This window comes from Clupea harengus, chromosome 8 (assembly GCF_900700415.2).
Source record: "Clupea harengus chromosome 8, Ch_v2.0.2, whole genome shotgun sequence".
Lineage (NCBI taxonomy): Eukaryota > Metazoa > Chordata > Actinopteri > Clupeiformes > Clupeidae > Clupea > Clupea harengus.
In genome coordinates, this window is record NC_045159.1 from 5,304,453 (window position 1) to 5,376,541 (window position 72,089).

General features: G+C 43.1%; 5 protein-coding genes across 5 annotated transcripts; 3 read left to right on the forward strand and 2 right to left on the reverse strand.

Annotated features, from left to right (window-relative positions):
• Positions 1-8,076: 8,076 nt before the first annotated feature.
• LOC105909780 (odorant receptor 131-2-like) lies at positions 8,077-9,042 on the reverse strand. Its single transcript, XM_012838443.2, has one exon. It carries the CDS (start codon positions 9,040-9,042, stop codon positions 8,077-8,079), a length of 966 nt encoding a protein of 321 aa, XP_012693897.2.
• Positions 9,043-20,418: 11,376 nt separating this feature from the next.
• Positions 20,419-21,463, forward strand: LOC105909779 (odorant receptor 131-2-like). The gene has a single exon (XM_031571600.2). The coding sequence runs from the start codon at positions 20,463-20,465 to the stop codon at positions 21,426-21,428; it is 966 nt and encodes a 321-aa protein (XP_031427460.1). The 5' UTR covers positions 20,419-20,462; the 3' UTR covers positions 21,429-21,463.
• A 7,232-nt stretch (positions 21,464-28,695) lies between these two features.
• On the forward strand, positions 28,696-29,655 carry LOC105909778 (odorant receptor 131-2-like). Its single transcript, XM_012838441.2, has one exon. It carries the CDS (start codon positions 28,696-28,698, stop codon positions 29,653-29,655), a length of 960 nt encoding a protein of 319 aa, XP_012693895.2.
• Positions 29,656-40,080: 10,425 nt separating this feature from the next.
• Positions 40,081-41,056, forward strand: LOC116221398 (odorant receptor 131-2-like). Its single transcript, XM_031571293.1, has one exon. It carries the CDS (start codon positions 40,081-40,083, stop codon positions 41,044-41,046), a length of 966 nt encoding a protein of 321 aa, XP_031427153.1. The 3' UTR covers positions 41,047-41,056.
• An 8,971-nt stretch (positions 41,057-50,027) lies between these two features.
• LOC105909777 (odorant receptor 131-2-like) lies at positions 50,028-50,997 on the reverse strand. Its single transcript, XM_012838440.3, has one exon. It carries the CDS (start codon positions 50,995-50,997, stop codon positions 50,029-50,031), a length of 969 nt encoding a protein of 322 aa, XP_012693894.2. The 3' UTR covers position 50,028.
• Positions 50,998-72,089: the final 21,092 nt, after the last annotated feature.

Sequence of the window (72,089 nt, forward strand, 5' to 3'; positions counted from 1 at the left end):
AAGTACAATACTTCAGTCAAAATCTACTTAAGTAAAAGTAAAATTACCGATTTAAAAAACTACTTAAAAATTACAAAGTACACAAAAAAACTACTCAATTACAGTAACGTGAGTAAAAGTAATTCGTTACTTTACACCTCTGATTAATACATATTGGATTTAATGTCAGATAGCTGTAAGATCAAATTTACTTCGTGGAATTGTAAGGGTCTGAACAAACCTACAAAGGTGAAACAAGTAATGAGTAGGATAAAATCCTTGAAATCAAAAGTAAGATTTTTACAAGAAACACATCTGTTGAGTGAGGATGTTTCCAAAATAGCAAGAAGATGGCAGGGTCAAGCGTTGTCTGCTCCCTACACCACTCATGCTAGAGGGGTTATGAAACTAATTCATAAATCTGTCCCATTACGGGTACAAAATGTAGTTAAGGACTCTGCAGGTAGATATATTATGGTCCAGGGCAGGTTATTATCTGAAACCATAACTCTGATAAATGTCTATGGTCCCAATGAAGATGACCCTAAATTCTATGATAGTTTATTTTTGACTGCATCAAATCTCCCCGGACAATACATAATAGCTAGTGACTTTAATTGCACGTTAGACTCTTCAAGAGACAGGTCGACTGGTTTAGATGATACTCACAATAAGTCGAGAAAGACGATACACCATTTTATGAAGGAATTAAATCTGTTGGATATCTGGAGACATAGTAAACCAAATACAGTAGAGTATTCCTGCTATTCTAGCACTTATAAAGCTCACTCACGCATAGACTACTTTTTAGTTTCAGCACTACTTGCCTCCAAAATTGACGAATGTCATTATAGTAGTATAGTCCTTTCTGACCACGCAGCTGTATCCTTGACTTATGAAGATACTAAATTAGTGAGTGATCCCCCAAGATGGCGTTTTCAACCGGGATGGCTTACGGATCCCACATTCATATATATATATATGTATATATTCGTATGTCTCAAAATACATTTCATACTGTAAGATAACTAAGCTTGTGTCCGCGAGCCATGCTAGTGCTTCACTGTTTAGGGTAGACAGTGCCTGAAGGCCAGGGCACTGGTACTTGGTGCAGTCGTTGATAATGTGATCAGCAGTTTGCTCTGGGGCCCCACAGGGGCAGTCTGGAGCATCACATAGGTTCATCCTGTGCATATTGGCTCGGAAGCGTCCATGTCCTGTTCGGCATCTGTTTAGTCGTACCCAGGAGTTTCTGTTGAGGGTGTGTCCTGTAGGCCTTGTGGACGGTGTTTCGATGTAGCCATGTAGTTTGGTGTTGGCTGAGCCCCACTGTTTGGTCCATTGTGTGATGGTCCACGACCCAGGTGGCTGACCATTTGCCTCATGCAGCAGACCCCGAAGTCTTGCAGAGATTGGTGCCCTCAACGGTAGGTGTGGTGGTGGGTCGTTTGAGTTGATGTCATGATGGAGTAGGTGGCTGGCTCTGCGTTGAGCTCTCTGTGCAAGGTTTTGGCAGGCTGCTTCGCGGCGGATTGCTGGTGGTGGGATTCCACTGAGGATTGGTAGATATGAGGTTGGTGTAGATCTTATACATCCTGAAACCATCCGCATGCTGTTGAGGGCTATGTCAAGCTTGGTGGTATGAGTGGATTTGCACCAAATAGGTGCACAGTGCTGTTGAGTAGGCCAGTGCTAGAGTAGCAGTTCGGAGTACAGGGAAACTTGCTCCCCCACGAGATTCCGCAGAGACGGTGAATGAGGCAGTTTCTTGCTTCCACCTTGGCTCTGACTTGCTGGAGGTGTTGTTTATAGGTGAGGCTTCTATCCAGAGTAACACCCAAGTATTTTGGTGACTTTTCAAATGGGATAATATTTCCTGCACATTTGACTTCTAGTTGGATGTTGGCTAGTCGGTTGGCAAGATGGAAGTTGCTGCTGACAGTTTTGGTTTCATTCATTTTCAGTCTCCAGTTAATAAAGTATTTGTTCAGATTGGTAAGATAATTTGTTAAGGTGTCACTTAGTGAGCTAAAAGAAGTTCCGGTAGTTAGGAGTGCGATGTCATCTGCATAGGTGTATTTTTTGCTGCTTGTTGTCGGTAAATCAGAGGTATAGATGTTGAAACAAATTGGAGCTAGAACAGATCCACATTCACATTCATAGATTTCTTAGATAAACAAATAGACCTGTATTTTGAATATAACAAGTCCCACACCTCTGCTAGTGGTGTAACTATCAACCAAGACCTCCTATTTGACTCACACATAAAACAGATCTCAAAGACATCATTTTTTCATTTACGCAATATTGCCAAAATTAGAAAAGTCCTATCCCTCCAAGATGCAGAAAAACTAATCTGTTTTAACTAATCTATTACTTCCCGACTAGATTACTGCAATGCTCTCCTGTCCGGATGCAGCATTAACTCAATAAAGAGCCTCCAACTTATACAGAACGCTGCTGCCCGTACACTCACCAGAACAAAAAAATATGAGCACATCTCACCTGTACTTGCCTCTCTGCATTGGCTCCCTGTCAAAAGTAGAATTGATTTCAAAGTACTCCTGCTAACATACAAAGCCCTAAATGACCTGGCTCCAAACTACCTTAAGGAACTAGTTGTCCCCTACTGCCCTCCAAGACCGCTGCGTTCCCAGAGTGCAGGCCTCCTTGTAATTCCAAGAATATCAAAAACCACAGTAGGAGGCAGAGCCTTTAGCTACGGAGCCCCCCTCCTCTGGAACAATCTCCCTGCCTCCATCCGAGATGCAGACACCCTACCTATATTCAAATCAAGACTAAAGACATTCCTCTTTAGTGCATCCTATAGCCACAAGTAATTGTGTCAACAAACTCATCACCTGCTGAAGAGAAGTATATCACTGGGCTACAGACAGCGTATGTTGTACCCTGCAACCCTAACAAAGCTTACGACTAAAATCTCCATATGTACCAAACCAAACTAATTGCTAAATGGCAGCATAACTAAACATAACTAATGCTAAACCAAACTAAATGCCAAACCAAACTAAATGCTAAATGCCAGCATAGCTAAACACATCTAAAACACATGCAATACCCCCCTAATCAACATAACTGGGCTACAGACAGCGTATGTTGTACCGTGAAGGAGTGCGGAAGATCCCGGGTACAGCACACGGCGCGTATTGCGACTGTCGCCAGCCAACTAAATATTAAATATAATCCCCATACACCCAGCCAGGCAGCCTCTCTCTCTCTCTCTCTCCCTCTCCCTCTCCTTTCTTATCACATTGCTAATGCCTATAATAACCCACTCACTCTGTTCTTTTTCTTTCTCTCCTAATCTAGACTATCTTCGCCATGGGACGCTGCTGTAGTCTCTCCACCCGGTCTACCTGCAGAAACCCTCGACCAATTTCACCCACCGCACTGCCGTACACTTACTCTACCTCATACCCTATGCTAGCATTTATATACAATATATATTATTGCCACCATCGACATGTTTCTCTGTTCCTACTCCCCTTACCCCTGTAATAGTAACCCTATCAGCACAGTGTATATCCACTAAACTGGTCTTGTCTGTATCATGTATTTACCACTGGATGTCTGTATATATATTATGTACATCTACCAAATGCAGGCTATGTACAACACCTGTTGTTTCCCTTCCCCTTCTGCCAAACAACCCTCCCCCCTTCCCCCCTTCCTATCTCCACCAGGCCGACCTCAAGCAGATGGGTTCCCCCTTATGTGCCGTGGTTCTGCTTAAGGTTCCTTCCTGACTAACAGGGAGTTTTTTCTTGCCCGTGTTGCCATTGTGCTTGCACTAAGGGGGTTTCAGGCTCTGGGCTCTGTAAAGCGCCTAGAGACAATTGTATTGTTATGGCGCTATATAAATAAAATTGAATTGAATTGAATTGAATTGAATTGCTAGTACAAGATGGGAGGCTTTCAATGCCTTTATTAGGGCAGCTAACAAAGCAGCTGCTGATTTAATGAGACTCAAACAGTCTTACTATGATCAGGGGGAAAAGCCCGGAAAACTTCTAGCATGGCGCATTAAACAACAACAAACAGAAAGATCTATTAATTGTATTGAAGTCCCAAGTGGTAGAACTATAGTGGACCCGACAGAGATTAATGAGACCTTCAGAGTCTTCTATGATAAATTATACAGCTCTGAGTGTTCTCCTAATCTGGACACGCAGACACAATTCTAAGACAACCTTGATATTCCCAAAATTTCGGAAGAGGAAAGTAAAGCATTAGATCAAAATGTAACTGTATTGGAAATTGCAGAAGCGATTGGCTGTATGAAGGCTGGTAAATCGGCGGGCCCAGATGGCATCCCTATGGATATCTATAAAAAATGTCAAACCAAATTAATATCACCCCTTTTGGAGATGTTTCAGGAATCCTTTGAGAATGGTCTTCTCCCCACATCTATGAGGGGCGCCTTAATCACTTTACTTCCAAAGCCAGGGAAACCAAATACAAAATGTGAAAATATGCGTCCAATTAGCCTTCTAAATTCAGACACAAAAATACTTTGTAAAATTTCAGCAAGAAGATTGGAGGACCTTCTACCTCGGGGAAGACCAAAATGGGTTTATTCAAGGGAGACAGGGTTTTCATAACGTCAGACGAGTGTTCAATATTTTACAGAGTCAGAGAGAGGCGACAGACACGGCCTTACTTTCACTTGATGCAGAGAAGGCCTTCGACCGTGTTGAAAGGCCCTATCTGTTTGAGGTGTTAAAACAATTTGGCTTTGGAGGTACATTCATTAAATGGGTTAGATTGCTTTGTACAGGGCTTACTGCAGACGTTTCTAAACCTTTTAACATCTGTCGAAGTTGCCCGCAAGGGAGCCCTTTATCGCCATTACTTTTTATCCTTGCAATAGAACCATTTGCTATAGCGGTGAGGTCACATAGCGATATTTATGGAATTCGAGAGGGTCATTTAGAACATAGGATAGCGCTCTTCGCCGATGATGTAATATTAATGATTAAAAATCTACATAGATCTATCCCAGCGCTCCTAATTCTTATTGAAACAAAATATCCGGTTATAAAGTTAATTACTCAATCATCTATAATGCTACTTAAAAAAATTGTCCTATATATGCTTCTACTTTCAAGTCAACAGATAATTTTACATATTTGGGAATAAAAATTGTCCCTGAGGTGAATAAGATTGCTCAGTTAAACTATGACCCAATTCTGGAAGCTGGTATTTCTTTGATAGGTAAGGATGTCCAACGCTCTATCTCAATGATGGGCAGGATTAATATTCTAAAAATTAATATACTCCTCAAATTTCTTTATTTGTTCCAGAATATCCCCCTACCCCCTCCCTCATCCTTGTTCACAAGAATCAAGAAACTGTTTACCAACTTTATTTGGCAAAAGAAACATCCCAGATTACATCTATCTTTACTTTATCTACCATATGATCGAGGAGGCCTTAAACGCGCAAATATCCAATGGTATTACTGGGCAGCTCAATTGCGGTCGATCATGTTTTACGTCTCTTCCGGAAATCCCCCTGCTTGGATTGATTTGGGATCCTGCTCTGTTAAACCGAGTTTACCATTGCACCTGTACTTGTACTGAGCAGGCCGTAAATATCTGAAGAAAAATACAGACAACCCTATTATATTGAATATGATTGATGTTTGGTTCGACACTTGCAAATATTTGAATATAAATTTGTCCCATTCACGCTTCAGTCCTATTTGGGGTAATGCCAACTTTGAACCAGGGCTAAAGGATAGAGGATTTAAATTATAGGCTGAAAAGGGGTTAAGGAAAGTGCAAGACATGTACAGGGAGAAGGATGAAGTATTTATGTATTTTGCGGAAATATCTACCAAATATGACATTCCAAATAATAATTTTTTCAGATATCTTCAGCTTAGGAGTTTTATTTCTTCATCTCAAAACCATTCATTAGATATACTGACCATTTCTGCATTAGAAGTAGCAGTCACTAGATACTGTTATGATAAAGGTTTAATTTCAACTCTGTATGACTTGTTTGTGTCTGGATCTATTGAATCATCAGAATCAAAACTGAGATTATGGAATGAAGATATAGGGGAGGAAATATCTTTAGAAGAATGGAGTGAGGAATGTAAAGAGGCACAGAGGCAGACAGTCAGCAGCACCCTAAAACTTCTACAGTATAAATGGCTGATGCGTACATATATAACTCCTGTGAAATTGCATAAGTTTAATGATAATATTCCTGATACCTGTATTAAGTGTGATGAGGCAAGGGGGACACTGTTTCACTATATATGGGAATGTGGGAAAGTGAAAACCTTCTGGCAAGATATTGTTTATATGATTGATCAAATTTTATAAAAAAAATTACCATTGAATCCCAAGCTTTTTATTCTTGGTTTATATCCTACCATACCACTTCTACAAAGCAAAGAGTTCAGATTCATAGATATGTGTATATTACAAGCTAAACGTATAATTGCTCTTAATTGGAAAAGTGTTGATGGCCCAAGAATTGGTATGTGTGTTAAAGAAATGGCCTCAAACATGTCAATGGAAAAGATAATGTATATTGTTAGACGTAAACCAAATGTTTTTGATAATATCTGGGGACCTAGGTACTTCTTACGGCATAATACTAATGTTGGTAACTTGCTTCAGCAAGAACAGGCTCTGGGGGAGTAGGACAACTAACTGATTATGTACATTGACTAGTAGGAAAAACAACAACAAAAAACACCCATTATTCAGTTTGTAAAGTATATCATCAAATCAAATCAAATCAAACTTTATTTGTACGGCGCATTTCATACAAGGAAGTAACACAATGCGCCTCACAGTAGGAAAGAAAGGGGGGGGGGGGGTTTACAAACACTTGTAAAAAAAAAAAACACACAGATTTTCAAGAGATAAATGAATAAAATAAAATAAACGTACTAACCGCACTGGCACCGTAAAGGACTACTCAGCACGGTCATCGTCAAACTAAGCTGCTGGGGGGGGGGGGGGGTTACAAACACTTTATACTTTTATGTTTCTTTTTATTTTCTTAATCTGTTTTTAATTTAACTATTATTTAGTAATAATATTAAGTATTATGGGTGGGGGAACAGGGTGAAAATGTTTGCTGTGTATTGTTCTGTTGTTATTCAATTTGATGTGACTTGCAAACTGAAAATCAATAAATACATTGTTTAAAAAAAGCAATGTTAGTGTAACATTATGCAGAGAAAAACAGATTGGGTGTGTACATATGTGATGTTGTGTTTTGGGTACGATAATCTACACAATACTCGGGGAACAGTCTGTTTGTAATGTCAGTAAGTGAGCGAGGGAGTAAGTACACAAGTTCATGTGTTAGGTGAAAATTCACTCAAGTTATCTCAGGACTCCAGAGTTGTAGATCAGTATATTTATTCAGTAACAATTGCAATCGGACTCACTCACAGCACAAAGATGAAAGTGAAGCAATTTCACAAACATCGCACAAGGTTTATAATGTTTATATACTTAATATTTATCAATCTCTAAACTCTCATAAATGTTTCTAATGTCAGCAAGAATAGCCACGCTCAACTAAAAGTCCTTTTGTGTCATCCCAAATGCGCTTTCTGTAATGCATGGATGTCAGTTTTACACAGGTTTGAACAAGCACAGTTCGTTCCTTATCACCTCTGAGCTCACCCAAACATGGACAAAAGGTTCCTTCTCTTTATATATCACTTAGTGGTGTCAACACCTAATAATCTAAGTTACACACACACAGAAAAGCCATTTTCCTGCTTACATAAGCACATGATTCATACTAGGTAATTATTAATACAAGGCACTTGATTAATACATTCTTAAGTCATGAACAGTGTTTCTAAATTCATTCTATTAATTGACCTATTTACCAGTCTGAGCTGAGAGAAGCATCTGATTGGCTGACCAGAGAAGACAGGCAGCAGAGTGTGATGGAACTGGCAGCTTTATAAACAAATCATATTTTCAAATCGATTGGAAATGGACTAGTGTTAAAACATTTTCAAAGATCAGTCCTCCCTAACAAATCAAATAGCCAGGAGGTCAGTAGAATGTCACAGATACCCAAATGATGTTCTCAGTGTGCGGTTACAGAGGGTTTGACCTTTTGGGCTCCACACCTGACATAGTAGAGGAATAAGGGCCGAACAGCATCGTCTCTCAGGCCGTAGATCAGGGGGCTCAGGCACCGAGGCAGAATGAGAACAAAGAGATAGTTCAGGTAGCGCAGGACAATGAACATACGACTGCTGCTGGTCATAGCCAAGGCTCTCTCGATAATGCCATAAAGAAATGAGTTAAGGCACAGGCCCAGCTGGATGAGGTGCAGTAGGAGCGTCCTGTGGGCTTTCTTTGCCGATTCTTTATTACTGGAGGCAGATCGAGCTACAACCATCACACTGATGTAGGTGAAGACAATGATCAGCGTCACGGCGACAAAGTAGAAAGCATTAAAGCCCTGAAACACGTCGGCCTGCCACGGAGCCATGAAGATGCGTTCGCGCGTGCAGAACATGCGCTCGCTGAAGAAACTGCCATCTCTGGCGACTGCATACAGGATGTCAATCACCACGTTCACGCCCCCTAGAAACCATATGATGAGAATGCCGACGGCAGTGGCGGCGGGCGTGGCAATGGTGGCGTGTTGCAACGGGAAGCATATGGCCACGTAGCGCTCCAGCGACATGAGGGCCAGGTTCAGCGGAGCGTTGAAGAAGGTGGCACTGGAGACGAACAGGGCGAGGGAGCAGGCGGCTCTGGGGATCTGCAGGTAAGACATGACGAGGATGTAGAGGAGAGAGGTGAAGAGCAGCTGGATGGAGTCGTTGCAGAGCATGTGGGAGAAGAGCACGTAGCGAGGCGTCTCCCTGAAGGCCTGCTTGCGGCTCAGCGTGAAGAGCAGGAGGCAGTTGATCCAGATGAAGAGCACTGACATGATGATGGCCACTGCCAGCCTAGTCAAGGTTCCCTCATTCAACTGCACCTGGATCATCTGCTGGTGGACGAAGAGCAGCTGCTGGCTGGACGAGTTGGTGCCATCCATCTTGACAAAATATCAAGACAAATATAATGGCAAATAATGTGGCAAAAATCAAGACAAATAATTTTACTAATAAATCCTTAACATCAGGTTACCCATCAGATGATAGAAATACAGACATTGTCACACGCATATAACACATCAGACACTAAAAATCAGATATACACATATTTCTATATGTTAAGCATCAGTGTGTATATCAGCATAACACACACTGTTCAGAATCTGCCAGAGGTCACAAACACACACAGCGTGTCACACAGCACCCCGTGAGCTCTGCTACCACAACACACACTGCTGACTAAATGACAGCGATTCAGATGAAGCCAAAAACAGACTGAGTACGATGCAATCACATGTAAAAGAGTTCAAAACCAATCTGTACTATCTCTCAGTGTCATTCCTGTCTTCAGTTCAGTAATGCATGTCAGAGCTGTGTGGTAGAGAGATACAGCGTGTTCAGAGATCAGTCATTACTCAACGCTGTGTGGCAGAGAGATCCAGCGTGTTCAGAGATCAGTCATTACTCAACGCTGTGTGGCAGAGAGATTCAGCGCGTTCAGAGATCAGTCATTACTCCGCAGCAGGTGGAGGACCCCCTGCCCTGTCTGGTCATCTGTGAGACTGTGACCCATTGCCTTGGTTTTATGGGATGCCCATCACCATGGCAACCCTGTGAGGAAGGGTAGGGTGTGTCTCTCAGGCACACGTCAGCATTGGTCTCACCCCTCTTTTCGTGCTACTCTTTGTCTCATGTTTCTCTCTCTACTCCACTTATTGTGCAACTGTTTCAACACACACAGCATTAAGCCCTTTTAATTGTTTGGTGTTTGACCGTTCAGTTTGAAGAGATTGAAAATGTATTTAAATCTGGTGGCCATGTGGTACACCAGTGTTCAAACCCCCTGTTGAGCAGAGACCCTGTTCTGTCCCTCCACCTCTGCCCTGTTACTGAGGGTGCCCATGGATACCTTTATGACACATAATGGATACTTTTATGACACATAATGGATATCTTTATGACACATAGTGTTCCACTTCCTTGAAGTTTACGTTCACAGCACACACTGAAGTAATAATAATAATAATCATTATTATTATTTATATTATTATTATAACATTTTATTTGTATAGCAGTTTACATACAAATGTTGCTGCTCAAAGTGCTTTTACATCTCAGCACGCAACAAAACCATTTAATTAGTAGTAAATAGACACAATAATAAACAATAAAGATAAACCACACAATCCAGGGGGATAAAACAGGGAAGGTCAAATGAGTAAAATAATAAAACCAATCCAAGAAAATTGAAAGAATGGATTAAATAAATATTTACAAATAAAAAAAGAGGAAGTTGCTAATAACAACCTAGATTGAAAAGGAACATTTTCAGTTGCCATTTGAACATGTCGACTGAGTCTGCCGCTGTATGCTCTTGGGTGGGGGACTCCACAGTTTAGGGGCCTAGTGGATAATGTGCCCACTGAGTCTGCCTCTGTATGCTCTTGGGTGGGGGACTCCACAGTTTAGGGGCCTAGTGGATAATGTGCCCACTGAGTCTGCCTCTGTAATGATCTTGGGTGGGGGACTCCACAGTTTAGGGGCCTAGTGGATAATGTGCCCACTGAGTCTGCCTCTGTATGCTCTTGGGTGGGGGACTCCACAGTTTAGGGGCCTAGTGGAAAATGGCAGCTTCCCCAATTTCCTTTCTGGGGACTTTTGGCCTATTTAACACATCGGCTGTAAGGGCACGTGAACGGACATAAAATGTCAGGGACTCAGTGATGTAATTAGGTGCTAAACAATTAAGAGCTCTGATACAGGTGAAGGACTTAGAAATAGAATTATAAATGATCCAGGGAACCAGTGCAGTGAGGCTGGAACAGGAGTTCAGTGCAGTGAGGCTGGAACAGGAGTTCAGTGCAGTGAGGCTGGAACAGGAGTTCAGTGCAGTCTCTTCCCTGATGACCATAAGAGTTCAGCAGCAGAATTCTGAATTAGCTGTTGTTTCTCAACTGACTTTCTTCGGAAGGCCGGTAGAAAAGAGTATTACTGTAGCCCAGTCTGTTTGAAATAAACGCATGGATGACAATCCCAATACATGTTTGTCACATCAGATCTGAGCCACTTTTGTGGAGCTTTGTTGGACACATTTTATCTTCTGGAGTAAGTGCAGTGAGAACGGCCAGACTGGGGGTCATGTGATTGTCCCAACTTCCTGTGCGTCTACACATATACCCATCACTGCTGTCATCAATAACTTCATGTGCGTCTACACATATACCCATCACTGCTGTCATCAATAACCTCCTGTGCGTCTACACATATACCCATCACTGCTGTCATCAATAACTTACTGTGCGTCTACACATATACCCATCACTGCTGTCATCAATAACTTACTGTGCGTCTACATGTATACCCATCACTGCTGTCATCAATAACTTACTGTGCGTCTACATGTATACCCATCACTGCTGTCATCAATAACCTCCTGTGCATCTACACATATACCCATCACTGCTGTCATCAATAACCTCCTGTGCGTCTACACATATACCCATCACTGCTGTCATCAATAACCTCCTGTGCGTCTACACATATACCCATCACTGCTGTCATCAATAACTTACTGTGCGTCTACACATATACCCATCACTGCTGTCATCAATAACTTCCTGTGTGTCTACCCATATACCCATCACTGCTGTCATCATTTCACATGAGGCTCACAGATCTCAACTGGAGCAGAGAATTAGGGCCTGTTATGTGGAACTAGTCAAAATGCCAGCTGTGTTGCTTCTGTCACAAGGCTGTTTGACCACCAGGGGGCAGTGGTGAGTGGGGATGCTGTCATCTCTGCTCCTGCTTTTTTGGACACACTCAGCTAGGCCATCAGTCTTTAGTCTGTTCACCTGCAATTTGAGTTCTAATAACATATGCCTGTGTCATTACAGTGCATGAAATGCCCTGTATTGTTATTACTTTTGACATTACTTCATTGTTTGTAAACTATGTCTTTCTGTTGCAAATGTAAATGTTCTGGTTTTGAACTACTTGAGGATCTCTAGATTTTTTATCTTGAGGTTGTCAGGTAAACTGATTTTTTCCTCAAGCAGACACCATTAACTCCTCTTGGATCACCAGATAATTCAGCGGTTCCTCGTATCAGTCCAGGACATCTCTGACAGCACTGCATGCCATTTTAAAAGCTTCTGTCTCTTATTTCATCACTTCTTCCCCATCTATATATCTAGTCACTTGCGTATGGTGATAACACTGCAAACAGAGATGGCCAGTATTTCAATTCAATATATTTACAATTTTTCTCGATTGCTTACACACATTTTTTGAAAGCATGCCTCGTTTTCTCAAAACTCTAAACACAAATCCCTAAACCACTCACACAAAATGCAAAACCCTTTATATCTCCTGCAAAATGCTACCTTGCTTTCAAAACAGTGTTATGTCACCTCAAAAGGGTATTTTGTTTTCAAATGACAAACACAGACCATTATATGAGTAGACATTCTAAGCATCGATTAAACACTGATGTGCTCAATGGAAAACACTACTATGAAATGGGAAAACACCAGTATGAAGGCCTTATCAGGAGCATTATGCCTTTTCATGTCCAGTGTTACTGTACCCTTACTCCTGTAGTAAAATATAACTGTATAATGTTTTTACTCAAATATAAAACAACACACAAAAATACAGTAACAACTAAAATATTTCTTTATTTTTTCCAAAAGTGCTGTAGCCTATACATCACAGCAAACACAACTGAATGTGTAAATGATTTGCACAGAACAAACAATAGGATATAGGTCAACAAAAAAAGAAAGAAAAATGTAAAATAAAAAAGGACAAAGAAACTATGCTGCATCCTGTTCTAGCTCAAGAACTCTCTGAAACAAACATGACAATATTGTATCAGAAATAGACCTACACAGTGTTGTGAAACACTTGAAAATAACATTGGATTGGATTACAATACAGTACAGTAATGTGTCAGTGCTGATAGGACGCAATCAGTTGTGGAAATTTATATGACTTACTTGCACATAGTCATAGCATAATTGTTTGACTCTGTCGGAGTTTCTGACAAAAGGCACCCTGTACACCTGCTTCATTCTCAAGGTGTTCCGCCTTAGAACACAGTCCACTGTGGCTAGGCTCACTGTATTGATGTTTAGGAATATGTATTGGTCATCAATGGTTGCACTTTGTATTTGTTTACGTAATTTTACAAATACAGTACAATGGAAAATACTCTAAATACAAGAATACTATGCTCCTGATAAGGCATTCAAACTAGTGTTTTCCTGTCATAGTAGTGTTTCTTACCTATTCCCTCTTCTGAATGTCCGGATGAATGGATGCAACTGAGAAGCGGCTTATATTTGGTTGAACGCTCTGGCCAGCCTCCTGCATGGTCAAACCATGGTTGACCACAGTGGCCCGAATCTCATCAGAGATAATGGCTCTCCTTCTTGCTCTTTCTCTTCATCCTCTTCTTCCTCTTACTCTCACTCCTCTGCCTTTCTGATCACCTCTCACTTCAATGTTGCCATCAATTGTTCTCCAAACCAGGAGCTAACCCGTGGCCATGATATTGCTAAAGGTTTGATTTCAAATTGCACAACAGCCTTGCAAATGGAAGTTTTGCCATTTGAATAGCAGTGTGTTCTGTCTGAAAACAAGTTGGTTTTGGCATTGATGAAGTGTGCAAAGTAGTGAGGATGGTGTTTAGTGTTTTGAAAAAAGTGTGGTTAACAATTGAAATCTGTGTTTAAAGCAGATAATTGTGTGTTGTGTTTTGAAGAAAGTGTGGCTAACAATTGAAATCTGTGTCTAAAGCAGATAATTGTGCTTATAGTTTAGCAGAATTGGTTTAGGGAGTTGGTTGATGAGTTACAGGTTGTGGTCATTGTGTTATAAGTTCCAGTTTTTGTGTGTAATCAATCGAGAAAAACTGTAAAAAATTAATTTGATTACTTGAGTATTTTGTCATTTGTATTTTGTTGTTTTGATACTTTGTGTAGTATTACGCATCAACATGCATCAGTGATATTCAGTAGTATTACGCATCAACATGCATCAGTGATATTCAGTAGTATAATGCATCAACATGCATCAGTGGCATCCAGTGCTCTAGACTTGGAAAATATCCATTAAAATTAAAAACCTTTTATTTTGATTTAATGGGCATGTATTTGTAACTTATAACTTATAACAATGTGTTTGTGCCCATCACCCTGCTGCAGTGTTTGTATCTTCTACAACCATGAGGCCTGTTAAAAACATCACTGGAGCGCAGTGGATGGGTGACTTTCTAATGGTGTCCTCCCTCATCTCCTTTTTTAAAATTCTAATAAAATTCAGCTGTCTTTGTAAACTGATGAAGTAGATTATGTCACAAACTCACAATTTTGACAGGCCACTGGTGCATTCTGGGATATTGGCTCCACTGGTGCATTGTGGGAAAATCTGACAGGCACCCGCATCATCTCTGCAGACATTCATGCCATCCTCCGAGCTCCCTAACCCTGCAGACATGCCATCCTCCCAGCTCCCTAACCCTGCAGTCAGTGTCTCATTAACGCTGGAAAATAAGCCACTGGTGACTGACTTGCATTCTTATGCACAGAGGACCGGTCCTAAGAAAAGAAAGTGATAAACACCTTCAAACCCTCTGGAGTCCAGCCACATGTTTTTCAGCCTCCTGCTCTCTTGAGAGGATCATGAATCATTGATGCCTCTCCTTGTCTGTCTCAGGTGTTGTTCTAACTGTGTTTTCCATGTCCATCTCAAAGTAATGTTTTTATCATTATTGAATGTAACCGAGGTAGCAAAGCATAGAGGGAGAAGATCTGGAGATTTGGGTTTGGAGAAGTGGCTCCTGGATATGATGGTATATTAATACTGTTATATTCTTTTTGATCATGTGATTTAAAAAAATCATTGCTGCTGTGACACTTCAAAATAATAAATTAATACTAATTAATAAAATTATCTTATGCGGTTCTAGTGATACCTGAGTTTACCTGTGGTAATACTGAGAACTATCCCCCTGCCGGGTGGGCCCACAGTAGCAGAGCTTGGGTCCACATCATGTCCAGCAGGCCAGCCTTAAGTGTCCACAGCTGGGGACTTCTCACTCACACACACACTCACACACACACACACAGTGCTCAGAAGAAATTGAGATTGGCTAGCTATATTAGGGCCTACTCAGATAAAGAGCAGGGTGAGAGGGACTGAGAACAGAGACATTCTCGCACTCAGACAAACAACATGTTTATTTAACAAACATTCTACTTTGGGTGTGTCTGTGTCACACAAATGGTCTGGAGCACCATCTCTAGTAGTTTCTGTACCACAGAAATGATATTGCTAACACCCATATTCAGAGTGAACTGATAATAATCAAGTGATGGAAAGCTTCATGGTGGTAAACTCATCAGATTGCACAACAAGAAAGGCATGATGAACATTGGACTCTGCTTGCTGTTGCTGCTGTAAGGATCCATGTTTCAGACCAAACACAGAACTGGGAGAAGGCAAAGATTTCCGTTCGTCTCACTGTGCTTTGTTGAAATAATATATTTTATCAGAGGACGCTTGATAGGTGAAAATTCACCCTAGTTACCTCAGGACTTAGCTGTATGTAAGTATATTTATTAGACAAACAACAATTGCAATCGGGCTCACTCCCAGCACAAGGCTGAAAGTGAAGCAATGATAAACACATCGCACAAGGTTTATATAGACAGAAGTTAAGCGTTCAGCAGGGATAACCACGTATAGGATTTCTGACGTGCGAGGCAAGGATGGAAGTTTTGCAAGGTGGGAAGAAGCACAGTTCGACCCTTCTTAGACCCTCTGGTCTAAACATGCTCTTGTACATATGCAGACTAAGTGGCACCTAATAATCTAAGTTACACACACGCAGAAACACAGAAAAGCCATGTGCCTGCTTACATAAGTACATGATTCATATAAGGTAATTAATAATACAAGGTACTTGATTATTATATTCTTAAGTCATTAACAGTGTTTGGAAATGATCTCCATCAACGCTGTAAACATAATGAATCTGAATCAACTCAATTAGGAACTCAGCCTTAGTCTCTGTTCTTTTATTTAGCTCATTAAGTAGGCTGACCTAGGGTCAATTATTTTGGATCTGTCGTGGAAAATTCTAAAAGTTTCCCAAGAAACTTCTCAAGGCAAACAGGTATGAAAATACTGAACGGTTTATTTCAGAGTAGTTAACTGCTGCTCAGCTGGTCCATGGAGCATCTCAAAACTCTAAGCTTAAGGCAAGAGCTATCAGGTAGACTAACTCAGGACAAAGTTCCTGAGCCCTTTTTATAGATCTAGCACCTCTCTTCTTCCCTGTGCCTCTGTTTAGAATCAGAATTAACCACATCATGAGATCTGCAGCACCACACTGAGGCCAGATGTGGTGCTGTGGGCCAAGACGGAGAGATCTGCGCTGCGCTGCTTGTGGAGCTGACGGTGCCATGGGAGGAGGGGATGGAGGGAGCCATCGAAAGGAAGAGGGCAAAGTACTCTGACCTGGTTGCGGAGTGCAGGGAGAGCGGTTGGAGTACAGGACTCTTTCCAGTAGAGGTTGGCACGAGGGGGTTTGTGGGAAGCCTACTCGCCTACTTAAAGAGCTAGGGCTGAGGGGCAAGGAGCTACACAAAGCCACCAGAGAGCTGTCTGAGGAAGCAGAGAAGGCAAGTTTTTGGCTTTGGTTAAGGAGGCGGGACAAGGCATGGGGAGCGAGCAACTCCTGAGAAAGGCTAGCTGCGGGGGGTGACTGGGAGACGTCCCTGTTCACTGCCCCGCCACCAGGAGATGTTCCGGGATAATGGGCGAAACATCTGTGAAAGGTGGGGAGGCTGATGACCCCGCAGCTAGCCCAAAGGGCACCGGTGGAGGTGCGGCAGGCCTAGAGCCTAGCAGGTTTTACCACCTACCTGTTCACACTAATTGCAGTTCTGGAGACAGTGACTACTGTGAATAGGGCAGTTGGAGTCCAGGGAAGACTGGAGGGCAACCAGGAAAGACTGGTGACGGCAGGATAGACTGCACCGGGGGTGGCGGGCTAGTAACCCTACCCACCAGTTTTCCAAGTGGAAACACCCAAAAACTACTACGAAGACAACAAAGAAAAAACAGCCCGAGGGCCCTCCGAGAGGCGGGATGGAAGAAGGGCCCACCAGGACGGATACACCAGTAACGAATGCAAGGACAACTACCAATGATGTGAGGACTCTTAGGAAGTGCGGGTGCGGATGGGAGAAGGTAACAACACTCAGGGGGCTGCACATCCACATGGGGAAGATGAAGTGTGCAGGCAGGAGCCAGAAGCAAACTTGCACTGCTCAGGCAGGTCAGACAAGTGGGATCCAAGGCCGGGTAAAAAACCACAGTGCCTTCGGGCCCAATGTTGCAGAGGCAGGAGAGAAGGAGACGAGGGATGTGGATGACCCCCAGGAGGTGACCCCTGAACCACCCCCGAGCAACCCAAGGACCGAGTCAAGCCAAAAGGCCAAAAGTCTGAACGAGCCGAGACGGAAGATCAAATGGCCAAAGGCCAGCGAGACGGTGGAGTGGAAGAGGCTGGATGAGTCACTCAGTGATCTGCTGCAGAAGGCACTGCGTGGCACAGTGGAGGCCAAGCTTAACCTGTTTGGAGAGATTCTCTACGAGGAGTGTAGCGGCAGGTATGGCAAGGTGACGGGCAGGAAAGCAGCCGAAAAATCTAAGGGAAGAAGGGAAAAGGAGATTGACGACCTAGTAGCAGGCAGAAGACAGCTTCGCAGAGGAATCAGAAAGAGAGGGTCTGAAAGCCCTTTGGGATAACATCAGGAGGCTGGCCAACCTAAGGAGGGCAGAGCGCATCAGGTGGCGAAGGAAGAGGAAGGAAAAGGAGAGGGCAAACTTCTTTAAGAACCCCTTTCGCTTTGCACGAGGACTCCTTGAGGAGAAGACCAGTGGATCGCTTGAGATCTCCAAGGAAGATCTGGAGGATCACATCATACGGTGTTCCTTGGGTGCTTGACTGGTGTCACCTTTTGGCCACCACAGGAATCGCAAGTAATTAACATCAGATCTGGCTACTCTAACCTGATGGAACATTGACTTGATGTCAGACATGATTGCAACAGGCTCTTTGCGAAATCTCATGATGACTCCAATGAGGGAATTTGTCAGGTCAGGTCCCTGCAGTAGTTCAGTGTTAAGGCATTCACCCTGGTAAGAGGCAGCACAATCAAAGACTACTCTGAGCTTTTTCTTTTCAGGGTGGTACACCCCGTGGTGTGGCAAGTATCATACTTTTCCTGTTGACTGTGCAAGTTCTTCCTGTGGGACCTCCTCTGCATAATTACTCTCAAAGATGTCATTGAAAAATGCAACATATTCCCTGTTTATATTGCTCATCCTTTTCCATTTTCCTTCTTAGGCTCTGGAGGCGCTGTTCTGCAATTTGGCAATTGTTTGGCATACAGACATCAGCCTTTCTGAAGGGCAATTTCAGATTGTAATGTCCATCATTCAGAACTGCCTCATTGGCCATTTTCAGAAATCCTTTGTCCTCAATGGAAACTTCAGTTGTCTCCTCAGAGGCAACTTCAGAAAAATCCTGATTGTACTGTGAGATCAGAAGCTCCTCTAGCCTTGCCACTGAAATCCTATTCACCGTAACACTTTTTGCACTGCCAGTTCCACTTCTAAGTGGTCCATTTACAACTCACCCCAATAGTGTTCTAGCTGCATAAGGGCCCCCACTTTGGCTATTAACAACCTCCCATGGCTCTATCAGGGTTGGAGCATTTGTTCCAATTAACAGCTCTACCTTTGCACTAATAGAGGGGATTTTGACTTCACTTAAATACGCCCATTGCGCTAAGTCACTCTGTCTTGAGACGTGTCATGAGCTCCTCTTAGCAGAAGGTAGCAGAAGACCCTGGATCCAGGAGAGCATACACTTGCAAGACTTGGCTGCCCTTTGCTGCCTTAACCTTAACTGGGACGATGGAAAGTGCGCACTCTTGGTCTCCGGCCCCTATATGACCACATAACTCTGCTGATGCACTGCCTATAACACCAGTGGGGGTCACACTGCACTTACTTCACAAGATACAATGTGTCCAACAAAGCTCCACAAAAGTGGCTCAGATCTGATGTGACAAAAATGAATTGGGATTTGGGACTGCACTTTGAGCAGCAACATGTGTATGCAAAGTGCTATACAAATAAAATGTTATAATAATAATATAAATAATAATAATACTAATTATTATTATTACTTCAGTGTGTGCTGTGAACGTAAACTTCAAGGAAGTGGAAAACTATGTGTCATAAAGGTATCCATTATGTGTCATAAAGGTATCCACTATGTGTCATAAAGGTATCCATGGGCACCCTCAGTAACAGGGCAGAGGTGGAGGGACAGAACAGGGACTCTGCTCAACAGGGGGTTTGAACACTGGTGTACCACATGGCCACCAGATTTAAATACATTTTCAATCTCTTCAAACTGAACGGTCAAACACCAAACAATTAAAAGGGCTTAATGCTGTGTGTGTTGAAACAGTTGCACAATAAGTGGAGTAGAGAGAGAAACATGAGACAAAGAGTAGCACGAAAAGAGGGGTGAGACCAATGCTGACGTGTGCCTGAGAGACACACCCTACCCTTCCTCACAGGGTTGCCATGGTGATGGGCATCCCATAAAACCAAGGCAATGGGTCAGAGTCTCACAGATGACCAGACAGGGCAGGGGGTCCTCCACCTGCTGCGGAGTAATGACTGATCTCTGAACGCGCTGGATCTCTGCCACACAGCGTTGAGTAATGACTGATCTCTGAACACGCTGTATCTCTCTACCACACAGCGTTGAGTAATGACTGATCTCTGAACGCGCTGGATCTCTCTGCCACACAGCTTTGAGTAATGACTGATCTCCGAACACGCTGAATCTCTCTACCACACAGCTCTGACATGCATTACTGAACTGAAGACAGGAATGACACTGAGAGATAGTACAGATTGGTTTTGAACTCTTTTACATGTGATTGCATCGTACTCAGTCTGTTTTTGGCTTCATCTGAGTCGCTGTCATTTAGTCAGCAGTGTGTGTTGCTGTGTGACGCGCTGTGTGTGTTTGTGACCTCGGCAGATTCTGAACAGTGTGTGTTATGCAGATATACACACTGATGCTCAACATATAGAAATATGTGTATATCTGATTTTTAGTGTCTGATGTGTTATATGCTTGTGACAATGTCTGTATTTCTATCATCTGATGGGTAACCTGATGTTAAGGATTTATTAATAATATTTGTCTTGATATTTGTCACATTATTTGCCATTATATTTGTCTTGATATTTTGTCAAGATGGATGGCACCAACTCGTCCAGCCAGCAGCTCCTCTTCGTCCACCAGCAGATGTTCCAGGTGCAGTTAAACGAGGGGCCCTTGACTAAGCTGGCAGTGGCCATCGTCATGTCAGTGCTCTTCATCTGGATCAACTGCCTCCTGCTCTTCACGCTGAGCCGCAAGCAGGCCTTCAGGGAGACGCCTCGCTACGTGCTCTTCTCCCACATGCTCTGCAACGACTCCATCCAGCTGCTCTTCACCTCTCTCCTCTACATCCTCTCCATGTCTTACCTGCAGATCCCCAGAGCCGCCTGCTCCCTCGCCCTGTTCGTCTCCAGTGCCACCTTCCTCAACGCTCCGCTGAACCTGGCCCTCATGTCGCTGGAGCGCTACGTGGCCATATGCTTCCCGTTGCAACACGCCACCATTGCCACGCCCGCTGCCACTGCCGTCGGCATTCTCATCATATGGTTTCTAGGGGGCGTGAACGTGGTGATTGACATCCTGTATGCAGTCGCCAGAGATGGCAGTTTCTTCAGTGAGCGCATGTTCTGCACGCGCGAACGCATCTTCATGGCTCCGTGGCAGGCCGACGTGTTTCAGGGCTTTAATGCCTTCTACTTTGTCGCTGTGACGCTGATCATTGTCTTCACCTACATCAGTGTGATGGTTGTAGCTCGATCTGCCTCCAGTAATAAAGAATCGGCAAAGAAAGCCCACAGGACTCTCCTGCTGCACCTCATCCAGCTGGGCCTGTGCCTTAACTCATTTCTTTATGGCATTATCGAGAGAGCCTTGGCTATGACCAGCAGCAGTCGTCTGTTCATGGACCTGCGCTACCTGAACTATCTCTTTGTTCTCATTCTGCCTCGGTGCCTGAGCCCCCTGATATACGGCCTGAGAGACGATGCTGTTCGGCCCTTATTCCTCTACTATGTCAGGTGTGGAGCCCAAAAGGTCAAACCCTTTGTAACCGCACACTGAGAACATAATTTGGGTATCTGTGACATTCTACTGACCTCCTGGCTATTTGATTTGTTAGGGAGGACTGATCTTTGAAAATGTTTTAACACTAGTACATTTCCAATCGATTTGAAAATAGGATTTGTTAATAAAGCTGCCAGTTCTGCCCATCAGATGCTTCTCTCAGCTCAGACTGGAAAATAGGTCAATTAATAGAATGAATTTAGAAACACTGTTCATGACTTAAGAATGTATTAATCAAGTGCCTTGTATTAATATTTACCTAGTATGAATCATGTGCTTATGTAAGCAGGAAAATGGCTTTTCTGTGTTTCTGTGTGTGTGTAACTTAGATTATTAGGCGCTGACACCACTTAATGATATATAAAGAGAAGGAACCTTTTGTCCATGTTTGGGTGAGCTCAGAGGTGATAAGGAACGAACTGTGCTTGTTCAAACCTGTGTAAAACTGACATCCATGCATTACAGAAAGCGCATTTGTGATGACACAAAAGGACTTTTAGTTGAGCGTGGCTATTCTTGCTGACATTAGAAACATTTATGGCGTCAGAGTTAGATAAATCTTAAGTATATAAACCTTGTGCGATGTTTGTGAAATTGCTTCACTTTCATCTTTGTGCTGTGAGTGAGTCCGATTGCAATTGTTACTGAATAAATATACTGATCTACAACTCTGGAGTCCTGAGATAACTTGAGTGAATTTTCACCTAACACATGAACTTGTGTACTTACTCCCTCGCTCACTTACTGACATTACAAACAGACTGTTCCCCGAGTATTGTGTAGATTATTGTACTCAAAACACAACATCACATATGTACACACCCAATCTGTTTTTCTCTGCATAATGTTACACTAGCATTGTTGCCTCCTCTTCTACTTGTTTGGTAATAAAGTTTAATTCTAACACATTCACGGTGGTTCTGATGTGTCCTAGCTTTCAAGCACAACAGGTCATCGCAGTCTTCCACTACTATTATAGGTTTAGGCCAATCAGTGTAGGGTTTGGTTATAACAGGTCATCGCAGTCTTCCACTACCATTACAGGTTTATGCCAATCAGTGCAGGGTTTGGTTACACCAGTTCATCGCAGTCTTCCACTACCATTATAGGCCAATCAGTGCAGGGTTTGGTTACTCTGGTCAGCAGTCATGTGGCATTTGCAGCACATGCGATTGGTTCTAATGGCGTTCTTTGTGTAGCTGGAAGGTTAACAAGTTATTTTGGTTCAATCCAGTGTTGCCAAGCTGCGTCTCTGCTGAAGGTCATGAGTCCTTTAGCAGGACAGGAACCCAAAACACATATCTAAAAGAGTCCTTTAGCAGGACAGTGACCCAAAGCACACATCTACATGTGTCCTCTAGCAGGACAGGGACCCAAAGCACACATCTACATGTGTCCTCTAGCAGGACAGGGACCCAAAGCACACATCTAAATGAGTCCTCTAGCAGGACAGTGACCCAGAGCACACATCTAAATGAGTCCTTTAGCAGAACAGGGACCCAAAGCACACATCTAAATGAGTCCTTTAGCAGAACAGAGATCCAAAGCACACATCTAAATGAGACCTTTAGCAGAACAGGGATCCAAAGCACACATCCAAAAGCATCCAAATGAGCTGAACTGAACTGTTCTAAAGTGTCCAGCCATGAGTCCAGATCTAAATCCCTTCGAACACATGTGGAGAGATCGGAACACATGTGGAGAGATCAGAACACATGTGGAGAGATATGTGGAGAGATCGGAACACATGTGGAGAGATCGGAACACATGTGGAGAGATCAGGTGGAGAGATCGGAACACATGTGGAGAGATATGTGGAGAGATCGGAACACATGTGGAGAGATCGGAACACATGTGGAAAGATCAGGTGGAGAGATCAGAACACATGTGGAGAGATCAGGTGGAGAGATCGGAACACATGTGGAGAGATCAGGTGGAGAGATCGGAACACATGTGGAGAGATCGGAACACATGTGGAGAGATCGGAGAACAGCAGTTGGAAAAAGTCTCCATTCAAATTTAAGACAACTTGATCAGTTTACACGAAAAGGAAAGGCAACGCTGACAGTCGAGTAGAAATCTCTCTGAAGTCTATAACAAGCACATGCCGTCGAATGATTCCCCATCAGCAGACACGTTGACCCATCACAGGGCCCATGACCTTACTCCTCCAGGAGGGGGCAGCAGAGACACACAGCCATAAGCACTTGGAAGGATTTAGATTTAGAGAACACATACACACATACACGGGTGCGCGTGCACACACAAACACGCGCACGCAAACAAACATGCACGTGCACGCACGCACACGTGCATATGCACATGCACGCACACGCACGCACACACACGTGTCATAGCTGCCTCTAAAGATCAGAGGCCAGGGGCAGGTGGGCTTTTCCCTTTCTTTGGCAGGCTACTTCAGCAGTCCTTCCCACCTGTATTGCTTACATGTCTGTCAGGTTTGAAATAAGAGCACAGTCACAGATGCAGTTTAAACTTCAATAATTTTTAACCCTTTGAAGTCTGCGCTCCCTGTGCAGAGAGTGAAAAACAGGCTCGGACTCAGTAGTGTTAATAACTGAGAAGTAATCAACAGAGAATATACTCTTTTCAGTAAGGCAATAAACAAATAGCTTCAAACTTAAGTAACTTAGAATTCCAATGGATTCAGTCCATTCAGAAATAATCAGAAACCCAGTCCAACCAGCAGATGTTTCAAGTGGAAATGAATGAAGGGCCTCTGTCTAAACTACTTGTGACCATTCTCATGTCTCTGCTGTTCATCTGCATCAAGTTTCACACCCTCATGAGTGTTTAGAGAGCTGCCTCGCTACATCCCCTTTGCCCACATGCTCTGCAATGACCCGGTTCAGATGGCAATAACGGCTATGATCTTCATCATGGTGTTGTATCTGCTGCAGCTCACCAAGGCCATCTGTGCGCTGATCGTGTACGTGGTCACGGTCACCTATCGCAACGCTGCTTTGAACATTGCCGTGATGTCGCTTGAGCGTTACGTAGCCATTTGCTTCCCACTGAGGCACAGCGAGATGGCGACACACTACGCGACCGCCGTTGCCATTGGCGTAATGTGGATTCTGTCCTCAATTTTTCCCCTGATAGACACATTTTACGGGATGATTACGGATCACATGTTCTACAGCGGTCGAACGTTTTGCTTTCGACAGATATTTGTAGATTCAAATTGGCAAATAGAAATGTTCCAGGCTGTAAATGGAGTGTCCTTTGTGGCGGTAGCATTAATCATCATCTTTACTTACATCAATGTTATAGTTGCAGCGCGGGCTGTGTGTGGAGACAAAGACTGAAAGTCCCAGAAGGCTCGAAGGACATTCAAAAACTGGAACTTATGGCACAATGACCACAACCTGTAACTCATGTGCCAACTCCCTAAACCAATTCTGCTAAACTATAAGCACAATTATCTGCTTTAGACACAGATTTCAATTGTTAACCGCACTTTCTTCAAAACACAACACACAATTATCTGCTTTAGACACAGATTTCAATTGTTAACCACACTTTCTTCAAAACACTAAACACCATCCTCTCTACTTTGCACACTTCATCAATGCCAAAACCTCATTGTGTTCAGACAGAACACACTGCTATTCAATTGGCAAAACTTCCATTTCCAAGGCTGTTGTGCAATTTGAAATCAAACTTTTAGCAATATGATGGCCACAGGTTAGCTCCTGGTTTGGAGAACAATTGATGGCAACATTGAAGTGAGAGGTGATCAGAAAGGCAGAGGAGTGAGAGTAAGAGGAGGAAGAGGATGAAGAGAAAGAGCAAGGAGAGCCATTATCTCTGATGAGATTCGGGCCACTGTGGTCAACCATGGTTTGACCATGCAGGAGGCCGGCCAGAGCATTCAACCAAATATAAGCCGCTTCTCAGTTGCATCCATTCTCTGGACATTCAGAAGAGGGAATAGGTAAGAAACACTACTATGACAGGAAAACACTAGTTTGAATGCCTTATCAGGAGCATAGTATTCTTGTATTTTCCATTGTACTGTATCTGTAAAATTACGTAAACAAATACAAAGTGCAACCATTGATGACCAAGACTTATTCCTAAACATCAATACAGTGAGCCTAGCCACAGTGGACTGTGTTCTAAGGCGGAACACCTTGAGAATAAAGCAGGTGTACAGGGTGCCTTTTGTCAGAAACTCCGACAGTCAAACAGTTATGCTATGACTATGTGCAAGTAAGTCATATACATTTCCACAACTGATTGCGTCCTATCAGCACTGACACATTACTGTAATCCAATCCAATGTTACAGTTTTTCTCGATTGCTTACACACATGAAGCATGCCTCGTTTTCTCCAAACTCTAAACAAAAATCCCTAAACCACTCACACAAAATGCAACAACATTCACAACACTGTGTAGGTCTATTTCTGATACAACATTGTCAATATTGTCTTGAGCTAGAACAGGATGCAGTCATTTTTTGTCCTTTTTTATTTTACATTTTTCTTTCTTTTTTTTGTTGACTGTACTGGCCTATATCCTATTGTTTGTTCTGTGCAAATCATTTACACATTCAGTTGGGTTTGCTGTGATGTTAAGGCTACAGCACTTTTGGAAAAAATAAAGAAATATTTGAGTTGTTACTGTATATTTGTGTGTTGTTTTATATTTGAGTAAAAACATTATACAGTTATATTTTACTACAAGAGTAAGCGTACAGTAACACTGAACATGAAAAGGCATAATGCTCCTGATAAGGCCTTCATACTGGTGTTTTCCCATTTCATAGTAGTGTTTTCCATTGAGCACATCAGTGTTCAATCGATACTTAGAATGTCTACTCATATAATGAGCTGTGTTTGTCATTTGAAAACAAAATACCCTTTTGAGGTGACATAACACTGTTTTGAAAGCAAAGTTGCATTTTGCAGGAGATATAAAGGGTTTTGCATTTTGTGTGAGTGGTTTTGGGATTTGTGTTTAGAGTTTTGAGAAAACGAGGCATGCTTTCAAAAAATGTGTGTTAGCAATCGAGAAAAACTGTAATGTGTTTTTTTTATTTATTTTGTCTGTTTTGTTTTGTTATGGTTGTAGCCTCAATCAGGGCATTGCTGCAAAAGAGCCCTGTGCTCATAGCCTGACGATGTCATACTCATAATTCTAGTCAGAATATGAGTCTGATACCGCTCCATTGGGCTGTGATTATGGGGCGTGTTTCAACCGAACCAGGAGAAAAAATGCCTCTTCGCTCAATTGGTTACCTACAACCAATCAGAACAACGTAGTATGTGACCAGGGGCAGCTGATACATTACACTTTTACCGGATCCCGTAGGAAGGAAGGCAAAAACATCTTTTCGATTGACAAATGCCTTAATCGCGTTTCTCTGTTCCTCTTTCAAAATGAATGCACTGTCAATGTCTAAATGGACTCGAATCTATACATTTCAGCTCTCCAGCGGCAGCCATGTTTGTTGAAAACGAATTCAACTCGTGTGTTGGTGACGTGGTTGGTTACGTTACTGTTGATCATCTGTCCATCATCGTATAAAGCCCGCCTTAACAATTTGATTGGTACGGCCGATATCGAGCCGCAGATAATTTCTCCTCAATGGAGTAATACCAGACCGAACTTCCCAACCAAAAAAATTGTGGGCGGGGCTAAGTTCGGTCTGGTATCCAGGCTACTGTGCTCAGTCAATTCTCCCTGAATAAACAATGATGATCATGATGATGATGAACTATGGTTTAGTGTAATAGAGCATAGTAGAGAGAAATTAAGTATATCTCTATTTAAGCATGCTGGTAAGCATACCTTTGAAAGTCAAAGAGCAGTAAGAGCTAAACATACCGCATGTTTGACTTTCAAAGGTATGCTTACTAGTGATATCATTTAAATGAGCATGCTTAAGTTGAAGAAGGGACCGGAGAGTTGAAGTCAGGTTTCTGTAGTTTATTTCGGCGTGGAGACCCCTCTCAGCTGGTGCTCAGAGAAAGGCCTACCTGATAGCATAATATGTACGCATTTATACAATTCAGTCAGGTAGAATACAATAGGGGAGGGGATGACCACACCCTTTAGGTGAGAAGGGGGAGACAGTGGGGTGAGGGGTTCACCTATGGGGGGAGGGGGTGATACCAGGGTGTGCCACACACACACACGCGCACACACACACACGCATACACACACACACACGCGCATACACACACACACACACACACACACACACACACACGGTATGCCGGTCAGAGCACACATAACAGGAGATTTCCTCACCCTCAATAAATAAAGGGGCGACAGTGGTACAGGAGGTAGAGAAGTCGTTTAGTAATCAGAAGGTTGTTAGTTCAATTCCCTGTCGAAGCGTCCTTGAGCAAGACACTGAACCCCTAATTGCTCCTGATGTGCAGTGTGCCATCAGTGTAAATGTGTATACATCCTTGTAAGTCGCTTTGGATAAAACCGTCGACTAAATGTTAATGTAACTGTTAACACAAATTCAGGAAAAGCACGAAAACTAGACTTGTGTAGCCCTTGTGGCAGACAGTAATTAATGCCTTAAAAAGATTCTGGTTAGTAACTTATTTTGTCTACATACATGTATATTCTCTACACACACACGCTGGTCTCATCTCTACATGCAACATCAATGTATTACAACATAATATGGGATATTAATAGTAAGCAGTACACACACACACACTCACTCACTCACAAGTGTAACAAGTGTATATTCTCTACACGGTATGCTGGTCTCACTCACTCACACACCTCACGCACGCACGCACGCACGCACGCACGCAAACGAAGAAATAAACAATAACGACTACGGGAGTTGCATTAGTAGTTTGCTATGTTACTGGCGGATTCCGAAGACCTCTGGGATGCAGACAGGAATAGAAAGATGAGGCATGATGACACAAAGCTGCCAATAAAAGTGAGTCGACATAGTAGCACTCATCAGGAGCTTCACATGATGTGTGTTCCTCTTATCCTTCTCAGGGTTACAGGAACAGTCATCCATTTCAGCATTATAAATGTGTGCATGTTTAATTTCTGGTTTGATTTATTGTGTCAAGTTTTCAGCACAGTGTGTTTAATCTGGTCTTTTTTCACATTTCAGCTACATTTGTTATTTTTTACACTGTGATTATATATGTCTATGTGTGTGTTTGTGAGTGTGTACATATTCTATTACTATTCTATACGGTTATTTACTAGATTCTAAATTATTTATTTATGTATAGCATATAATGGTCATGACAAATCAGTCCAGTGTAGGAGCTCTACTGGTGCATCAGCAGATGTTTAAAGTGGAAATGAATGAAGGGCCTCTGTCTAAACTACTTGTGACCATTCTCATGTCTCTGCTGTTCATCTGCATCAACTGCATCATGTTTCACACCCTCATGAGTAAGCCTGTGTTTAGAGAGCTGCCTCGCTACATCCTCTTTGCCCACATGCTCTGCAATGACACGGTTCATCTGCTGGTGGTCTCAATGCTCTATATTTTATCTCTAAATTTGCAGATGATTCCTAAAGCTGTTTGTTCACTGATTGTTATCGTGTCGGCAGGCACGGCTCGTATTTCTGCTTTAAGCCTGGGTGTGATGTCACTCGAGCGCTACGTGGCTATTTGTTTCCCTTTACGCCACAGCGAGATGGCGACACAGAAAGGGACGGGCGTTGCGATTGCCATAATCTGGTTCCTAGGTTGCCTAAGTCCTGTGATAGATAATATGTATGCACTGATAGTGAACCCAGTGTCTTTTAAAGATCCCATGTTCTGTACTCGAGAGAGGTTTATTCTGTCACCATGGCAAAGAGATGTGTTTCAAGGACTTAATGGTTTCTTCTTTGTGCTTGTAACAGTCATTATCCTTTTCACCTATGTCAGCGTTATAGTCGCAGCTAAATCTGCCTCGGCGGATAAAGATTCTGCTAAGAAAGCTTGGAGAACAGTCCTGCTCCACCTTGGCCAGTTAGTACTTTGTCTGAACAGTCTGTTGTATGGAACCATCGAGAGAGCCTTGGCTATGACCAGCAGCAGTCGTCTGTTCATGGACCTGCGCTACCTGAACTTTCTCTTTGTTCTCATTCTGCCTCGGTGCCTGAGCCCCCTGATCTACGGCCTGAGAGACGATGCTGTTCGGCCCTTATTCCTCTACTATGTCAGGTGTGGAGCCCAAAAGGTCAAACCCTCTGTAAGCGCACACTAGGAGAGTCTGTGCAGCTTTGGGCGCAGCAGGAGTTATGACTGAGCCAAGTGGACACGAAGGAATTATGGAAACTTTGGAATATGAGGAATATTTGTATCGAATGAAACATGGTCATTGGTCATTTCATCTGCGTACATTTGTGCTTGCTTGAGTAGTATGCTTGTGTCTGTGCACTTAACTATGCTTCAACAAAATATTGACATAAAGCCTATACTCGTGATGCAACAGAATTAAAAACTCTATTCACATGACACTACTGCTGTGGTTTCACAAGCATTAGGTGAGTGAACATACCTGATAATTGTATAACTACTCAACTCAATAAAAGTCTTCCCACATTATTCTAATTAAAAAAAACCCATCTGATCTCATTTCATTTCACAGTCCTTGAGCTCTTTGCATCACACAGCCGATTTCCCAATCCAAAAGAAGGGGTGCCCAGGGCATCTGGCACTGTGTCTTCTCCCCTTCCCTCAGGCCTGAAGATGGGAAGATCATCTCCAAGGCACCCCAACCAAATGTGTTGCACAAATAATACTTCATAATAATATTTATTTGAATACTTTAGGGAACAAATGTTAGTCATTAACGCATAACTAATTAGTGTCTGTATTAGTGGCCAATAAGGTCTGCATTAAGCACCATTCATCATTTATTAGGGTAGTATCACCAATTCCTTATTCTCATTGAACAGTCATTTATTCTTGGTACATCCTTAATAACCAACTAATTGATCGTAACCTAAGGTTACTGATATACAGCAAGGATCAGAATAGAAGTTTTATAGCCTTTTAATATCCTGTCTGAATATGTCACTTACGTATAGTGGCAGAATAGTTGGGAATGGGTATTCCTACCTGCAAACTTTACTTTACCAACAAACAAACTATACCAACAAGTCCATCTTATAGTCTCACAATACAGAAACACTTATTAGGGAATGATTGAGGCTTATGACTTTGGATAAGGCCTCCGTCTCGTGGAAACACAAGATGCTTTCTTTGGAGGAGTGTGGTAGGGTACTTTGGATGCAAGTTGTATGTTTTGAGAAATTGTCTTTTTTTTCGAAATACAATTTTCAAACTCACACAAGGATTTCATCTTTTTTACATTGAGATTAGAAAAATGATTAGCCTTCACTTTAGAACAAGGAAGTTTTAAGGATGAATGTATTTGTAGTTGTAGGGGGACATTTTCTTCATTTCAGTCTGATCTTGAAAGTTATCCTTCACTTTAGAACAGAGAACTTATGTTGGATCGGTAATGATATAGTCTGTAGGTGTCACTCATTGCCCTTGAGCAAGTTTCCACTGTAGGTTTCCACTGTTTCCACAACAGGGGCCCTGCCTCCCAGTCACCACGAGCAGCCTGGGGGGGTACAATAATCCCTACTGCCCCTCAGTCACCACGAGCAGCCTGGGGGGGTGAGTACAATAACCCCTAACGCCCCTCAGTCACCACGAGCAGCCTGGGGGGGGTACAATAACCCCTTACTGCCCCCCAGTCACCACGAGCAGCCTGGGGGGGGGGGGGGGGGTGTACAATAACCCTTACTGCCTCCCAGTCACCACGAGCAGCCTGGGGGGTACAATAACCCTTACTGCCTCCCAGTCACCACGAGCTGCCTGGGGGAGTACAATAACCTTTACTTGGATAGAGCAATACAACACTGTTTATCAGTTGGGATACCTATTCTACAATTATTCTGTTCCTATGAGTAACATATTCAAACAGTGTACTAGGAGGCTACAAACTTTCTATTTTCATTCTTATATTACTGTATATCAGTAAGCTTTGGTTTAGACCAATTTGTGGGTTATTAAGGATGTAACAAGAATAAATGACATATTCAATTAATGCAGACTTTATTAGGCACATATAACGTCACATATACTAAGTTATGTATTCATGGTTAACATATGTTCCAGGAACCAAATTATTTGTAAACCTTTAAGAAAAGTAAAACATCCTTAAACATTACAAAGATAGATGAACCAGATATTTCTAACACTTTCATGGTTAATAATTAGTTTGTAACCAAGCGTTTTGGTGTGGACATAAAACATTTGGAGAACGGTACAAAAATAGTGTGGATAGGGGGGCACTGTGGCGCAAGCTTTTTGGAACATGCTGAATTGGCGACGAGGCCCGTCGTGAGAGAGATCACTCTGAATGGCTACTCAGTGAAGCCCGTCGGTGAGAGAGATCACTCTGAATGGCTACTCAGTGAAGCCCGTCGGTGAGAGAAATCACGCTGATTGGCTGCTCAGTGAAGCCTGTCGGCAGTGGCGGTTGTACATGGAATTACGCCCCGGGGCGAAACCCCCTCTGAGTGCCGGAAAATATATGGTCTAACCAGCTAGCTATCGACCTGTTCATTATTAAGAATATACTAGTACTCTGTATGCTGTTATATTCTGTTAGTTGTGGCTAGTGGGACTTCGCTAACACTTTAGCCTAGTGTCAGATGAATTAACATGTTCATACCCTATGGTCAAATCAGCTAGCTAACGCTAGCTAGTAAACAATTCTGTTGGTGCTCAACATTAGCTGGTTGCCTTAATAGGAATTTAGGTTAAGTTACACTTGACTGAAAACACATTTTTACCTTGTCCACTTGAGCATCCTTCAATAGTTATCTTGATAATGTAATAGACTACTCTGTTAAAGATGTTTAATTTCCCTCGGGATAAATAAAGTATCTATCTATCTATCTATCCTCTGCTAACTACGTACTACCTTCACCAGTTGGATAAGTTGAAGCAGTCAGTGGTCTCCTTCCACCAATTCACCTTGCCCTTGGTGACCACATAATCGTTCTGTATTACCTATTTGTATTAGCCATTTCACACAATTCAGAAAAACGAAAACGTGCAGGAATTACGTATAGGCCTGTAATTATAATGTTATGAATGTGCGTTATTTGGAAGAAAGTAGAGGTGTGACTGCTATACAGTGGATCCCCCGTTCCCCCCCTTGTCCGTTCCATTTGGGAGACCCAGAGGTGAACTGTCCCCCGCGCCCCCTCTCCTTCCCCCTTCTCCCTTCTCACTCAGGATCTGTCTACGGCACCTTCTTAGCGAGCAGAGGCGCCTGCAGCTGCAGGGGGCGCCAATTCCACACACAGTGATATGATAGATAATAGAAAACCGCTTCGCGGCCCAGATTTTTTTTTTAAGTGCTCTTGCCGCCCCCCACGTCTTATGAAAAAGTGCCGCCCCGGGGGCTGCCCGGGTCGCCCGTGCCTAAAACCGCCCCTGCCTGTCGGTGAGAGAGATCACTCTGATTGGCTACCCATTGGCTGCTCAGTGACATTTTTTTATCTTTATCTTCCGCTCTTGACAGCGGTCACTGTAGTAGGCCGATCAATTGGCACCCATTTAGTGCGGCTTCTACTTATTAGGACCGATCCATTTGCACCCATTTAGTGCGGTTTCTACTTATTAGGCCGATCCATTGGCACCCATTTAGTGCGGTTTCTACTTATTAGGCCGATCCATTGGCACCCATTTAGTGCGGTTTCTACATATTTACCACCTGCGCCACTTACTTTAGTTTTCCACAAACAAGACCAGGGGCTGACAACGCCAGTGCCATTTGCAAACTCTTATAGACATATTCTTGGTTAGAAGCAGATATATTATGAAATAATATGCAGAATGTTGGCCGTTGTGTGTAGTCCGTGTGCTAGTTGGCCGTTGTGTGTAGTCCGTGTGCTAGTTGGCCGTTGTGTAGTCCGTGTGCTAGTTGGCCGTTGTGTAGTCCGTGTGCTAGTTGGCCGTTGTGTGTAGTCCGTGTGCTAGTTGGCCGTTGTGTGTAGTCCGTGTGCTAGTTGGCCGTTGTGTGTAGTCCGTGTGCTAGTTGGCCGTTGTGTGTAGTCCGTGTGCTAGTTGGCCGTTGTGTGTAGTCCGTGTGCTAGTTGGCCGTTGTGTGTAGTCCGTGTGCTAGTTGGCCGTTGTGTGCAGTCCGTGTGCTAGTTGGCCGGTGTGTGTAGTCCATGTGCTAGTTTGCCGTTGGATGTAGTCTTTGCGGTGTGTGCAAGTGCAACTTTTTGGCCCAGATGACGTGAGGTGATGCAATAGTCGTCACTCATCACCACTAGTTCATTGATTTTCATGAACAGACGGCTGCTGCTGGTCATAGCCAAGGCTCTCTCGATGGTTCCATACAACAGACTGTTCCGACATTTACACCAACAGGGACTGTAATGACATTGAGCCTCATTCTCTAACGCAGTTAAGAAGAATTTAAGAAGGAATTTCTTCTGAACTCCACATGATGTTTTAGGGACAAATTTGGCATTCATGACATTTTTCTCATCTGGGATTCGTTCTGAACTTAGACCAGAATTTCAGAACGCTAAATAGCAGTCGTAAATCGCCCAAAGTTTTCTTAAATGCAATTCCTCAAAAAAACACCAGATGCCCCACGGGGCCGCAACGTGTTAGATGGGTTAAGGGCTGAATTTGTGAGAAATCGTTGGTGATTGCGTTCACATCAACTCTACAGACATCCTCGGATTAAAATAATTATAATAATAATAAATACGAGAATATTTGTATCATTAACAATTACGTTTCACATTTATAGTCATGATTCTACGAGTTTCTACGCGTGGATAAATAAATAAGCACTAAACTCAATCGCGTGGATATAGCCATAGTGGAATAGAATGGACACATCTACATTTTGCAACAGTACCTTTACCTCTGCACCGGTGAAGTTAGGTCTGCGTTTACTCGACCGGTGCTCGCTTTCCGCTTTGACATGACTGTCGCTTTCGAGTTGCTTTTGCGTGGATTCTGACGATTCTGACTGCACACGTCACTACGGTTGCGTGCCCTTATAAGGAGATGGCGGGGTGTGTATGTATGCAAAACCACGTGCATTCAATTTAAGAATCCTCATTCGGGGGAGCACAGCTGAGAACACTTTGGCTGCGTAAGAACCCATTTTCAGGCGTTCATGAAACAGGCGGAGATCTTTTCTAACGTTAGTCTTTCGAAGTTGGGAAGAAGATATTAAAGAAGACACTTAAAACGTTCGAGAATGAGGCCCATTGTTACTAAACAAGGGAAAAGGCATCATGGTAACTGTAGCTACTTCAAGCACATATAATTATCAATATAAGAAAAGCATTAACAAAATAAATAATTTTCTTAAAGGGCCTTACAAACACATCACACAAATAAATATGTCTACATGTCAGGTCTACATGTACAGAATGCCTCATCATTAAACTACAAAACCACATAGCATTCTGGTAAATGTAGTGTCAACGTTAAAAAAAAAACACAGAACAGCACAGTATCATTAAATTATATACATATAACCCATATTTTCCAGGTTCTTACACTAGTAAAAGGGGCCATCCTTCAACAGGCCAAACTATGGGCCGTTCACACTGCATAGTAAATGTCCCCATTCCTAAATGGCACAGACCAGATACGTCAGGTCAGTCTAACGGTGCAAACCCATGACAGCGACGCAATACGCTTCCATCACTTTGAGTTGGCGTGTTATAGCGCGTGGAAATATCATTTTCAAACCGTCAGAGACGACACCAAACAATCTGATTGGCCGCTGCCGGGAAAAATCGTTCCTCATTTGCATAGGATTCAACATTTTCCAACTTTTATCGGTCCCGTTGCCTAAAATGGGGGTCTACGTCACAATGGATTGCCTCCCGTTGAAATGCATGGGATTAGAATATCGCGTTGCTCGTAACGGTGTCATGGGTTTGCACCGTAAGCGTAACAAACGTGTGTGGAATCATGTGGCACTACTGTGCAAATCCCTGCAGGATATGCTTGGGCTAAGATCAGGGATCTTATCATTTTGGTGCGGCATAACTTGATAAATTTGTGATGGGACTTAAAGATGACTTCAGAAGCACTTTGGTTGATATCACTGCTGTTTGCACCTTTAGTGTCATGTATGTTTATGCCCTCATGGGTTACCATGGTTACCACAGTGTCAACAAAACTTTGGTGTGGTGGTTGTTTCAAAGGTCAGTTTTTGGACTTTGGATATAAACCAAGTACGAGTCACTTAATTTGGTAGGTATACCAAGTGTGGATGGGTGGCTGGATAGTGTCGATCTCAAATGTTTAGGACCTACACGCATAACCTCAGTTTTATCAGTGTTAAGGAGCAGGACATTGTTACTCATCCATCTTTCAGGCAAGTGTCTGTTTTAGGTAGTTGCATAATTTCTTCAAGTTTCATGGAGGTATAGTTGGGTGTCATCAGCATAGCAATGGATGTTAATGCCATACTTCCTTATTACAGCACCTAAGGGTAGCATGCACAAGGAGAAGAGCAGAAGTTCAAGCACTGAGCCTTGGGGAACTCCATAACTTACTTTTGTATGACTGGATGACTCATTGTGGACAAGGATGGTCAAAAAGGCCAGGATAGGGCACAGCCTTTGATACCAACATGGTGTTCAAGTCTCTGTAGTAAAGTATGATGAGCTATAATATCGAAAGCAGAAGAACCGGCAATGGAATGCATCCATGATCAGATGCAATGAGTAGATAATTTAGAACTGTCAGGGAACCGGAGTCTGGAAGCGAACCCGGGTCGCTGGATTGAGGGCCCAGACGCAGAGAATAATGTCAAAACTTAGTTTTATTTTCTCCCCGTCAAACGGAGTTTCAAAAATGCGAAACGGTGTCTTGAAACAGCAATAATTCAAACACAAGAGGTTGATCCCAAAAGCACAGAAGAACTCCAAAAAGGAAATAATCCCAACGAAATCGTAGAATCCAAAACAGGGTGATAATCCAAACAAAGAAGTTATTCCAACGCACAGAAGAACAGTCAATAGGGCAAATGGCTTAACTAATGAAGCTATCAAAAGTATAGCTCTTGCTCACCCAGGCGAAGAAACAAAAAACAGCTTTCTAGAGACCACTGCTTAGAGAAGCTGCGAACGGCGGCCGAGAACCGCGTTAACAAATACTAATGTTACTTAGACAGTAACGAGGAACACTTGATAGTGTCTAGGATCTAGTTTGTCTAAACGCGATGACGTGTCTAGCAAGCTACTAGGTATATATACCCTGGTCAATGAGGCTAATTGAATTGCATGATAGTAATAAATACAAAACAGGTGTGACACCGAAGGAAAACAAAGGCAAACATTACAATGGGTCTGAAATAATGTCTTTAGGCCACCAGAGGTCACCAATGACCCAAGTGGCGCATACAGAAGTCCCAAGTCATGACAAGAACTTTGACTAAGGCTGATTCAGTGCTGTGATGGGCTCTAAAGCCAGATTCAAGGTCTTATTGGATGTTGGTTTCTAAGTTAAAAGAAAGTGAGTTGCTTTGCTATTACTTTTTGAAGTATTTTTGACCGTAAAAGGAGATTGGATATAGGCCTGTATTTAAAAATCTATTTTATCTATTAAAAATGGGAATGGTTTGTGAGTGTGCTGTGGATCTTGATTTATGGCTTTACCGTAACCCACTTCTTTTTCCTGCTGTGTAGTTATTTTCCGAAGGTTTGAGCTAGCTACTGCAACCGCATGTACTACCTGAGTTTCACTAGCTAATGTTAGCAAGCTAATGTGGTTTATATTCTGACAGTGCGATTCAAGTTAATATACCCTCGTCTCCAGACTTGATTTGTTACAAGTATTATGACTGCTAAAGGAGGCTGATGTAAAGTAGCTGAACATATTGCACGCCGGGCATCAGACAGAGACAGGACAAAAGGGAGAAGCCATGACACACCCAGGAAATGTAGCAAACCAGTGTTAGCTGGCTGTCTAACTCGGTGGGTAATGACAGAGAAGATAGGGATTCAAGAGAAACTCAGATATAGATCACAGGGTAAATGTAATGCCACAAGCAATTGTAGTGAGAGCTGGCACTAAAATAGTTAAGTTCAGAAGCAACAGCTGCAGTGGCGTAACGTAGTTACGACGGGCCCAGGTGCAGGCTATTATGACGGTCCCTAGTCAGTGGCGTAAGGCCCCCTTTTTTCATGTTTTTTCAGAACAGAACACTCTCCTGTCCGTCCTTGACCAAGACGGACGGTTCACTTGGTCCCTGGGCGCTGAAAAGCTGCCCACTGCTCAGTGGCGGCGCCAGACATTTTTTTCTGCATGTGCTATGAGGGAGCTAGGCGTTTTAGTGAGGGTGCTATGAAATGAGGATGATAGCCTATGTGTCACATGGTTCTCTACTACAACAACTTTACATGTTTGCTCTCTGAAGCGTTTTGGGGGTCCATGAAAAGCGCAAAACCGATTGTATTATTATTATCATTATCTAGGCTTCTTCCGACAGACGCGCACATCTGCGACGTTCACTGTCAAAAGGCATACAGCATGTTATTGAGTCCGCAATCCCAAATACCTAATTTACTTTAAAACACTTGTGGTAGTGAGGATTAAAGTTGGGCGACAGGTGACCACTACCATGTCAGATAGAGTGAAATTAATCTTGGAATAGCAGATAGAAATAACTAAAACAGTCAAATAGTCAGAAATGCGTTAAAAAGGTATATATTATTTCAGTTCACAATCATCAATAATCACATAGAACCTTAAGTATACATAGCACATAGACAGACTGCTTTTCTTAGGCTAAAGAGTATCTGAATTTTTTAAGGCTGCTACAAAAAAATCCAAAAAAGAGGAAAAAGGCAAAAAGTTAAAATCTTCGGCAAAAAAGGGCATCTTAGTTGCTAATCAACCGAAACGAGTCTTCAGCGACACAGGGCAATCAATGTATGCAACAAATCAGACAGCTTTCATTAATGTTACACAGCTAACAATACCTTAGTTGCATTGTACTCCAACCACGCAAACTGTCCCAAACAGCTTTTACAAAAACTCCTTTGTTGGACTCCAAACATGCAAGGTGGATATTTCTGGAGTTTTGGTCTTCTCGGACCATCCTGAGCGTTCATGCTAATGTCACTGATGCTGCTAGCACCATGGTTAGCACCCTCAGTAGTGGTGGAGGGTTGACCTCCTTGACCACAACGTTCCTCTCCTTAAAAATCCACACCAGATACCCCTGGCATTTCTTCTTCTTCTACGTCACTCTTCTTTCTTAATCGTTCTTCCAAACATGGACATTTAGGTAGCAAAACCCGATGCATTGTTGATATTCACTTGAAACTACCACGCACTGGCTTTACTTGCTTTCTCCTTCAACCGTCCGGTAACGTCAACATTCAAGCGTGCGACGTGAAAGTTGGGTCAAAGGTTATGACAGAATGATTTCTCTGTGTCTAAAGCAATCTGTTCATTTCAATCTGTTATTATTTTCTTTAGTGAGTTAAATATTATAATATTATTATCACACAATAAATAACGCAGAATGAAATTAAATAACAATAATAAATAAACCATTATTTTCTTGGGGGTGCTATGGCTAATCCAGGGGGAGCTAGAGCACCCCCTAGCCCCCCCCTGGCGCCGCCCCTGCCACTGCTCCTGGGGGGTCCTGGAGGAAGGACAGTTCGGGACGGGAAAAAGCAACCTCAGGCCTGCGTGTGCTTGTGTGTCCTGTGTCACCTCTATATCCACGTGTGTGTTGCAGTGTGTCGCTTGTGCAATAAAAAACTGACGTAAGTCAGCCTTGTTTGTTTGTTACAATCTCTAAGAATGTAGTTTAGAAACCCTATCAGCTCTAGGATTGAAGTTTACAATGACTACCATCTCTAAGAGTGTAGTTTAGAACCACTACAAGCTCTAACAATGTGGCTTAGTAACATTACAATCTCTAAGAATGTGGTTAATAACCACTACCAGCGCTAAGAATGTGGTTAATAACCACTACCAGCTCTAAGAATCTAGTTTAGAACCACAACCAGTTCTCAGAAAAGATTCCGAAGACCTCTGGGATGCAGACAGGAATAGAAAGATGAGGCATGATGACACAAAGCTGCTTATAAAAGTGAGTGGACATAGTAGCACTCATCAGGAGCTTTACATGATGTGTGTTCCTCTTATCCTTCTCAGGGTTGCAGGAACCGTCATCCATTTCAGCATTATAAATGGAAGCAGTTTTGACCTCTTGTGTGAAATATTCACCACAGTTTCAGAGTGTTTAATCTGGTCGCTTTTGGCATTTCATCTTAAGCCACATTTGTTATTTTTAATGATGTGATTTGTTCTACTGTTGTATCAAAAATTATGCATAATATATCACTGTATAACATAGTTTCTTCTCCTGTATAGGGACTACTCTTTAAGGTATGAGAATTTGAGCAGAGAGGAGGAAAGCATAATTGAATAATTGATAAGAAATATATTCGACCTCTCTCACTCTCTCTCTCTCAACAAATGTTGTTTTACTTGAATGTCACCAAAATGTTATCACACATGTCTATCTGAGATATATTCTGTTTAACTACTTGCCATAAATGCTAAGTACTATGTACAGTATGTATAGCATATGATGGCCATGATCAATCAGTCTAGTGAAGGTGTTCCACTGGTGCACCAGCAGATGTTTAAAGTGGAAATGAATGAAGGGCCTCTGTCTAAACTTGTTGTGGCCATTCTCATGTCTCTGCTGTTCATCTGCATCAACTGCATCATGTTTCACACCCTCATGAGTAAGCCTGTGTTTAGAGAGCTGCCTCGCTACATCCTCTTTGCCCACATGCTCTGCAATGACAGTGTACAGTTAATGGTCTCCTTACTGCTCTATGTTTTATCTATGAATGTGCAACTGATTCCTAAGGCTCTCTGTGCACTAATTATACTTGTGACAGTGACAACATTTCGCAATGCTGCTTTGAACCTGGCTGTGATGTCACTTGAGCGCTATGTAGCTATTTGTTTTCCACTGAGGCACAGTGAGATGGTGACTCAAAAAACAATAGGTGTTTCTATTGCTCTCATCTGGATCTTTAGTTCAATAAATCTTTCGATAGATATTATTTATGCACTGATAGTGAACCCAGTGTCTTTTAAAGATCCCATGTTCTGTACTCGACAGATGTTTATTTTGTCACCATGGCAGAGAGATATGTTTGATGGCTTCAATTTGTTTTCCTTTGTGACTGTAACAGCCATCTTAATTTTCACCTACATTAATGTTATGGTTGTAGCTCGATCTGCCTCAGCAGACAAAGAATCTGCCAGGAAGGCTCATAAGACCATACTGCTCCACCTTGTTCAGTTAGTACTCTGTGTGAACACATTCATTTATGGAACCATCGAGAGAGCCTTGGCTATGACCAGCAGCAGTCGTCTGTTCATGGACCTGCGCTACCTGAACTTTCTCTTTGTTCTCATTCTGCCTCGGTGCCTGAGCCCCCTGATCTACGGCCTGAGAGACGATGCTGTTCGGCCCTTATTCCTCTACTATGTCAGGTGTGGAGCCCAAAAGGTCAAACCCTCTGTAACCGCACACTGATGTGCATATGGCATTCTGATTGCATACAGCTATTTTGGTTTGTTAGAAGGAAAACTTCATATTTAAGCTTTCATATACGGACAATGTTTCATATACATCAATAACATGAATTAGACAGATTTACCTTCATTGTATTGTACTGTTCACCCTTATGAGTTTGTGTGGGGGTTTGGGTCTTGCACTTTTATTTGATCTACTTTCTTTTTGTGAATAAACATCCTCCAGTTCAGTATAAAGAGAAACCCATGCTGCCCTGGTACCGATCCCAACCTGTGTTTTATTGTCCCTCAATAATAATAATAATTTCCCCCTTGCCGTCACTCAGTTGACAAATGATTATATTTTATTATTATATTATATATTATATTTATTTATTTTATCCTAAACTGTTGCATGCATATTTTTCAGTTTAAGTACATTGAGAGCAATTAAACCCAGAAAAAATTCCTTGTATGTGGAGATGTACTTGGCCAATAAAGATGATTCTGATTCTGATAACAGGTGAATAAACCACTGAACTAGCTTCACGTTTCGTGCCATTTAATTTACAAAAATATAACGCTGAAGTTAAAAGGGGGTTAGATCATGCACACAATTAATAATTGGTTGACAGCTTAGATATTATGATGTATAATCTACAGGGTATTGTGCAATTGTTGCCATAACCTGTAGAGCTGAATTCTCTGCTGTTAAAAACGAGCAGTGTGTAAGCGGTCATCAAATGTCTTTGTGCTCATAGTGTCCCCAACAGACCTCAGTAGCCCAGAGTCCCAGTCCACAATCAGGCTCTTTGGATAATTATACGCTTACATACATTTATGTTCAGTAAGTTAAGGGCTACATTTTTAAAACCAAGAAAAAGCCTAGGAACGTAAGTGACATTATTCTGGTTTTGGTGGTGTATTTTTTTTTTTACAGGTCGCTAAACTTTTCTCCCCACTCCCGTCATTCTAGAATAGAATGAGAAGGAAATACATTGGTTCTGACATCTCTTTGATTACCGTGGTTACCCTGAAATGAGAGCTGGACAGGCGTTCGAATGTTTGACCAGCTCCGGCTCCTTGGCTCAGAGAAGCAGAGGAATCAGAGGGGGAAAGGGGAGGAGGAGGAGAAAAAAAGATGCCGTCTCATGACCAGTAAAAAGCGCTCTTTTAAATTTCTTCTACCTTCTGACACATTGACACCTCTCTCACACCCTAGCATGAATTATAAATATGGCGGGCGCTTGGAAGGAGCAGTTTTTTAATACAATATACATCATACATAGGAGGGTCTTTGTATGATATCAAGTCTCTAGCTTTAACATTGAGCTTTCCACAGGCCTTCAAAGATGCTGCGACAGAGCATAGTGTAATATTTTCTAGCAAATTCAAGTGTGGCGAACGGGACCTACGTCCGCTTAGTAGGGGTAATTAACTCTTCCCTGAAAGGCTGGAGATGAAAGGATCTGAGTTCCTAACCCCCAGGCCTACTAGTCTCAAGCCTAACCTGCCCTAAGTGAAACGAATATAATAGTTTAGGCTTTAGGATTTGTACATGTCACGGTGATGACCTAAAGGACAGAATACAAGCATAAGTGTCTGTATGTGCAACTTACCCTGTATTTCCCCTAACTACCATACTCTACTGGCAGAGGATGAGACGCCCCTACTTCAGAGAAGATCAAGAACTTCACAGTATAAGCAATTGTTAAACAGTTGAAAATGAGTGGTTATTTATTATACTAAATCAATTGAAATATTAAAACAAATACAAAGTACATGGAAATATTGCTGGTTACTCAAAATCACCCTACAGTTCACCCTTCACAGTAGTAATTCAAACATGTTACCACTAATGTTGGCCAACATACTAAACCTGAGCGCTCAGATAGGATTTATCATATTAATCTAAATAAACTTGAATTAACCCCTTTCATTCACAGTTGCAATATATTGAAAATAACTTATATAGAATTTAAACAATGTATTGTTCCTGTTTAGTCTCACCTGTATTCCAACCTGCTGATTGGCTAGTGACTACACGTATAGGAAATTAGTATTACAGATAAAGAGGAAAACAATATATGGATATCTCGAATCTGTTACACAAGCACCCCGAATACTATGATATACCCAAGCCACACCCTTAGAAGTCCATATTCTTCAAGTAGTGGTATCATATTTTAGGCCTAGAAAGTTTGAAGGAGCTAGCTTAAATACTTTTCTAGTAGGCTAATAGCAATTTGAAAATGGCTCTTCAGAAAACGCTGCTCAAAAAGCATCTTAAGTATTGACACCCCATCCCCCCTAAAAAATCCTATTGTGACAAAACTATTGGGAGTAGAGAGCTCATATTTGGGACTATTTCTATTAAGAAGTGTATAAACAACCTTGAGTCAAATCTGGGATGGTTGAGTGGGAAATTTCCCTTAAATTGTCACGTTTGGCGTGGAATGACCCTGCAGGAAGATTCATGAAGCAAAGGAGATGGATACATGCCCCTGAACTCTTATGTAACACAAAGGAAAGTTAGCCAGAGGAAGTATTGGACTCGGTGTCACAGGATGATCCAGAGGTCAGGAAAAGGGCTACTGTATTGGCAGCAGTAGTGAACCCTGCGACACCCACAGACCAGCTTATTTTGTTCTTTTCTGACTGGAGGAGACTACTTAAAGCAGTGGCATGGTATTTCAGACTGAAAAAGATGTTGATGCTGATTGTGAAAAGAGGAAAGCAGCAGCCCTCATCTCAAATCAGCACCTGCTCAAGCAGGAAAAAGGTGAGGATAAAAATTGAAGATTTCAGGACCTACCTAGGCGGACAGCCCCTCACTGTTGAAGATCTGGCAGAGGCAGAAAGGTCAGTCGTCACATACACCCAAGGACAAGCATTCAGTGCTGAAATTGCAACACTGGAGATGACCCCACTTAGAGTGCACAAGGGCAGTAAGATCTGCAGGCTTCATCCTGTCCTAGACGAGGGCATTTTGAGAGTAGGTGGCCGACTGCACAAATCTGCAATGCCTGAGGAAACCAAACACCCCTGCATCTTGCCCAAAGACTCACACATCTCAATACTGCTCTTAAGACACATCCATGAACGCTGTGGCCACAATGGCAGAAACCACATGCTATCGGAGCTCCGGAAATAGTACTGGATTGTAAAAGGCAACTCAGTTGCCAGGAAGGTGCTCTCAAAATGTGTCATGTGTCGACGTTCGAGGGGCAAGGCAAGTGAACAGAAGATGGCGGATTTGCCGTTAGAAAGAATCCTACCTGACCTCCCTCCATTTACCAATTTCGTGTTGGACTACTTTGGCCCGTTTGAAGTGAAACGAGGGAGAACTGCCATCAAAAGGTATCGAGTTCTTTTTACATGCATGTCTAGTAGAGCTATTAATTTGGAAATTGCTTTTACAATTGACACAGACTCATGCATTCATGCTTTGAGGAGATGTGTCTGCAGGAGGGGCCAGGTGAAGCACATCAGGTCTGATATTGAAACGAACCTGGTGGGTGCACACGGAGAGCTCAAGAAGGCCCTGATGTCACTGAACGAGAGGAAAATCCAAGATGCCCTGCTTCCAGATGGAATCGAATGGAGTTTCAATCCACCATCAGCATCACACCATGGCGGAGCCTGGGACAGGCTCATAAGATCTGTCCACCAGGTGCTGAACTCTACTCTCCATCAACAGTCCATCGATGATAAAGGCCTCCAAACGCTGTTTTGCGAGGTGGAGGCAATCCTGAACAATCATCCTCTCTGCACAGTGTCCTCAGACCCACATGACCTAGAGCCACTGACCCCAAATCACATCCTGCTATTGAAAGCCAAGCCAATCCTACCCCCTGGAATTTTCTTGAAGTCTATGAAATCTATGCCAGTGTCACGAATTCCCCTGATTTCTAGTTTGTTTTCATCTGGGTTGTGTTCATGTCTTATCATCATCTCCTGTCATTTCAGATCCGGCCACGCCCACATGCCCGGCAATCTCCTCATCTCGCTCACTTATTACTCTCCGCCCATCTCTGCACCTGCAGCTCATCTCCGCATTAGGTTCTGTGTATTTATACCTGTCCACTATCATTTGTTCTTCGCCAGATTGTCTTGTGTGTTTTGCCAAGCTTTCCCGCGATTGTATGTTTACCATAAACCTGATTACCCTGTGTTTAGACCTTGGACTGTATCTCGGATTCCGTATACCCTGCCTGCCCCTCATCGGATTTGTCTGCTGTATTGTCTGATCTCCCGGTTTTGACCCTGCCTGCCTGTCCATCGATTACGGATTACTCTGCCTGCTCCTTGTCGGATGGTTTGCTGAACGGACTGATCTCCTGGTTTTGACCCTGCCTGCCTGTCCCTCAGATTCGGATTACTCTGCCTGCTCCCTTGTTGTATTATTGAAACACTGGGCTGATGTCCAGGGTTTGACTCTGTTGTGGTATAACGAAGTAAAATAACGCAATACTACATTCTGTGTCTGTCGTGCTTTTGGGTTCCTATTTTGTCTTTATCTGAAAACGTTACAGCCAGACGTCGCTGGAAACAGGTCCAGTACATGGCCGATCTTTTCTGGCAAAGGTGGACTAAAGAATATCTTCTGCTGCTGCAGGATAGGCAGAAATGGACTTCACTAAAGAGGAACCTGAGTGTCAGAGACATCGTCCTGGTCGTTGACCCCACTGCTCCTTGAGGGTCCTGGCCATTAGGAAGAGTGCTGGAGACAAAACCTGATGCAAGGGGTCTGGTGCAGTCAGTGAAGCTCAAGACAAATGTAGCCTGGGCACCAGGTTAGGACTAGGCTCCATTAGTCTCTCTCTCCTTTGTGCGCTCTCTTCCCAGTGCCAATCACGTCACTAATTGGGGGGTGGAGTGGGCATCTGGTAGGCCACCTAAATGCCGTAGAGGTAGGCGTGTACATATATATATATATAGACACCTGGGGTCCTTATGCCGGTATGTTATCACTCTGCTGTTGGCACTGGTGTGAGGAAGCAATTATGTGGGTGCTGTCTCGAACTACGAAGGTATGTCAAAGCGGTTTTCCTTGATTCTGATTCACTGCGGGTTAGCATGCTAAGAAATGTTTGTTTCAATAGTGTGTATGGGGAAGCAGACGCTGATTGAACTGCGGTGTACCAGTGTTTTGCGCGATCATTTCCATGGATAAGGTACGATAATGTAACGGCAAGCATAACCGTTGTTGTACACTGTTTTTAACTGACAGATTGTAATATGATGTGTATTTGTTATCACCCAGCACCCGCTGGGTATTGTGGCTGTCGTGGGGTACCTGCGATAAACGTAGCGTTCCTTGCATCCGGTAACGTGAGTGGCAGGTACGTCTCTGAGTTATGCTCTGCCGTAGTGGTGTAGCTCATTTGCCCGGAGGAATGTGCATAGATGCTATTTCCCTGGTCGCTTTATAGCGATTTAATAGTAGGCCTGCCTTTTATATTGACCACTTTGTCATGTGGCATCTTTATCCTGTTTGTTGTGATGAATAAATCTAGATCATGAATTGTATTGCCAATGGAATGTGATCAACCGGTATTAATTGTCTGTTTATGTTTTTAGACTGTTTAACTGCAACCAGCATTTGGAGTGTTGCTGTTGCTGTTCTCTACACGTATGATTGTGGTGGTGATTATTGTTTAACTAGATTTTGGTTTGTTTTTCCTCTAGCCTGTTGATTGTAACGAGTATTGTAGTGAGAGTGCAGTTATTGTACATCACAGGCTAGAGTGGTTTCTTTATTCCTTTGTTTTGTCCCCCCTCCCTCTCGTGTAGCCAGCCTCGGTGGTGGTGGAGCCAGGGTAGCATACAGGGCCCTTTTGAGAAGGCAATCTCCCTAGTTCCCCCTCTTGCACTTAATGTGTAGCTTAGACGTGTGACAGGAAGTTGCTGTGAAGCATGAAGTCTTAAGTCCTTAAATTAAGTTTATCAGAGTGACATTTAGTTGCAGTGTGTCTATAGACAGTGATCACGTGTGATTGGGACCCTAACCCTTCTAGTTGTGGTTCTCATTGTCTTCTCTGGCTCCTGTGCCGTTAGCTTGGCGATTCCCTTGTTATTTATTTTACTGTCGACCAACCAAACCAGCACTTTAATACCATGTATTAATAAAAAAGACTATTTTTATACTTTTCCAAGAACCTGTGTCTGTACGGATTATTGAGACAGAGTTCCCCTTGCTCTGGCCTTAGCACAGACAAATTGAGATCAAGGGGTGGCGTAGTCAGCTGTACACTAGGGGGCGCTACACAAAGACTTGAGAAAGATGGTCGTATTTGGACCTAAAAGTTAGTTGTTTGACTTTTTTTTGCTTAGATTTGTTTTAAGTTACAGAGAAATAGGCACAGTACAATGTAAAAACCCCATTATTGTAACTGAAAAATACGTCTGATAGGATTTGCGAGGTGTTTGAGCCACCTATATAATGTTAGCATGCTACTACTCACAAGGTTAACAGCTTGCTAGCGGCACGATTGGTTTGTTGACCTGTCAATCTCACTATAACGTCTCCGTTATCAACACAACCCCATGCGCCAGACTCCTCCTCTGTCATCCGTTGGATCAACGCATTCCAACGCAAACGTGTGAGTGGGCGCAGAGAGAACAGGCATGTAAACATCACAGGGCGGGCCTAGGCCAGTGGCTGGGGTAGTCGCGGTGCCTGGATGGCCTGGTTTACTGGGACTGTGGCCCCCTGGGACAGGGAAACCTGGAACACTGGACATACCTGACACCCTGGAAACAGGGACGCCTGGGGCACTCGGGACAGGGGCAGCTGGGGCTGCAGGGGCTGTTGCGATGTAGGCCTTCGTGGTGTTGCCATCAGCGTCACGATCAGTGATATCACCAGCAGCGGTGTCGTCGCCATCAGCGTCAACGGCTGCTACGGGACCGTGCCAGCAGAGGGTGCTGCAAGTGCTGGGTCGGCAGCGGGTGCTGCGTGAGCGTCCGTCATCGGCGGAGCGGGAGTCGGCGGCGGAGCAGAAGCGGAGGCAGCCGCCCTCCACGAAGCAAGAGTGGGGGGCAGGGGCAGCGGCTGCGGCGACAGGAGCAGCAACTGCGGGAGGAGAACAGCGGCAGAAGGAGCAGGAGCAGCGGCTGCCGGGGGGGGGGGGGGGGCAGCAGCAGGGGCAGGGGCCCAGCGAGGTGCAGGTACTGGGGTAAACTTACGAACCGACAGGGGACACAGGACAGACTGAACTTAAATAGCATAGGGGAAACAGATAATTGGAGGGGAACAAACAAGAGGCAGGAGAAACTAATCAGGCTAATAAACAGGGTAATTAACAAGACTAATAATTGGGAACAGGTGAGGAATGGAGACACAGGTAAACAGAACAGGAACACAAGGCAAGGGTAAACACTGGAGCATATGGCAGGAACAAGGAAGCACAAAGGACTAGACAGAGGAAGTAAACAATGGCATACAGGAAGTGACGTGAGAGCACGGAAGGGATACAAAGTAAAAGCACAGAAACAAAGACAAGGCACAATCCTGACAATAATGGACATGAATAAATTGATGACAATCAGCAAGGTAAGACCTAAATCAGGACAGGGCACAGCCTTTGATGCCAACATGATGCGTGATGGTTACGCCCAATATCTACAAATTCATGTTTATTGTTTATTGTCATGTTTATCATTTGATTTTAGTTCTGTTGCTGATGATTTACTTTCCTGTGTTAGGAAAATGTATTTAGCAGTTTCTAGTATTTCATTTGTAATGGTTTTGTAGCAAGCTTTTGTTTGTACCCCGCTGTTACCTATGCAGGTGGTATGGTCCACCAGGGGCTGGGAATCCAAACTCGGTAAAAGAGGTGAAGTTGTCATTCTAAGTTCGGCCACTGTGGTGAGCAGACATTATTGTTTGACATTATTGTTTGATGTCAGGCCTCAGCAGTGTGAGCTATTGCTACAGCTACTTTTGCATGATTATTCATAGCCATTCAGTTTGCCTTTACCCTTTTGCCTTGCACCTTATATTCTAGACGGGTGGTTCTCTAGACTTTGCCTGAAGACAATAAAACTTTTTTTTTTTTTTTTAAACGGTCCTCTTCACCATCACCATCTGCATGCCTTTTACAAAGTACAAAGACGTCTGCTGAGGTCTGATGGGGACCTGCTGACTGCTAACAAGCTGCTCATTTTTAACAGCAGAGAATTCACCTCTACAGGCTATGGCAACAATTGCACAATACCCTGAAGATTATGCTTTATAATATGTAACCTGCCAACCCATTTAGAATTTTCTGCATGCACTTACCCCTTTAGTATTCAGCCTTATTTTTGAAATATTTAGAATGTTTTGTCCCAAAATGAATCGCAAGAAACATGGAGCCAGTTCAGCGGTTTATTCACCTGGTTTGAGTGACAATAAGACAGGTTGGAATCTGTAGCAAGGCAGCATGGGCTCGTCTTGAATTAAAGCAGATAACAAAGTGCATACTTGGTCAAACCTCCACAGTTTGCCATGACATATGTCCTATTTGCCAAACTTTTGTTGGGTTTTAAAATAGTTCCTACAAATAGCATGCTAAAACACACAAAAATCGAGCTAGTGTATATATATATACTGTATATACAGATATGATTTGTATGCAAAATATTTAGCATTTGATGGTCATTTATGTTTATTAAGGATCCCCATTAGTCTACACCGATGTGGAGACTATTCTTCCTGGGTTGTTGAATAATGTGTAAATAGAATCAGTAGCTTTTACCTGTTGTGCAGTCACATTATGATCACATTACACATAGAAACTTGAGTGGATAGAGATTAGGTCCTCAAATCTCTTTTCCTTCCATTAAAATGATATTGACAAAGACCTATGTCATCAGAGGGAAATGTGCAGTACAATGAAAGAATAACTGTTTAATTTATGTTGTTAATGTTTGACACAAAATATATGAAATTCTAAATATGAAGTTTTCATTCTAACAAACCAAAATAGCTGTATGCAATCAGAATGCCATATGCACATCAGTGTGCGGTTACAGAGGGTTTGACCTTTTGGGCTCCACACCTGACATAGTAGAGGAATAAGGGCCGAACAGCATCGTCTCTCAGGCCGTAGATCAGGGGGCTCAGGCACCGAGGCAGAATGAGAACAAAGAGAAAGTTCAGGTAGCGCAGGTCCATGAACAGACGACTGCTGCTGGTCATAGCCAAGGCTCTCTCGATGGTTCCATAAATAAATGTGTTCACACAGAGTACTAACTGAACAAGGTGGAGCAGTATGGTCTTATGAGCCTTCCTGGCAGATTTTTTTTCTGCTGAGGCAGATCGAGCTGCAACCATAACATTAATGTAGGTGAAAATTAAGATGGCTGTTACAGTCACAAAGAAAAAAAAATTGAAGCCCTGAAACATATCTCTCTGCCATGGTGACAAAATAAACCTCTCTCGAGTACAGAATATGGAATCTTTAAAAGACCCTGGGTCCATTATTAGTGCATAAAGAATATCTATCGAAAGATTTATTGAACCAAAGATCCAGATGAGAGCAATAAAAACACCTGTTGTTTTTTGGGTCACCATCTCATTGTGCCTTAGTGGAAAACAAACAGCCACATAGCGCTCAAGTGACATCACAGCCAGGTTCAAAGCAGCATTGCGAAATGTTGTCACTGCCACGAGTACAATTAGTGCACAGAGAGCCTTAGGAACCAGTTGTACATTCATAGACAAAACATAGAGCAGTAAGGAGAGAATTAACTGCACACTGTCATTGCAGAGCATGTGGGCAAAGAGGATGTAGCGAGGCAGCTCTCTAAACACAGGCTTACTCATGAGGGTGTGAAACATGATGCAGTTGATGCAGATGAACAGCAGAGACATGAGAATGGCCACAACAAGTTTAGACAGAGGCCCTTCATTAATTTCCACCCTAAATATCTGCTGGTGCACCAGTGGAACACCTTCACTGGACTGATTGATCATGGCCATCATATTCTATACATACTGTACATAGTACTTAGCATTTATGGCAAGTAGTTAAACAGAATATATCTCAGATAGACATGTGTGATAACATTTTGGTGACATACAAGTAAAACAACATTTGTTGAGAGAGAGAGAGAGAGAGGTCTATTTAAATTACAATATATTTCAATTATTCAATTATGCTTCCCTCCTCTCTGCTCAAATTCTTATACCTTAAAGAGTAGTCCCTATACAGGAGAAGAAACTATCTTAAACAGTGATACATTATGCATACAGAACAAATCACAGCATTAAAAATAACAAATGTGGCTTAAATGAAATGCCAAAAAGCGACCAGATTAAACACTCTGAAACTGTGGTGAATATTTCACACAAGAAATCAAAACTGCTTCCATTTATAATGCTGAAATGGATGACGGTTCCTGCAACCCTGAGAAGGATAAGAGGAACACACATCATGTGAAGCTCCTGATGAGTGCTACTATGTCGACTCACTTTTATAGGCAGCTTTGTGTCATCATGCCTCATCTTTCTATTCCTGTCTGCATCCCAGAGGTCTTGGTAGTGAAAATGGTAGTGGCTCTAAACTACATTCATCGAGATGGTTGTGGTTCTAAGCTGCATTCTTAGAGCTGGTTATGGTTCTAAACTACATTCTTAGAGCTGGTAATGGTTCTAAGCTACATTCTTAGAGCTGATAGCGGTTCTAAATGGCATTCTTAGAGCTGGTAGTGGTTCTAACCCAGCAAACAGGGGACGTCCCCCGGACATTCGCAACGTCCCCAATCGTCCCCAACGTTCGCTAGCGAACGTTTTCAGGACGTTGTTGACGTTCGTAGCAAGTCTACAATTGGTCCTTCTGTGACGTTCGCAATGAGCCTTATCAGACTTTTAGGGAACGTTCAGAATTGGTCTCTCGGCACACGTCCACAGAACGTTTTTCAAAAACGTCCCCGTAACCTTTACCTGTGGTCCTCTGCGGGACGTTCATATTCGGTCCCTTCAAAAACGTCCCACTGACGTTCGCATTCGGTCTTTCGCCTCGTTTACCAACTAGCGCAACTTCCATACTTTTCCAGCGCTTCTGTGAACCATGCTCATGAACAGGGGCGGCGCAAGGGGGGAACTAGGGGTGCTCTAGCTCCCCCTGGATTAGCCATAGCACCCCCAAGAAAATAATGGTTTATTTATTATTGTTATTTGATTTCATCCCGCGTTATTGTGAAGCCGCGATTCTAAAGCGCGCCCTCACCACGTCCTAATAGCGGACGCACCAGACTTTCCGTATACTGTTAACCGTCAACGGAGACGTTGACCAGTACCAAGAACGTGCTTATGGATCACCCATATACATATGAACTGATTCCATCTGAAGGGCATCACAGGCCCCTCTGCTGGACCCTCTGCAGTTTGCCTACAGAGCAAACAGGTCAGTGGATGATGCAGTCAACATGGGGCTGCACTACATCCTGCAACACCTCGACTCCCCAGGGACCCTATGCAAGGATGCTGTTCGTGGACTTCAGCTCGGCGTTCAACACCATCATTCCAGAAGTCCTCCTCACCAAACTCACCCAGCTCACTGTGCCTGCCTCCACTTGTCAGTGGATCACAAACTTCCTGATAGACAGGAAGCAGCAGGTGAGGCTGGGTGAAACAACATCCAGCACCCTGTCAGTCAGCACTGGTGCACCTCAGGGATGCGTGCTCTCCCCACTGCTCTTCTCCCTCTACACAAACGACTGCACCTCAGGAGACCCATCTGTTAAACTCCTAAAATTTGCAGACGACACATCAGTCATCGGCCTCATCCGTGATGATGATGAGTCTGCATATAGGCGGGAAGTTGAACAGCTGGTCCTGTGGTGCGGTCGCAACAACCTAGAGCTGAACACGCTTAAAACCGTGGAGATGACAGTGGACTTCAGGAGGAGCCCCCCAGCACTGCCCCCCCTCATCATACACAACAGTACTGTGTTGGCTGTGGAATCCTTCAGGTTTCTGGGATCCACAATCTCCCGGAATCTGAAGTGGGAACCCAACATCAACACCATCATCAAGAAGGCCCAGCAGAGGATGTACTTCCTGCGCCAGCTTAGGAAGTACAACCTGCCTCAGGATCTGCTGATCATGTTCTACACCGCAGTCATAGAGTCTGTTCTGTGCACTTCAATCACTGTCTGGTTTGGATCGGCCACCAAACTGGACAAGAACAGACTCCAACGGTCAGTCAGGTCTGCAGAAACTAGAGACCTGTACACCTCCAGAGTCAGGAAACGGGCAGGAAAAATCACTGCAGACCCCTCACACCCCGGACACAAATTATTCAAACTCCTCCCCTTTTGGTAGACGCTACAGGTCACTGTTCGCCAAAACCTCCAGACACAAAAACAGTTTCTTCCCCCTCGCCGTCTCACTACTGAACAACTAACCCACTGTAGCATATATATTTATATTTATATATTTATCCCTGCACTTCTCACACTCTCCACTTCTTCTTTGCACTAATGTTGTGCAACATATCACAGCTACTGTATATAGCCATTCCGCCTTGTACATACTTTTTTAAACTCCTTAGTCCATTGCACTGTTTGTTTGTTTGTATTGTATTGTATTGTGTTGTATATTTTGTGTAAGCACACTGAGAGTCACTTTACCAAGTCAAATTCCTTGTTTGTGCAAACTTACTTGGCCAATAAAACCTGATTCTGATTCTGATTCTGACTCTGATTCTGATCTTTGCTGGCGTGTGCAAGCATTGAGATGCATACCTATCATTGACACTACGCCAAACATTTCACTACACACGCAGTTCTCCGTTGTTCATAATCTCCGTTTTATTGCATAATTATTATTCCCTCAAGTCACTGTCATTCCGTTGTCTATACATGAATAATAAGGATGTTAGACAGCTTACTTACTATGCTTGTTCTCCAAACACGCTTGTATGAGTTCTTGTCGCCATGTATTTCTTTTCCATTAGGAAGTGCGTTCCCGTCCTGGGACACATTTATGGTTAGGGCAGGTGTGCGAGGAACGTGGTTGCGCCCTCGCAAAATCAATGAGTTGTATTATAAGGTTTCCGGTGTTGCATGTCACATATGACTATTGTTATCAATATTGTGAATGCCTGAATGAATACTAATTATTGTCGGTACCGTTTTAACTCAGTTTAATGGGTATGTCGTATCACACATGAATTAACCCCTGTGTTCTTAGCTGATGGTGGTATGAGCCACTTGTGGGTATGTCAGCTACCTGTTAAAAGGGTGGGGGAGTTAGTTGTGAGGAGGCTTCTGAGGTGAGAACTGCCTACAGAGTTGATTGTGAGCTAGTTTATGCTCTGCTAAAGAGAGTTCAGAACGTGAGTTTGTTGTCTGTAAACTGCCTCAGTTTAGTGACATTGAATACTACATTGTACTTTTGACTGTACATATACAGTTTTTATGTATCCTTTTGTTCTCATTTATATCAGTCTTTGAGTTTATAATTACTTTTGTGCCTTCACTAAAAGACTGCCGACACGGATATCCTTTGACATATTTATTGTGTGATAATAACAGATTGAAATTAACAGATTGTTTTAGACACAGAGCAATCATGCTGTCATAACCTTTGACCCAATTTTCACGTCCAAAATACCTAGATACGCGGTCTCATTAAACAGCAGATTTAGAATTCTTCATTACGAATTTATTGCAGATTTTAAACAACAATAAAGAGAAAATTCCCGGAAATGTTCTACCAAAATAAACTCGCTCCCTGGCATTTAAACTCCATCTGCCACTCCCACTACAGCCCTGACTGGCTGACCCTTAGACCAATGAAACCTCTGACCTCTCATCTGACACCATCCAATCAGAAAGCTTTAAACTGAACCTAATGACCCACCCATTATTTCCCTTAGGTCAACCCACTTATTTGAAATCATCTGGTATAACAATGTGTGAATAACCCTCGAACGAATTAAATGAATTATCTGGCAAATTCCTTCTTACTCATATTAAAATATCCCACATACGCGACAGTTGAAGGAGAAAGCGAGCTAGTGCTTGGTAGTTTCGAGAACAATGCATCGGTTCTCTTTCAAGCATTCGTTTCGGTGTCTCACTATGGGATACGCCCCAGCCCGTATTCCTCAGAAGCCTTATATCATTACGCCAGCCCCATTGGCTGGCACCTGTGACGCGTGTGGCCCGGGCAGACCCCACCTTCCTATATCTAGGAATACACAGCGTCACTTCGTCATTCAACATCCCCTTCTCGCTTCACACCAGAAGCTTTCTCTAGCTAGCTTAACTGTTCACAGCTGGAGTCCTACATTTCCCTTGGGATTAATTAAGTATCCATCTATCAATCTATCTATCTAGTGACCAACTCCATTGCCGGGCGCTGGCGTGGTCTACCTGAAGCTAACGATACGGACGGACCAGAAGCATCGGAGTTTAGCACACCAGCTAATCCCATTCGCGCTTAGCACACCAGCTAAACGCACTTAGCACAAGCTAAATGGCTGCAGCAATGCAGAACAACCCCACCACGGAGGGCAAGGACGTGGACCGACTGTGTACTTGTGGAAACAGCAAGGATACGCACCCGGCTTGTTCTACATGCCTAGGGGTAAAACATGCCCAGGCAGCGTTAGATAACACCGGTTCGTGCGAACACTGTGTCCGGTTCACATCGAAAACCCTGCGCCGTAGGCTAGCCCGCCAGGCTAGCTTAACAGGCAACGACCCTCTTCTGTCAATGGCTAACTTAGCCCAGACTACCGCCCAGCAGACAGCAATGTCTCAGGAACAGCAGCCCACCATGGCTGCCCAGAGCAGGAGCGCGCAGGTGGATGCCTACGACCTCCTGTCGCAAGACTTGGAGGAAGTGGAGTCGGAGGATGGTGACGATTACGAAGGGAATTCGGACCTACTTGTCTCAGACAATGAGGACGATTTCGACGACTCACCTTTCCTACCAAGCGCCCAGGCGCTTAACTCCTCATCAACCAAGGCTTCGCAGAAGGAGGCACCACCCGCCTCATTGCTCAGGTTGGATTTGCAGGACGTGTGTAAACGCGCAGCAGACAAGCTGGCAATTCCGTGGCCAACGTTTACCGCAGAGACTGCGAAGTCGCGGTATGAGGGGAACAGGCTGCCTACGGCAAAACGTTCAGCGAGACAACTCCTACCGATTTTCCCGGAACTGTTGGACGAGCTCTCAGTCACATGGAAGGATAAGCCCTTCACGTGCTTCAGGGAATTAGGGATGGGACCTTGAATAAACATTTAAACCTGTCAGACACACGCGATAAAGGCATTTAGAACCTGCTCTACTGTTCACCCGCTTAATTCCGTCTGAAGGAATCCCTGCTCACACCTAGCAGTATTGCAGCAGACCCCTGACTCTGACAGGGGGAAAAAATGAGAGGGAGAGAGGAAGGGAGGGAGGGAGAGAGAGAAAGAGAGAGAGAGACCCTCAATGCTGGGCAGTGAAGCAGAGTCAAAGGCAATTCAAAATCTGATGCAAGGTTGTGGAGATCAGCCTACACACCGATACAAGGTGGTTCCGTTTAGGACCTAGAGGGAATGGAAAAAGAAGATATTTTTCGTATGCCTGCAATGGAGCCGTTGGTTGCCGTGCATCTACACCCGCGACGTCCTACCACGGCTACCCCGACACTACCTTCCAAAGCAGAACGTCTGCAATCAAGCCTGCCCGAGAGAGCGTACAAGGCAGTAGCGTTGCCTGCAAGAGCCCTGAACGTCATTTCGATCCTCACAGCCTAGGAGGCGAAGATGCAAGAGGAAATGACTGCGAACCCAGGTCCAAACAAGTGGGACGAGATATGTGTCATCACCGATCTATCTCTGCGCCTACAAAGATGTGCCGTCCAGGCTGCTGGAAGAGCCATGGCCACGATGGTGGTTCAAGAGCGGGCTCGCTGGCTACACCTAGCCAACCTCTCTGACCGGGAGAAGGAGGCCATAATGGATGCAGCTATCGTCTCAGACGGCGTTTTTGGCACGGCCCTGGCGCACATGCAAAAACGATGCAAGGAGAAAAAGAGAGACGACGAGGCCCTGTAATTGTGTCTGCCGAGAAAGCCACAGCCAGGCCCCTCTGCGTTCCCTCGACAGACCTTCGCTCAGGTGGCTGCACGCCCGGCCCCAGATTATCGTTATCAGAAATGACCCGGGCCACAGGTAGCGACCCCCACCCAGGGCGCCCCGCAAGAGGTGAAGCCAGCTTGGAGAAAGAAGCCCGGTTCACATGCAGCCCCGCCAGCTGGCCAGTCTGCCCCCCACCCCAAACCCCGGGGCTAGGAGGAAGAAGATGACTGCCTGACCTCGCCAGGTCCCAGGGAGGAAACGGGAGCCCCCCTGTTCACTGGCCCCCGTCCTCCATCCCACGTTCAGCCTGGGATTTTGTGTGGCAAACCCCAATGTTTAAAATGGCCAACAAGGCCCGTGCTGTACGTTCTGGGCAGAGACGAGCCACATAAGTGCCAGTGGAGCGCAAATCGTTCACACGCACATGGGCAGCTTCGCCATGTCGCCACTGGGCAGCTTATCGTGAGGGACTTCCAACATTGGGGTAGCATCTCTCAAGCTAGACCCAGCAGATACTTGACAGACTTGACGACTACAGACACCGATTAGTCACGCCAGCAAAATCACGACTCTCGTCGAATTGCTTTCACAAGTACCGCACAAATTGGCACTATGTAAAACCACCGCACAGTGAATAGCAAGGAACAAGAGGGGAACGATCAAGCAGACATAGCAGCAAAAGGCGCAGTCAATATAGGCGTCGCTGCATTAGTTACAGACTCAGGGCCTCATTTACTAACAGGATTGCGCCCATTTCAGGCGTAAAATAGCGGGTAAAGACATAAAACCCTATTTCCAAAGGAGGCGCACCTGAGTAAAAGCGCAGATTACCGCTGCTAGGAAGTGGGTGTGGGAAAGTGGGTGTTAGTCGCAAAGAGATGGGAGGAGATGCGTAAAGTGCGCCTAATTATGTTTTAGTAACGAAACAATAGGTGTTTTAGCATGACATATCAGCTGCTAAATTAAAACTATGTGCCTGCGAGAAATTTGTATTTATATATCATTTAATATAGGCATACAAACAAATAGAATTACAAACTGTCCCACCAGCTAGCTGTTCGGGAAAAGTTCGGCCACGTCTTACCCAGAATCGCTGTTCATTGTATGGTTTAAACGGTATTTCATAGTTCAAGCACACCGAGTACAGTGCACACCTTCTGCGTAGGAGTAACGCGTATCTATTCAGGAAAAGTACTTGTACTCGAAGTACACTAACTAAACTACCGGTAAGTAAATTGTAGAGACAGAGCAGCATATTCATTTCACCTTCCATGTTTATTTTGATGTTATAGCCTCTCAAGCGCAAGCTACCCCCAGTGCCATGGCAACCTACAACTACAGTTTTCAAATGTATCTGCCTAGGGCAGCGTTTTTGAAAAGCATGGTTTTCAGTGTTGGAATACGCCGTTTTAAAGTAAGGGGTGTCGTGTATTCCTACCAGACTATTTAACGGGATGCTATGCAGTTAACCTGGATATTAACTATCCTAGCTATCTCCAGCTTAGAGACCCATCTTAACAGTTTGTAGTTGCCTGTGTGTGATTATCTCATGTTAATATGTGTGAATATGAACTTTCTTGTGAACATAAACTCGTTAATATGAAGCTGCACAGCAACCCTGAGGGGTAACCATAGCAACCCAGACACTCAATGTTCGCTGAAAAGTTTAATTTCCCCAAATCAGCTCACCAATAAAAGACAGTCTTGAATTCAAAGTGATCACAACTTTTAATGTGGACGGAAGGGCTAAACGGAGAAATATTTATGAGTTTCTATATTTACCTGGGTTAGTTTGCTGTAACCTCGTGAACCAAAAGCTCTAATTCTAATTTTAGCTCATCATCCACGGTGGAACACACAGGCTCTTTTTTCCCTATTTTCGCGGAGCGCTAAATAACACTAATGGGCGGTGTTAGGCGCAGATGACGCGACGAGGGTTCTTGTTTGATAAATAGGATGCAAAATACCGTGCGTTATTTGCGGTTTGGCAAAGGCGCAGATTAAGCTGCGGTCGCAATGTTAGTAAATGAGGCCCTCAGTGTCTGATTATTTTCTGTAACCCTCCAAAATGACCACTTCAAAGCATTTTCCTTCCAGCTTACAACAGATGATAAAACTCAATTCGATCTGGAATGTTAATATAAAGCTAACATTGGTAATATGATAATTGTCCAGAACATCAGCGTGCTTAAGCCTCTCCAATCTAAGTTTAAGGAACCTTTTCCAGTATTGCTGGCCGCTCTCCCACATCAGGTATGCCTAAAGTTTTTGCTACCTAAATGTCCACGTTTGGAAGAACGATTAAGAAACGAGAGTTACGTAGAAGAAGAAGAAATGCCAGGGGTATCTGGTGTGGATTTTTAAGGAGAGGAACGTTGTGGTCAAGGAGGTCAACCCTCCACCACTACTGAGGGTGCTAACCATGGTGCTAGCAGCATCAGTGACATTAGCATGAACGCTCAGGATGGTCCGAAAAGACTCCAGAAAATATCCGCCTCGCATGTTTGGAGTCCAACAAAGGACTTATTGTTAAAGCTGGTTGGAGTAGTGTAACTAAGGTATTGTTAGCTGTGTAACATTAATGAATGCTGTCTGATTTGTTGCATGCATTGATTCCCCTGTGTCGCTGAAGACTCGTTTCGGTATATTAGCAACGAAAAGGCCCTTTTTTCCAGAAGATTTTAACTTTTTGCCTTTTTCTTCTCTTTTGGATTTATTTGGAGCCACCTTTAAAAAAAATCATAGATTCTTTAGCCTAGGACAAGCAGTCTGTCTGTGTGCTAGGTATACATAAGGTTCTGTGTGATTATTGATGATTGTGAACTGAAATAATATATACCTTTTTTAACACATTTCTGACTGACTGTTTTAGTTCATTCTATCTACTATTCCAAGATTAATTTCACTCTGTCTGACAAGTGTTTTAAAGGGCCCATCGTATGCCCATTTTACCACAAGTTGATATGGTTCCTTGGGGTCTTAATGAAATGTCTGTAACATATTTTGGTCAAAATACCACAAGGATTATTATTAATGGCATCCTTTTTACCCTGCCAAACACAGCCATTCTGTCAGCGAGCTGTTTTGAGCGCTTATCCTAATGAGCCAGCTAACCCCTCCCCCCGCCCTCCTCTACGGTTTTGGGCTAATCATTCTAACCTTTTAGTTTTTAGCTACTCATTCTTACCAAGTTTAGTTTTGTAAAATATGGCGACTGGATACGAGATTGTTCAGACCCTGAATAAGAAGAGGTTCCCAAACAAGTTCGAGAATTTAGGGTACAACAGGACGTTTCTGAATGGTAAGTACACTTTGTCACTTCACTTGTTTTTACTTTGGCTAAGGTCATACGGTCTAGTCGGTGACGAGAACATCGCAATGCTAGATAATAGTGTGTGCATGTACGAGTATGTCACAAATACAGTGTGTTTATGTAAGTTACTGTTTGTGAAAAGTGTTTATGTAAATGCAAGTAACGGGAACGCCATTATGCCTGCTACACGAGTAAAGCTCCAGCTGGAAAGTAAAATGTTATCTGACAACAGTAATGGACCAAGCAGGATGTAGTGGCTAAAGTTCCCTTCTTGTTATCAGGAATTCATTTTCAACATATTCATTCACTTAACCACTCTAGACGGAAAGAACGAGTCTCTACGCGTGTTTAGTGCGTTTAACGCGTTTAACAACGGTAGAAAACAGTGTTTCGCTCCGTCCTTACTGAATACTGAACAATGAAATAAATGGCAGTTCTTATACATTCCATCAATGTCGAGCAGACTACGTCGTAGCTCACTACCACGCGCACTCCAAAGCAACTCTTATGTCCCATGCATATCTGGTTATTCTAAGCATTGCATGTACACTAAACATATATTAAACTGAAATGCAAAACTATAAAATACAATTATGCAATCATTATAATGAGCAATCACTAAATATGAATCTAAACAAAATAATATCTTAATCTGAGTCTAAATTACAATGTGGAAAATGGCACTAACACAGATGTAGAACATAACGTAACGTGTTTACCTCTGTTTATTAGCGTTCAAACATTGTTTTCTCATTATATCGTTGTATTTGTCAACTTGTGTCTGTAATTGTAACACAACATTCAAATACACTTCACCTGCAATGTTGTCACTTTTTAAAACCCTTTATCTATACAGGCGTAATTGTGCCAAGTGTGAGCAAATGCCTACAGAGCCTGAGAATGGATGCTGCAGGGAGATGCCACAGGTAAAATTATTTGTGAAGGACATGGTAATTATGCAGTCATCTTGTTTTATATTCCATGATACTTACACTTTCAATATTCAAGGTAACAAGAAGACTACTGCAGCTTCCTAACCAACCAACGTGCATCATCCGGGACTTTTAGCGGTGTGATTGAATGTGTTCTCACTACAGAATGCATTCAACATCTATAGAGCAGACTATGGGCCTTATGTCTAAGGGGAATATAGCAGTAAGTTGTTTTGTTTTTTATGCATACGAGTCATCAGTGATTTCTGCAATACAAATATAACTGGGGAAGAAAATACAATAAATTCATCTTCCCTCTGTCTTACTTTGCTTACTGCTCATCTTGCATGTGTCAACTGTTGACATGTTACATACCAAAACTGTTTCTATAGACTTGCTTCAAAGAATGCCACAGAGCTTTTTAAACATAGTTATTAAATGTACTGGCTAGTACATGGGTAATAAATACAAAAAAGACCAATTATAATAAAAACATTGATTACAAAATCACAATTTGTGCCATCAGTAGCCATACTGTTAACAAAGGAAGACTCAATAGATGTGTGTCACCATTTATTCTCTAAATACAATGTAAACTTTGCTCAGACGTTACAGGTATTTGGTGTACAGAAGCTTTGTTAGCAGGTCTTGGGGCTTTCTGGGACGGAGAATCTGGGTGGTCCTGCTCTTCTGCTCCAGATGGTGCTTTGGAGGATCTGTCTGACAGGCCACATGATGTAGCCTAGGACACTGTTCAGATGTTCTTCCTTAACCACAAGAGCAGCAATGTTATTCATGTTTTTTCCTGAATGTAATAAAAGGAAAATACTCCATACTGTAAATAAAATGTCATCTCACTGACCATTATCCTTGCACTGCAATGCATGAAACATGAACTAAAAGCCAATACATCTCTAGCATTTGAAGAAATGTTGTATTCCATTACACCTAATATCAGTTTCACAACACAGAAAAGTAGGTACAATAACATTGGCATACTACCAACCCGGCATTTTTCTCATAAATCATTATGAAATAATCATACAGTGAACAGTATTTTTAACTTGTGCTGTACTATACACAAAACCCTCAAATGCCCCACATTGACAAACTGTTTTGGTAACTGCAGGTGAGTCTAAGCTGCTTATCAAGTCGTTTATGAATGATGCCTTTTTGGTGCGAGAATTCTCTAACCTTAACAACGGGAATCATACATTTTAGCGAAACATAATTATCCGTTGGTTTTCAACTATTATTAGCTATGATACTGCCTTGAGCGCTAATAGCTAGCGAGCTGTTTACGGCCACAACCCACACAAAGTTCTAAATGCCCGTTGATATGTTGTGCTGTTGGACGTGACAACAGACGCCAAAGAAACCTAGATGTACAATTGATACAATCGTGAATAATTGCTGTGTCTTCTCTCTGCAGCTAAACTCTCCTGAGCAAACTAGAGTGCTAATAGCTAGCGAGCTGTATAGCTCTTTTCTATGGGCTTTAGCTACAACTCGTTAGCCCATATTGACACTCTTGCTTGCTCAGGAGATAAGACACAGCACTTATTCACGATTGTATCAATTAACCACCACTAAAATAACACGGTTCATAAATCGCTGTTTGAATTAGTCCCCCTACAACATGCTAACGTCGTTAACCACCACACTGAATGGGCAAGTAACAGAATTATTTTAAAAAATACTTACATTTCCCTCGCCTGAAGTTCATTCAGGGACATTGCCTTCAAATATGAATTCAATCCATTTCGCTCGTGTCTTCTGAGGCTGGAACGTGATGTAGAGATCTGTGCGGCCCACCACAGCGCATCTTGAGTACTTCGTTTGCTTCATGCTGCTAGCTAGCTAGCTATTCAAAGCTTTGCAATAATGGCTTGCGCTTTGGCAAATATGTAATGAGTGTGTGTGTGTGTGTGTGTGGGGGGGGTGGGCCAAGGCCATGAAGGGAACCTCCCAATGTGTTGTGACAGGCCACCACACGGGAATCTCATTCGCAGACTCAATCATGACGTTTCTGACCATAACAAAGATCCAGGAACCATAACAAAGATCGCCAATGGTTTTTTTCCAGCGTTTTTGGGTTGGTAGACACGCCAGATACCCAAACGAACGTGTAGAAGCACTAAAAAAGTGGAATTTTCATAATATGGCCCCTTTAAAGTAAGTTAAGTATTTGGGATTGCGGACTCTCTAACATGCTGTATGCATTCTGTCAGTGACATTTGCCATCGGAAGTAGCCTAGATAATGATAACAATAATACAATCGGTTTGTTTAGCGCTTTTGATGGACCCCAAATACGCATAGGCTATCACCCTCATTTTATAGCACCCTCGCTAAAACACAGAGCTCCCCCATAGCACCTGCAGAAAAAAATGTCTGGCGCCGCCACTGCTCATGAAAGACATCCCTTTCCCTTATGTTTAAAATTTCACCTGAGTGAATCATAGCAATATCACAGCTTTTCTCTCCCTCAAGTTTTTATGTAACCATTTCAGTGGATTTAATACTCGAGGGATTGACTTGTCTTAACCCATAATGCTTGACATTCACATAAACTACAAAAATGCAAATCTTAACTGTTTTGGCATTGTAACTGGGGTCAATCACAAACATAAAGAATAACATCAAAGGAAAATAGACATTTTTAGCAAGCTCTTTTGTGCATTGTGTTCCAATGGGGCAAAAAATTCTGGCTGGTTTTGTAAAAAAATAAATAAAAAATACTGACCATGCCGTTAATGCAGCTATCAGAACTTATACACATCTTTTAACAGACTAGGAAATGCACATTATACATACAATCTACTGCTTTCTGAGTTCAGTAACAGAGTGTGTGTGTGTCTTACTTAAATTCAATACAATACAATATACTTCATACACTTTATTAAACCATGAGGTTCCATTTTAATTTTCAGGTATAGTGACACAAAGCTGTATACAATTAAAATGATGGTAAGATCTGGGGAAAAAACCCTTGTGCAGGTTGCCAACCGCCTAGAAGAAATCATAAAAGTTAAAATCCCAAATGAGCCGCAAATCACAATCAAGGAAAAGTCGGTCTACATTCTCAGTGACACAATGTGAAGGGCACTGTGTGCCAATGTCCTGCTGCTGGGGTGAGGGAGCAAAGATGGTGTAACGAACCCCTTTGGGCTCGTCGGCTCTGCCTGTTTTGTCTGCAGGAATGCGTGTGTCATTTGAGTGCGTGCATGTATGGCACGTGGTGTTCAATCTCTGTCTTCCAGGTGCCGGTGATTAACCACCTGGGGGGGCGTGTCTCTGTACTATAAAGAACCGGCACTTCCTGAATTCAGGGGGGAGCAAGAGAGGAAGGGAGCAAGAGACCAGACTGTTTATGTACTGTGTCCGAACTTTGAAAATTGATACTTTGGAAATTGGAATTTTGTGGATTAAACCTTTGAATTTGAGACACTTTGTTGTATTTCGGTTTCTTGTAACGAGCCCAAGAGCCGGGCTGTTACAGATGGTAAGATGCGTTAAGCTGTTGTCAGGGTACTATGGATGCGACAAATGTAATCAGAAGGACATCTGGGCCGGATGTAACCCTGTATCAGGATGTAAGCCAATATTAGTAAGCCTGGACTCACACGAACGCATGACCCATTTTCCGTTTTTTGTTTTGATAATAGAAAACAGAAAGTGAAAAAACGACCCGCTATCTGATTTTCTTTTATGTGCTTAAACATGGACATCGGGAATTAAAATACTGCGTGGAAATCTCAATTTTGCGTAGATTTTTGTGTTGTGACCCGGAAGTTGCTCCCACGAGCTTGACAGTCACATTCAGGATGTCAGCAGAGGGCGTGCTGCTATTTGACAGTTAGTGTGGAACGACTACCATCGGGAAGCGACAACTACAATGGAAATGGAAAGTTTCGTGTTGTTTCGAGGACCCAAACGAGTGACAATGAAAGGAGAGGACATGTCAGGAGACAAGATCTGCAGGATTTTTCAGGTGCTGTCATTGTTTAACTTATAATTGACACTTTTATGCATTGCAAAAAAAATGCTCACACAGTTCACAGCGCCTTGGTTAGCTTGGTGGCATGTCATTCTACGACAGGTAGAATGAGTTAATGTTAGCATAGCCGCGGGAACATATTTTATCAGGGGGGTTCTGGGGGGCTTAATGTTGCGGGGCGGCAGGGATGGACTGGGAGTAAAAATAGGCCCTGGACTCTGATCCAGACCAGCCCACCAGAACCGGCACCCGTATACGCTGCCCTGCTAATGCATGCACATTCTGTGTTTGATGTGATGCTAGCTTGGGAGTTCGAGACATAATGCGAGCGCGCGCCAAATTCTTTGCCCTTTATTTGAGCGCAAAATAGTTTGAGTTCCCGCGGCCATGAATGTAAGTCAAAGTGACTTTGCTATATATATATATATATAAAATTGTTTAAAGTTTGTTGACCTATGATATCTATTTTTATGGAATCCCGGCATTAGTCTTTTTACTATTTAATTAATGTTTTTTAATCTTTTATGGTATTTTTTATTCAATCCAATTCACAGGTCAATTGCAGTAGTCTGTACATCACAGATGACGCAAACACCGCAATGTTTCCTGAGCCAACAGGACGTTTTTCCACAATTCATCTTTTTCATCGCGGTCATTACGAGGTCCACGGAGATCCAGATCAGCTCCCACCCACTGCTGGTGTTCCTTTTGCCTTCACGCGTCGACCCTCACCTTCTGCTTCTGCATCCACCGAAACACCACCACGAGCTGGAACTCCACAAGCTAGCGGCCTGTTCCAAGCAAGATCGTTCCAAAGGTTACTTGTTAAATATGTAACTGATCTCTGCTGCTAAAATCTCATCCTATAATATATAAATATAATTTTAGGCCCATAGGTGTGATTTTAAGATTTTAAGATTTATCCCCAGGTCAATTAATTGCCGAAATAGTAAATGACAAGCTCAGTACTTCCAGGACAGTGGTCATTCGCTTTTTGGAAGCTGATGCATCCGTTGAAAGAATAACAGCAAAGGTGAAGGATGCCTTAAGCTGTGATGAGCCACTTACCCTGACCGACAGCCAAGGAATCGAAATAGTGGACTCGGAGGGCACAATAAGTAAGTTGTATGATCAGAAACTTGCTTCTAATTTGCAACTTTAGTTAGTTAGTAAAGGCAGGTGTATTTATAGTGTTTAGACTTAGCGTTTATTAGGGCTGGGCGGTATGACGGTATATACCGTGCAACGGTAGAAATGTGTCTACCGGGAGAGATTTGGCCATACCGTTTCAACCGCGGTATACTCTTATTTTGAAATCCAATCGATTTATTTTTAGATAATGACCTCCGAACTATACTTCATCCCTCTTATTATACAGTAACTCGCCAAAACAATAGACATTCCTCCAAAAATACCTCTTAAACGATTTTGTAGCCGTTTTGTGATTTCTGCTGAGAAATAAAATAGAACTCTAAAGTTTCAGGTGTTGCGTAGCAACCCATTACTTCCCGTTACGTTAAATGACCAAACTACTTGCGGAATGATATGAAAGACGGTCAGCGGTCATTACATTTTCGCAGCAGTGAAAATTAAGAAATTACAGACCTACGAACGTTGGGGTGGCCCATTCAAATCAACTGAACTTTTTTGAACATTCTGAAGAGCCGTATAATACGATACCCAGTACAATTTTTAAGCACATAACCTGCAAGGACTGTCATGCCTACTTGTTGAGTAATCCTCGACTGTTGGGCAAGATTCAATATACTGAAAAATATGGACTGAAAAGTGTCTAGTGTAGGCATTTATTTTTCAGTATTTCAAAGTGAATGACATGTGAGAGCACAAGAACAGTGAGCGTCTAGCAGCGATTATCATATACATGTATGTATGTCAACGGCGATTACGGCCAAACCAACGAGATTCTAAGTAATATGGAGACAAAACTTTTTTTGCTACTCCACGTAGATCATAAACCCTTGAATATAAAAACGACTCCGTGAAATCGGTTGAGAAATATAAACGCTATCTATAGTGCTTTTTATCCAGAAAAACTGCAGCTCCATCATTTACTTGCGTCTGTTTACAGACCAGTCATCACCTCGTCATCACGTTAGCACGTCGCAGCAACGGGCTGAGGTGGTCAATGGAGCGTCTATGTATATATGTCTATGTGTAATGGCCAACTTCTTGATTTTTTTATTTTAATATGTGGCCATATAAAGAAAATCTCATCATTATTGCGTTAACATATGGACACACATTGAAAAGAAAGTTTTAACACTTGAGTTATCTTCTGAAAGTACATTAAAGAACCACTGAAACATAAGCACTGGACTAAATGCCACAGAAAGATTTTTCCTTTTTCTTTTTTTTTTTTACATACACTTTGCTTTTATTTTACTATTTAAAGATTCAATGGATACTGGCCACTATTGCTTAGGCCAATAGCCTATTGAGGCAGTATTGTTTCTGCACCTTAGTGTTCTTAAGGGTCAATAAATAAATGTCTGTGGACACATTTCGCCACCGCTGAAGAAAACCCAAATCTGGTCACCCTACGTATAATAAACCGTGATATATACCGTAACCGTGATATAAAATTACAAATACCGTGATAGAAGATTTTGGTCATATCGCCCACCCCTAGCATTTATATAGTGCTTATATTTGAGTGTTTATAGTATTTAGATTTAGCGTTTGTATCTATAGTGTTTCAGTGTATTATTCAAATTTAGTTTAATATTTATATATTTTAGTGTACAGTAGTACTTAGTGCTTTTTGTTTAGTAGCAGCAGCTTAGTGTTAGGTTAGCGGCTGGCGAAACTTCCCTTTGAAGGTGAGTACATTAAGTGTCGATAGTTAGCTTTGCTATGAGGCTAAATGTTTTGTGACGACCCGCCTCTTTTGGGTGCTGGGCTGGCTGCTTGTCTTTGTCTGGCAGCATTCAGACGAACGCGTTGGAATGCGTTGATCCGTTAAGGGCAACGGACCCCCATTCACTTTGAATGGGGTGTCGTCATCCTTTGCCGAACTGAATTGTGGCTCCGTTCAGTTCGGCAAAGGATGACGTCACCCCATTCAAAGTGGGATCAACGCATTCCAACGCGTACATGTGAAAGGTGTCTCTGTGTTTTGTGTTGCAGATGCCCAGCAGGTGATGTCAGCTCGTTAGTCATTGAGAACACCTGGGACCGGTGTGTGTGAGTGTGTGTGTGTTATGCTGTTGGGTTAGGTATGTGTGTGTGTGTGTGTGTGTTATGCTGTTGGGTTAGGGTTAGGTATGTGTGTGTGTGTGTTCCCAGTATTCCACCGGTGCCAAAGAGAGCTTCAGACAGAGATTCAGAGATAAAAAGGGGAAATCTTGCTCCCTAAGCTCTGCTCGCGCCATGCTCATTGTTACATACTTGTTAAGATACAACATTACACCTACTGCCCTAGCATACATGCATACACGACAACCGTACTGATTCACACCTCACCGTAGTTTTGCCAGATAGTATCAAAGTAGTTGCTAATAAACTAATAGTGTTTTTGGCGTTAACTCTGTGTGGACTTCTATTATTTGTCATGTCTGTGAGCCGGACATGACAAATTGGGGGCTCGTCCGGTTTTGGATTCGGAAGTATTTTGGTGGTGAGCGTTAGCTGGTTGTCCTCGTTGTGGCTGGGCACGATTTGGAAAACTGCTGGACCAAAGGAAGGTAAGTTGACGTGCTGGTGTAATTGTGTTGGAGCTAAGGCTATTTTGTTCCCCTGTTAGGCACAGCAGTGTTGCTCCTTTGAGTTTCGCTGGTTTTCTTTTTTTGTAGTGTTGGGGTGAAAGCGGCTAGAGAGTTTGTCTCTGGAGCATGTCCGTGGTGATAGGGTTGTTGCCAGTAACTGGTAGCTTCCTCATGCCAGCGGTATTGAGTGCATAAATACCCACCTCTAGTAACCACATGAAGACCAGGGTGAGTTAGGTAGCATTTGGTTAGGCAGATAGAGGGGACGCTCTTGTTTGTCGGGTTACAGCCAGCGTGTTGACTATTGCGTTCAATTGGTGTGGGGTTTAAAAATGGCTCAGGTCGAGATTTGTTTTTGGAGGACTGCACCAAAGACCAGTGTTATGAATCCCAAACCAGAAAACGTAACAGTCACAGTGTTGGTTTAGTGAACAAAAATATAAGTTTACTGATAACAAACCAAACGCTAAAATCCCGTACAAAAACAAGGTGGTTACAAAACTGAAAGGAAAAAGGAAAAAGAAAACCTCACGCTTGCTGTGTTAGTGTTTGTGAACTTGCCTGGCTCCCGTGCCCGACGTACAACCCACGAGACAGGCAAAACCAAAAAGTGAGTCTTCCGCAGTCCACTTACTTACCTATACTAACTAACTAAACTAATAACGTGCTGAAAATAACAGCAACAACAAACAAACAAGATCAAGAATCTTAGCAGAAGTGTAATGGAGCGTTCAAGTAAACAGTCAATCGACTACAGTATTGAGTGTGCCAGCGTCTGTCTTTGCGAGGCGAGAGCGAGCCTCCATCTTGGAAAGTGGATGGCTTTTATTCTTGTAGGCCGGCCCCAGTAATTACAGGACCACGCCCAGTCTCCATCTACAGGAAGAAATGCACAGTCCAGAGCAGGAAGACCAACCCCATGACTATGTAACAACCAGTTATTAAAAATTGCGGACCACTATGAAATTGTCATCAGTGACAGAAGGCTGAAAGATACAGTTAAGTCGATATTGAAGGCTAACTTGTATGATATGAAAGTGTTGCCAGGTGTCGTGCCCGGCTTGGCCGTGCTGGGTCTGCCTCACTAAAACCCTGGTTATAATATGACTTTGGGCTGTCCCTCTCCCTCCGGTCTACAGGGGGATCCGTCTTGTCTGGCAAATGTGGCTAGATGGCAGATGATTGGCAGGACATTTAAAAAGAGTTCGTGATGTGAGCTCAAGAGTCGGCTCTTCTCTGATCTTCTTTTTGCACAGGGCTGCAAGACCTTTTCCTCAGCTACCTCTTTTGACATTTTACCACTACACATACACTATGCTGATTCTGCACTACATTGAGCTTTACTTTTACTGACTTTTTGTAAGTATTTTCATTTAATCAGTTAATAAACTATCTTTTGCTTTAAATCTTAACTCTGTGTGGTCTCCCCATTTATGTTATCTCCACATCGAGCCATGTGGACGTAACACCGGGTAAAACGGGAGGCGTTGTTGAGGGTGCTCTTGGTAGTAAGAGTTTTTCCTTTGAACAGCAAAAGGAGTTACTGTTGTTACAAATGGCGCATGACAAGATGAAGTACGAAGCAGAGCAGGCTAGGATCAGCTTGGAGCGTGACAAGTTAAGTTTGCTCAGAGAAGGTAGGTTGAGCATTGAAGCTGTTCAAGCGTTAGGGGGAGTGAGGGGTTCTTCACATGGCCGAGCTTCGCATTTTGATCTGGTAGGGAATTTGAAGCTTGTTCCGAAGTTCAATGAGAGGGACCCTGAAACATTTTTTTCACTGTTTGAAAGAGTGGCGGACGCTAGGGGGTGGCCTGAGGCGGATCGCACGGTTATGCTACAGTGTGTACTGACCGGGAAGGCGCAGGAGGCATTATCAGCGTTGTCTGTGACAGATAGCCTGAGTTATCAATCAGTGAAAGACGCGGTGCTTAAGGTATATGAGATGGTTCCGGAGGCCTATCGTCAGCGGTTTAGAGAGGGCAGGAAAGAGGATAAGCAGTCCTACCCTGAGTTTTCACGGGAGTCGGTGATTACTTTTAATCGTTAGCGCACAGCTTCTAGTGTGGAAACGTTCAAGAAATTATGCGATCTGATCATACTGGAACAGTTTACAAATTCAGTTCCCTGTCCTATTGCCACCTATCTTCTTATGCCCTTTGCTCCTCTTGGGTGCATAGGCCATTGACGAATGTCCTCCATTTCGCTCGGTTGTTGGCAGTTCTTTCAACGTCTTTCCCAGCCATTTCTGCCTGGACACTTCTCCTCCAGCTGTTCCTGGGTCGACCTGGTTTTCTTCTTCCCTGTGGGTTCCATTTCAGGGCTTGCCGAGTGATGTTTGTGGCAGGTTTTCTGAGGGTATGTCCAATCCAACTCCACTTTCTCCTGAGAATTAGCATGTCAATTGGATCCTGGCTTGTTCTTTTCCACAGGTCCACATTGCTTATTCTGTCCTTCCCCCAGATGTTCATTATCCTTCTGAGGCAGGTGTTGATGAATGTTTGCAGCCTGTGTTGATTGCTTAGTGGTTCTCCATGTCTCGGATCCATACAGCAACACTTGTTTCACGTTGGAGTTAAAGATGTGTACCTTGGTGTTAATTGATATGTTCTTTGAGCTCCAGGTCTTCCTGAGCATATTAAATACCACTCTTGCCTTGTTGATCCGGCTTTTTATGTCCGCCTCTGTACCTCCGGTGGTGTCCACAACGCTGCCCAGGTATGTGAATGCCTCCACTTCCTTGAGGGCATTACTGTTCATGAGGATGGGGTTGCTGGATTTGGAGTGGATCTTGATAACCTGCGTCTTTGCTGTATTGGGTGTTAGACCAAGTTTTGACGCAGTTTGTGAGAGTCTGTCTGTCTTTTCTTGTATCTGTGCTTGTGTATGTGAGAGGAGAGCCAAGTCATCCGCAAAATCGAGGTCGTCCAGCTGCTCCCACAGTGTCCACTGGATCCCGTTCTTTCTCTCCTCGGTTGTTTCCCTCATAATCCAATCTATTGCCAGGAGGAACAGGAATGGAGATAGA

Bases quoted from the DNA above. Each gene is read 5' to 3' on its own strand.
- LOC105909780 (XM_012838443.2), bottom strand. From the start codon at position 9,042: ATGGATGGCACCAACTCGTCCAGCCAGCAGCTGCTCTTCGTCCACCAG.
- LOC105909779 (XM_031571600.2), top strand. From the start codon at position 20,463: ATGGATGGCACCAACTCGTCCAGCCAGCAGCTCCTCTTCGTCCACCAG.
- LOC105909778 (XM_012838441.2), top strand. From the start codon at position 28,696: ATGACAAATCAGTCCAGTGTAGGAGCTCTACTGGTGCATCAGCAGATG.
- LOC116221398 (XM_031571293.1), top strand. From the start codon at position 40,081: ATGGCCATGATCAATCAGTCTAGTGAAGGTGTTCCACTGGTGCACCAG.
- LOC105909777 (XM_012838440.3), bottom strand. From the start codon at position 50,997: ATGATGGCCATGATCAATCAGTCCAGTGAAGGTGTTCCACTGGTGCAC.